Source organism: Drosophila suzukii, chromosome 2L (assembly GCF_043229965.1).
Source record: "Drosophila suzukii chromosome 2L, CBGP_Dsuzu_IsoJpt1.0, whole genome shotgun sequence".
Lineage (NCBI taxonomy): Eukaryota > Metazoa > Arthropoda > Insecta > Diptera > Drosophilidae > Drosophila > Drosophila suzukii.
In genome coordinates, this window is record NC_092080.1 from 12,318,227 (window position 1) to 12,379,174 (window position 60,948).

Consider the following 60,948-nt stretch of genomic DNA (forward strand, 5'->3'; position numbering starts at 1 on the left):
CCCAGCGCATTGCGGCTTGCATTTTTCGAAACGGACTCCAAAAACTAGAGATGTCAGAAGGGGGTGGTGGAAAAGGGGGTGGGGAAAAGGGGGCGTGGCAGCAGCAACTGGAAGTGGAATCATTTTTATTGCCAAACGTGTTTGTTGCTCAATTTAACTAAAAGTGCTGCCAACTAAAAAAAGAGAGTGGGATGAAGGAGTAGAGAAGCAACAAAGGGAAAGGACCAAAGGAAAAGTCTTTAAAAAAAGACATCAAAAGGATGCTAGAAAATGAAATCTAGTTTTATAACCTCTCAACAATATTATTTTCTTTTTTGCATAAACCTTTCTTAACCTTTCGAATGTAGCAATATTTTAAAAAAATTTATGTAGTTAAAAAAAAATCTCTCAACAATATAATTTTCATGTATGCTTAAGCTTTTTTTAACTTTCAGATGTAGCAATATTTTCAAAAAATTTATGTAGTTCCCAAAAAAAAAAATCTTTAAAATATTTCGAAAAAATCCCCTTGCCTTAGATACTCTTGCCAGTAAATAAATCACAGGGTATTCAACTAATACTAAAAACCGAAAGACAAGACAAACTTTTGTTGGTCATTGAACTGATTGCCATTTTAGCCGTTGCCATACCGTGGCATAAATATCACAAAATGAATTTATTTATAGGTGCATAAAGACAACCCGACTGTGTGCAGTGCACACATGTGTGGATATTTATTGCAGGCATTGTTTGCCCATATCCCAGTGTTGTCTATTTATTTGCCGCCTTCCGTTTTGCCATTGTGTTTATTTGCGACTTTCTTTTTCTGGCCCGTTCAGTTTTGTTTTGGTGATTTGAAATCGATGCATAAATAATGGTTTATGCCAGCGGCTTTGGTTTCCCGTTATTTGAACATTTTAGTAGAGTCCTAAACAGTGCGTCCCATGGGCTTAAATGAAGGTGTAGGCATAAATTCGCCTTTCTACAAAAAAACTGCCTATCAAATGTTGCTTTCCTTTCATAATTATAAATATTTAAATAAATATATAATAATTAATAAATTTGAATTTTTTATTATTGACGAATTAATGGTTTTAAATATCAGCTATAAGTATACTTTCGCCACGCACTGTCCTGCTGACGATGGGGCCGAAAAATCACAGAAATGTGACAAACTTTTTCAATTGCACAATATACGGGCATAAATTGTATACAATAAACAGCAAGCCATAAAAAGCAACCAAAAATCATAGAAAACGAAGGCAAAAGTTGCAGCCGAAAAGGGCTAAAACAAAAGATTACCAAATCAACAATCAGGCGAAAAGGGCGCGAAAGATCGTGAAAAGTTTTAGCCGCTTTCGTGACGTTTGCCAATTGCTGAATTTTCGATTCCAATGACAATCGCCCCAGGACAAAAACAACAACACTGGCAAGAAGGGTAATAGAGGGAAAAACAAGGTGATGGCACGCCCACTTAGCCAACTGGTGGTGGTTCAACGCCCCCCAAAAAGGACAAGGGAGCGAACGGGTTTCGTCGCTTACGTGACTTGTTTCATAAACAAACAGAAGGCGCAGAAAATTGGCACAAAATTGCCAGCGAATCCTTGCCAAAGGACCAGAAATTGGGGGGCTGTGTGCCCAGGTGCATGGGCTGGCACCTCCTTTTGCTCACATGTCCTGCTGACATTGAGCGGCGTGAAAGTTTCGCCCGTGGAGAAGCTCCATTGGCAATTTGGCACTTTTGCATACGAGTTGGTAATTGTTTCCGCCAAGCATTTGTGCAACTGCAGATGGGACTGCACTGCGTGTCCTTTTGCCTTTGCTTTCGCCACTTCAATCATTCAAAAGTCGCGGCCAGCTGCGTTATCCTTGGCTCAGGACATCAGGACATCAGGCATCAGTGCCCGGACAGCTCTAAATGAGACATCGCAAGGACAGGAAAGTTTTCTCATTACAAGACACACACACACACACACAACCACATCGAAGCCCCTTATGAGTTTTCCTTTCTTATCCAAAATAAAAGTCTGAAACTAAAATAATCAAGAAGCGAAAAAATGGAAAGTTGTCGCCACTTTGCTTAACAGACAATGCCAAAAGTGTGCAGTTAGAAAAAAAATGTTTAACTTATCTGGAAAAATTATTAAACAAAATGGAAAAGATATAGACAAATATTTTTATCACTGTTTTGAACAAAATTGAAATAATTAAAATATTTCAAATTGGTTTAATTATTTAATTGTTTAAAAGCTGCTTTGGTAAATTCCTTTAGAAAACCATTGTTTTATGCAAGTAAATATACATAATATTCATTAACTATATAGCTTTTTAGGGAGGGCGGTCCTGCAGCCTCTATAAATCCATAATAAGTTGCAAAAATATATATATAATATTAATTATTTTCAGTGCTATTTAGTGAAGGCGGTCCTGCAGGCATGCAACCCATAGACAGGTGAATCAAGTTTTCAGCTGCCATCCTGGTGGGAAAATTCTGCGTGCAGCAAAACTTTTCATGCATATTCAACGTCATTAGAAAGTCAGGACAAAGTAGCTGAAGGCAGCAAGGCAAGAGTCTTCGTGAAAAGTAAAACAAACCCGTTTAGGGCGCTAAAATGTAGGCTATAAATTGTGTCATAGGTATAGTCGACCTTTCTACACGGAGCCTGCTTTCTCTCAGTCTGCCGTAAGTGGGCTTGAAAGGAGTGCATTTAGAAAGTTCTGAAAAGCGTCTTAATTGCAACGCTGTTGGAATATTCCTGGGGAATTTAATTTATCGAAGATTTAAAGCCAGCTGAATGCTGGAAATATAATTGATATTGAAAGGAAGACTAAGGAGGATTAAGAAATTTAAAAAAAATCACAAATGTTTGTTCATTCTATTATATTATTTTGAAATATTTGATATGAACACAGGATTTGTAAAGCTTATAAATGTATGTCCTTTAAATTGGAATACAAAATATTTATTTACACCCATTATTGGTTCGAGAGTAATGGATCATTTTAATTAATCTGCTTACAGGTGTAAATATAAATTGTAAATGATTGAAATTCGCCAGCCCTTGGTTTCTACATGAGCAGACAGCATCTTCTGGTCGGTCTGGAGGAGTGGCGGTTCTGAAAGCGATGGTTTTTCCCCTCATCCAGGGATTCCTCCAGTTGCGATTGGACGTCCCCCACAATCTCGGCACTTGGATTCATTGCCTGGCTGACTGCTGTGCTACGATCGAGGGGATCATAGGATTCGGCTCCGATGTTCATGGCCTGAACCTCGTCGAACTCCAGTTCTCCAACCTCATACTCACTGGGATCTAGACTGTAATTGAAGTCAGGATTGGGAAGGCGCAGCTGTTGCTGAAGGGTGGCCTCACGCCAGATGGACTCGTAGCGGGGTCCGTAGGAGATGTCCTCGGAGGAGGCCGTGCTCCAGCGGGTGTAGGGTGAAACTAAAATGTAATTTTATAAAGTCCAATTTAAAAATATTAAAAAAATGGCGTACGATTTTTTTTTATTTTACTACGAGTTTTTTAAATAAAAAATACACAATAAAATACTTTTATCTTTAAGATTAATTATAAAGCTTAACATACCATAGTAAAGTAATTGTATACACAAAAAAGGTATTCGTCAAATTAACCAATACAGATAGTTTTATAACTACTTAATAGTAAATCTAATTATAATGTATTTAGGTTTACGTAATGAGTTTATTTTGGTATTGCAATAAAAAGTGGCCCTAGCATAATATCTTCCATCCAAACATATCCATCCATTGCATACTTATGCAACAATAAGATTATAAATGTGCTCCATTGTGTCGTTTGTTGCTTAAAATTCCCAACTTGGTCTAGCGTTTATTAAATACTATGCTACATTGACGTTTCTATGAAATGTTAATCAATCATTTTAATAATTTTATATATATTTACTACAAGACATATTTTGCTACCTATATTTTATTGGGTAAATGGGTATGGGTAACTACATACATTGGTCATAAAAAAATCGTTAGTCATATAACTATTATTTATTGCAATCCATACGATAAGGTGTTACGCAAAAGAAAAGATTTCATGTGTCAAATCGATGTGTTGGCCAATTTTAAAAATTTTACAAATTGTAGAAAATGTGCACTACTTACGGTCGTCGAACAGCTTTTTGGCCACCTGGCTGGCCTTGAAGTCGGGCACGAACTCAGGTGCGTTGGGGTTTAGGCGGCGGTCCAGCGTGCGGCTGGCTTCGGGGGGCGTGGCACCGAGAATGGGCAGTGGGGCGTCAGGTGTCGAGTGCGCACCGCCCACCTCCCGTGCGAATCCGCTGGTCGATGCAGCCTCGGTGTCCTTGAACATGGTCAGCTGAACTGCAGAACGCTTGAACAGTTTGCTGACTTTACTTTCGACTTCCGGACGGATGATATTTTATGAATAGCTTTTCTAGGCTGCTGTATGTTCGATCTGACAATTAACGCAGTGCACTACTCAAATTGGTTCTTAGTGTCTAATTAGGGATTAGCAAAGGAGGTACTCCTAGGCGGTATTGACTTGCAAAATTTTGGTTCTGCCCGAGCTCGATTCTGTTCGTATATGTACCTCTCTAAGTTTCCCTTTATCACGTGTTTAAACAGGGGTTTTCATTTTCCGTGTTTAAAGTATTTCGAATGTTTGAATTTTTAAATCAAATTTGATGAGCTATTAAAAGGCTACTACGATTGAAACTTCAATGCAATTGAAATGCCCCTTGGGTTTAAAATGTAATCCACTAGTTAAACTGAAATAAAATGGATTAGTCCAATAACCCATATTATTTCAATTTATCAAATCCTATTTACCCTATTTAAGTATAACATCTTGAAAACTTCTTTAATGGCAACCCAAATGTGATTAGTTAGTAATCTATTTATTCTTTTTATTTGGGCTTATCCCATAAGCTGATCAATTTGCCATGCTAGTCTCAATTTGATTTCATAAATTCTGTTCAACTTTCAACTGCCATGTTTGCTTTGCTGACTGGGATGGAAATCAAATATGACCGAATTTTAATTAAATAATTAAACTTACAACAATTTTAATAAGCCGTATAAATAAATTAGAATTAATTTCACACAAAGTGAGGCAAAATTCCCTAAGCTCATCCGGACATTCTGCCTTGTCGCTGCGTGTGTGACAAATTTAATTTTGTGAAAACCGCAAATTGACAAATATTTTCGTTTGCCCAACAGAAGATGTAGGCAAAACGCCCAGCACACCCACCGTTCAATCTGGCTGGTGTGTTTTAATTGATTTGCGCTAAAATTTATTGATTTCATTTTGTCAACAGTTGTTGCCAGATGAACCGCAAAGAACCCCTGAAAACCTCAGACCCATTCATCCATTTACCCAGCTTGAGCTCATTATAGCCGCCCCCCTGGAGCCCCAATATTTGCACTCGTTTTGTGCGTGTGCTAATTTGCATGTGCGAGTGTGTTAAAACATAAATTAGTTGACTCTGCCGACACACCCACGCAATCGAATAAAATAAAGTACGAGGGGTTATAGAAAGCCTTTCCCCACCCAAAATTGCTGGCCATCGAGAATTTATTGGCAATTCATTGCATTCGCGCTGCTGCATCGACCGAATTTCGCTAACCGAACTAATAGCGGTCTCAACTGTTTTTAGTTAATTGCGCAAATTACTTGCGCTAATTTATTGGCCAGCCTTCAATGGCCATTTTGTGGATTCGACCTTTTTAGGAGAAGTATTATTATGTTTATTTTAAGGGTTTCGGTTAACTGAGTTGGATAGTTGAATAGCTTTTTTAAATTAATATTTTTTTGCAACATACATGAATATATATTTATTTTACTTATACCTAATTTTTCTTAATACAAAATATTTTAAATTATTCTTTAGAAATCTCAATCCAGAGAATGTGTTTATTTTACAAAATGTACCCAATTTTATAAAACTAATTCTATCAAATAAGAAAGTAAGAATACTTATTATAATTTTTTTTTGTTCTTAAATTTTATGCGAATTATCCCTTTATGATTAAGTACTCATAAATCCTTTAGAGTTCTGAAAAAAGAAGAATAGGTTTATTTAGTTACTCAATCAGGCACACAAACAACACTCGAGTTGTTGGCCAGTTTCAGTTCCAGTTGGCAGGCGAAGGGCAAAGTAAATAAATGAAACGAAGTCTTCGCACTTTTGTTAGGTTGCTCCCCCTCAGTGTTGACGGTTTTTCCTTCCAAGAAATAATAGCTTATGACAGAAATAATAGAGCTCATTCGATTGAAATAAATAAATAATAAAAAGAGGCTCGGGTTAAGGGGTTGGGATAGGGTTGACGTTTGAGGTTCTTCAAAAGAAGTTATAAACTATATAAAATTACATATATTTTTTTATATTTGCTTTTTAACCTCCAGTACGACTAACTATTTTACCATTACCAAAATTTCGATTTTCATTTTTGAAATAATTTAAGAAAAATCCAAAATTTAAGGGAAATAGCCAAGATGACAGCTCCAGTCCTCCGACAGTCAGACAGTCAGTCACCCACTTGGTCAGTCACTTGGTCTGCACATTCAAGTGTCACTGATTTGAGGATAAGCACTTCACAGGCAACTTGATAGCCCCCGCCTTCCTTATATATATAGTAGGATTGGATCGGTAGTGCCGTGTGCCGACGGGTTGGTTGGTTGCCTGGCCAGTCAGCCGTGGTTGGGAAATATCACAGCAGTACGCTCTCTCATTCGAGGGCCACTCGTGCAAAGCGAACTAATTTGAATGTATAAAATCAGCAGCACGGCCGGGGAAGCCCCACAGAGACGGGTATACATATATATAGAAAGTCGAGAGATAGCCAAAGGACTAAGGGGCAAAGGGCAGTTCCCCACTGAATGACTGACTGGACGAATGACTGGCCCGGAAAAAAGGTTGAAAACAAAGGCTGTCATTACGCTCGGCCATCTTTTGTGCCGCTTTAATTGATTTGCCTTAAATCGTTGACAAACTAAATTAAGAATGGTTAATAGCGTTTCCATTTGACTTTTTGATTGGCGTAAATAAAATTCATTAGGGAATAAGTGTCCTGATCTTGAACTAGACATTACTCTATTAAAGTGTTAAGGGATGAAAGAATACTGGAAATTCATTTAAAAGGGAAAAATCAAAATTGCTTAAGAAAATATTTTATTTTTTTTAGGGACTGTCTTAACTTAACAACTGGGATAAAAAATTACTTGTCCCTAACATTGTTCAAGAAATAATATTATTTTGTTCTCTTGTATAACCCATTAGAGCCATATATTTATTTATTTTTAGCTTATTTTGATCTTAGCTCAAATTTTTTGTTTAGTTTGACTAAAATCTAAAATATTTTCCCCTAAAAATTTGTGCCCTTTGGTTTTACCCCTTTCTTTCTTTTATTTTCCCCTGCTGTTCATTTAGTCCTGTGCTACCGCTCTGCTCCCTAGCCTTTCTCTACTTTCTTTCGCCCGCCTAAACAAACACACATAGACAAGGTGTCCAAATTACTGCCGGTTGTTGTTGGAGACTTTCCACATGTTTTTGCTATTGCAGCAGGGTTGTTGGTGTCGTTGCTTGGTGTCAGTGTTGCCACCTTGTTGGCTAAAGCAACTGCAAAAACAAGAAAATTTTGAGAGTTTCTTAAACCGAAACTTAGACTACACTTGCTAATGAATAGTTACAATAGGGAACTAGTAATATTTTTAGAAACTAAAAATATTTTCTGGATATATATACAAAATTATTAGACATTGTGTGAAAGAAAAATAAAAAGCATAAAATCGGAAAAGTGTTCATTGTATAAGGAAAAAATACCAAAAAATACCATACTGCCACAAAAATAATATATGTACATATATATTTATGTAATGCCATTTAATCTTTCAAAAAGTAAATATCTTCCACGTTTTTCAAAACTAGGAGAAACTTGTGGCTTGAAACTCTTTAACATTTCAAATTCAAGGTGCAACAGCTGAAATACCCCCTGTGAGGGTACAGAAAGAGAAAACAGCGGCTCAAACAGTTGCAAATGTTGCATTTGCATGCATGGCCAGTCGGCAGCAAATTTCTCCTGTACCCGCGCACCTCCTTCCCACCCCTCCCGTTTTCAGCCCCCTCAGCACCCCCTGGCCCCATCCATCGTTTGGCCAGTTCAGGTGAACGTTGTCGCTGCTATTTAGACAAGTGACATATGCGCCAGGCACAGGTGAAAGGGGCTGGGGAAAGGGGAGAAAGCGAACGAGAGAGACAGCTCATGCAACATGCAAAATGGTGTGTCAGAAAGGAAAGCCGACTCGGTTTCTGTTTGCCTCCAGGCACTCTCCCCACTCCCACCTGGCCACCCCTCTCATCCCATCCACTTAGATCTCCTGCATCAGGTTGATAGGAAAACGACGTCGCCGTCTCCATATAAGAACAGTGGTTAAAGTCTTCGGTCTTCCAATGATCGTATGCTGAACTGTCCTATAAACAACAATATATCCCAAAATATTGCTTAGATTAATAAGAATTTAAAATTATATTGAAATCGTTCTATGCTCTGTTATGTTAACAATATAAAACCATCCAAAACATTATTAAATCCCTAAAAAAATATTATTTATCATAATGAATCATCTTTTAATATTATATTTATATCCCAATTTCTTTTGCTATTGCAATGCCAAGTAAAAATAAAATATTTCTAAAAATAAATTGTTATTTGTTCTGTTATGTAAAACATATCAACCATCCCAAAATATTAGTAAGACCCAATAAAAATATTACTTAAATTAATAACCTTTCAATAATATATTTAAATTGTAATTTTTTTTCTAACCTATTTGAGGGACATGTTATAAAAAATAGTATGGTATGGTAAAGTATGATAGACTTAACTATGTTTTTGATTTTTAAACCCATTTTTAAGACCAATTTTTGACACCTGTGATTCTGCCGAGCCAGGAGAAAGCTTTGGCAGTGTGCAAATTGCAGGAAGCAATGGACGGCGAACAAACAGGGCGACAAACAAACAAACAAGCAGAACTAAACAACAAACTCGTGTGTGTGAATCTTTAGTTTCGCTTCGTTTCTGTGTGCTTTTTTCGCAGCTGTTGGCCCTTGTTTTTGACACAGTTCAGGAAAGCAGTCAGCGTTATATTCGTGTTTTTCTTTTTACCATTTTGCACTCTGCTCCTCTGTTGGCTTCCGCTTTTAGTTGCAATTAAACAAGCCAGTGCACCGCACAGACAGAGTGGCAGGAATGCAGAAAGTCCAACGCCAGCGGAGGACATCGCTCATCAGTGCAATGTCCAATTTGCATGCATCGCTCCCTGGTTCCCACGGTTCGGGGCCCGGTTATATCACCGTGAATCTCTTGTTGTAACTCACAATCAGAGGTACGGCATGTATGGGAAAAGTGGCTGGAGTAGCTTGAAATTGAATAAAAGTCAGAGGAGGAACTAAGGATTTACGTTTTTCTATCAAATAAATAAAATATTTCTAAAACTAAAAAAAAGAACGAGATATTTAAGCTTCTATTTCATATTTTATTATTATATTTGAAGTCACTGAAATAAATACTTCGTTTACTTGTATTTGTTAAACATCAATGGGTAATGCAATTTGAAATACCTAAAATATTTATAGGTTCATTAAAAGGGCTTAGAAATAAACATTTTATTCCTTGATTTTACATAATCTCGATAAAATTTGCGGCATTTTAAATATCCAAAATCCCATTGGTAGTTTTTGAATTTAAGCTAAATTAAAATATTTGATTATCAATTACTTTAAACGCCTTACAAAACGTTATTCATTATTTTATTTCATATTTTAAAAGATCTCGGTTAAATTTACGGGATATTAAATACTCAAAATCCAATAGATAGTTTTAAAACATTTTGACTGAATTAAACAAATTTTTATCGCACTCAGTTATTAATTCATTTGACGACTGCTCTGATCATTGGTTGATTATCAATTACGTCGTTATGTTGTCAGCCAACCGACATTAAAACTCAATCAAAATTTGACGTGAGTCGATTAGCGGCGGGCTCACCGATTTGTACTTATGCAGACATTCACCAAAATTTTGCAAAAGAAAAACCCACGAAACGTAAATATTTACAAACAAACATTTTTTAAGCGTTTTATGTTGGCACAGCAGTTGCCATGACAAAATACAAGCATACATATATGGGGGTAAAAAGTTAAGGAGCAGTCCGCACATAATTCTTTTTTCTTCGGTGCGACAAAAATTAAATTAAACATTTTTTATGCCTTCGATTCGGGTGGAGTATCCCATGGCGTTTCGGGGAAAATAAATTTCTGTATCGCATGACATATGCATCAAGGTGGAGTTGGGCGCCGTTCCTGTCGCAGCTGTCAATAAGTGCGTTGAGTTGACGTTAAAAATCAGGCATTAAAACATGCTGTTAAAAATCAGCAGAACCCCAACAGCAGAAAAAAAAACGGACTTGGTGCCCCCCTTGTTAATGCATTTCATAAGCCACAGCTGCCAGTGATGCGGTGCCATTTGCATGTGGCAAGTGAATTTAATGCCTTACAGAGCAAACTTTGTATCGATTTCGGGCACCGATATTCTACGGTCCATGCACCTTAACCCGAAACTCCCTCCAAACTTGCGAAACCCTTGCTGCCAAAAAGTTTTGGCTTGAATTTAATTTGTTGCAAAGTTTGGGATGAGCTGAAAGATGAAGAGGGGGGGATAGGATACGGTCTTCAAATGTGTGCTTGCATAAGTGTATATTTATAACCCTGGGTAAACTTGTCTGGAATCAGCTAAAGGAAAATCTAAGGTTAATAAACTAAGAAGTTCCCATTATATAAACTACTTTTTAAGCCTTATTAAAGAACTTATGTTATCAATTGTAGGTTTAGAAAATATTTTTCAAATTTAAGTTCACAGAGGTATATAAATTTAAATCGTTGCTTTGTTATAAAAACAAAATTGCTATAAAAACTCTTATACAAATAAGTTCTCAAACTTCCGAAGCTTCTGAAACTTCCTCCCTTCTTGATCTTCGTGTATGAAGAGGGCAACTTCAATTTGGGTTCGAATTGGGCTGCGCTAAATCTAAGGGAAGGCAGGGGGCAAAAGTTTTTAAATAGTTACACAAACTGCAAAACGCTTTTCATTTTGCGTTCGGACTGCCAAAACGGATTTACAAAGCATTCGGACCAAGCATTTTGGCTACTGCCATTGCACTTGGATTTCGATTTGGGTGCACAAAAGTACACAGAAGTTTTATGAAAGAAAATGAAATGAAAATCCGGATGCAATCCCTCAAAGCTTCGTAAACTAAGAAAATCTTTAGTTTTTGGCTTTAAGCTTGCGGCAACAATTAAATGGGAATAAGCTGAAAAGAAAATAAGATTTCCGGCTTGAAATCCTTTGGCAAAATACTTTCTGAAAACAAAGAAAAACAGGGCAATTCAATTAGGAACTGAAAGGGATATTTAACCCGTTTGAAATGGAATCAAACACCGGTCAGTCATTACGACACATAAATTATGATTAAGAGGGCTACGTAAATTAATAAAATAATAATTAAATGTGTCAAAGTTTCTTAGAAAGTAATTAATTATAATTACATAGAAAAAACTTGACATGCCAGGCTATCCAGTCTGTTCCATATCAAAGTACAGTAAGTCCTCGGATAAGGGATGTTTTATAAGAAATATTTTATTCATGCTTTAGGGAGGGCAACACTAAAACGATTTTTTTTAATTATTAGTGAACACTTACTACAACTTTTATTAAGCCCATAAGATATTTTAGTTGTTTTTTAAATATTTACTGTTCACAGGAAACGATGAAGGTCTTCTAGCTTTAAATGTTTAATGTGCTTGTGTGATTTAGCACCTGCGAGTTGTAAAAGAATATGTAAGGACAACCACTGAAGGTTAATCAACTTTTATGCCTTATACCTATTTCTTTAAAGTCTACGTTAAGTTATTAAAAAAGTTTTAAAGTAATTTTAAATTAACAGAATTTAAAGGGTTGTATACCCATAATAATAAATACCATATCAAATTAAATTGGACAGCAAAAACTTCTTTGTTTCTGCGTTTCTTGAAAAATAATAGTTTGTAGGTGAATATTATAATTTGTATTATAATTCTAATAAATATTTAACGCGTAGGAGGTTTACTCCCTTCGGTTTGGTCTTCCTCTGTGGTACAAAAACTTTTCTTCTTGTCTGGAAAATTCACCTCCCACTTTTCCTTTGTGCCACCCACCCAATCCATCAGTTAATAAAAATGTGACAGAATGAATGAGTGTTGAGGGAAGTGGAAGGGATGGTGCGGAAAGGTTGATCCCTGGGAGCAGATTGAAAAATAATAAATCATAGGAAACGATTTGAGGACAACACCGGTGGCAAACCAAAACTTAAAGTCAGGGCATAAAGTGCACCTGTGTGTCGGTGTCTGTGTCTCCTGTGAACGGCAGCTGGCAACAATTTGCTACGTGCCTCGTGTGCTCGTCCTGTAAACTATTATCCCAGCCCAAAAAATTTATAACAAAAGGGAAGCCAAGGGGAAAACGATGAGAAGGTCTTTCGGGGGGGTGCGGGGCTCATGTGTGTGCCAAATGAGTTTAATCACCTTGCTGAAAGTTGGAAGAAACTAAGGGAAAAAGGTTTTTTGCAGGGTCGACTCACTAAGAAAAAAACACCATCCAGATTTGATATTTTGAAATTAAAGCAGAGAAATAAAGAAAGTATTATTTTTAAACTAGTTATTAACTTAATTCATTTTTTAGCTAAGGAAAATATTTTAATTATATGCGTAATTTACAAACATTGATGTATCATTTTATATCCTATAGACACATTTGTTTGTAAACCTTTCACCCAAATGTGGCATAAATATTTTCATATTTTAATGATTTTTTAATATTATTATTTGCCAAGCTTTCACTGTACTCACATCATCTTACGAGCACTTCCTTCAAGAAATAGTTGACATACTTTCTGAAGGCGTTGTAATTGAAGTGTTGCTTAAACAAAAGCTAAAACTTAAATTGCTGCGAAATTGTCTGTGCCAAGATGCACTCCCCTTTCCACCCAATGAAAAATGGCAAACGTTGGCCGTTTTTTTGCATCTTTTTTTCGTTAGTTGTTGGTTGCCACTCCAGTTGCACGAACTCCAAAGGAGCAGCAGGATGTGGAAGCCGGCGTTGGAGGAGCAACATTTATGGCGTCGGCATCGCTGCTTAACTGCTCCAAGTGCCACTTGACTGACGCAATTCTTTGACCAAGTAGCGGGTGACAAGCCAAGCGCCTTTGTGGCTGTCAAGTGGCAGAGGCAGTGGCTCCACCCCCATTTTGCCCCCTCCCCCACTGCACTGCCACCACCCCCTTTTTTTGGCGGTGCCTCCTTGAACTCCACACATAAGTGCACTTGCACGGGGCCACAGAGACTGCAACAAAGTTGCCTTTGCCACGAATGCGACAGTGGTTGCAAATTCGAGCTCAGTTGCTAGCTGGAGAACTTTAGCCGGTGACCTTGAGTGGCTGTTGAAGGTGCCAGCTGAAGAGGCTAGTTCGCAGGGAGCTTCTTTGTAAAATAAAAAGGATTCTAAAACCATTATATGATTTAAGCTGTGGAAACTCTTATGTTAATGAAAATTTAAGGGACTTCAACTAATCCAACACTGAATTTAATTACTATTCAGAACTCTTTTTCTTTCCAACAGTGTCATGTAAAATACCACAATTTAGGAAGGTGAAATAAGCCACTTTGGAGATATTACTATTTATAAAAATCGGTTAATAAGAGAAAATAATACAGATATGAAATAATTCTAATATTATATAAGGAAGAAATTCAGATTCATTGGATTTATTCTTCGGTGTAATACAATTCCCTTCTCCAATTTTGTTATTACAAAAATGGATGAGTTCATAATTATATAAAATATTAAATTCTAAAAGTATACATATAGTTTTTTAGTAATATAGTAGTAGTAGAAATAGTAGTAGTAGTAGTAATAGTAGTAGTAGTAGTAGTAGTAGTAGTAGTAGTAGTAGTAGTAGTAGTAGTAGTAGTAGTAGTAGTAGTAGTAGTAGTATTAGTAGTAGTAGTAGTAGTAGAAGTAGTAGTAGTAGTAGTAGTTGTAGTAGTAGTAGTAGAAGTAGTAGTAGTAGTCGTAGTATTTTACCACTAGTTTTAAACCCTTAATATAAAAGTTGTATTAGATTTGCAACCACGTATACATATTCACCATTTATTGCTATTTAATTCTGAAGGCATATCATTTTACTAGCTCCCCTATCTACAGCAAACAATCACAGATTTTAATATCTTGAAATTGAATTTGCAATAGTTTTGCAACCACTGTGCAATGGCCAAGTCTTAAGCGACGACATCGACGATGGGCACTTTGTCAAAATGTTGCCCCGTCCCTTTTGCTCTTTGCCAAATTAAATCTAAACCATCGGCCACAAAAGCGCAGCATCTCAGCCAACTGGATTGGAGGAGCAGTGGTGGAGATTCTGGCTGACTTCAACTACCCATGGGCTCAAGTGTGTACAGTTGTGCCCGCAGACAACTATCGATTGGCCAGGCTGGAGTTGGAGGCACAGCTGTAGCCAAGTCAAAGATGCCGAGGGGGTGGCTAAGAAAAAATAAACTTTTGCTAATACAATAATAAAAAGTTGCTACGTGCAGTGTTGCAAAAAGCGACGAAGACAGAGGATCAGAGTGTGTGGGTAGAACTGAGCGAAAATAATATAAAAAATTTAAGTACAAACTTTTCTCCTCTTTCACACTCGCTGAGAAGTTGGCACAAACTTTTACTTAACGTTAACCTTAAAGGTGGGCAAAGTGGGGGGCGGTGGGTGGCAGCTGGCGGTGGGCGTGGCGGATTAGTGTTGCCGCGACACTGATTAGATTTATCAGCCAGTCGAGTTGCACATGATAAACGGCAGTGAGGTGGGTGGGGCGGTGGTGCAGAGTCATCTGCAGCAACTTATGCAAAAATCCAGTGCAACAATCCAAATGCAATCAGACAGCGACACCGCAACAGTTGCCACTTGCAACCGCTTGCGGCAGCAACAGTTGTCAATTGAGAGTGGCACATGGCAACACCCGAGGCGTATGCGTAATGTGCACGCGGCGAAAATATACCGCGAAAATATATCTTTATGGGGTATTTAAAAAGGTAAATCTTAGAATTGTAACATGTATTTAATAGTCACAATATCCTTGATTATCTTAAAAATACGTTCAACAACTGTTCTTAACATTTACAAAATGAATAAGTATCTAAAACTAATTGTTGTTCTATTGTTACTTGACAACGTCGTAGTCAAATATAAATACTAGGACGGTTCTGATTATATTTCTTACTTTATTACCAAATAAAATTTGATGAAAATTATTTTTTAAAGTGTTTATCAGAATGCAAACCGATTGCAGTAGTTACATGACAGCACAACATGGACAGTAATGAGTGGAAAACGGCGGCGGATTAAGTTTGTTATTGGATTAAAGCAGAAATTGTCAGAAGAATGGCATTTCTGTAATCGTGTTCGAAGGGGAATCCATAAATGGAGGCTGGAAGTCGTGTGGCCTTGCTTTGCCCATTTTCCATTACACACATCTGCAATCAAAATGCAAAAGGCTCCCTGCCAAATGTCGCCTCGTTCCCTCCATTTTACAATATCTCACAAATATCACGCGTCCAAATCATAAATGAGCCATAAATAACACATTGCCATCCAAAGTCATAAACACATACAGAACAAACAGAGCGGAGGGTGTATTGTCAGATCAGGAAAGTCAGTCTGGAATTTAAGTAAGGGTTATTTTAGGAAGTACCCTATATTATACAGATTATATACAAATATTTAGCAGATATTCATATATATTTTCTTATCAGTGATATATTAAAAAGATACCTTTTAAACCTGATGAGTTCTTTTTTGACAGCTTTATATTTTATTATATGTACTATATATTTTTGAATTTATTAAATCACTTTGTACCGATATACCCCAAAATGTTTAAAAGCAAGGATATGCATAAATCGTTACTTATGACCAGGACCCATACATTTATAGATGACGAAGCTGGCTGAAACGTGCTTGAAACGTTGTTGTATTTTCGGTTTCTGCATATGTTTTCCCTTGTTTTTCTTCTCGGGGCGTTCTTTTGCCCCCAGGCCCTTCAGATTTTCCCCAGCCCCGTGTTGAAAGCATTTGCTTCTGTTGTTTTCTGGCTCTGGCAGTTGCTTGTTGATAAAATTTAATCATATTACACATATTTCGCTCTTTACGGTCTGTTACCCCAATATGGCCCCTGGTTTTTCGGGGGGCTGTTGGCCCATGCATGCTGGAAGTATTTACTCTTGTTTACAGTTGTGCACCGCCGGCGAAAATGGCCAAAAATATCAAATTTGAAAATTAATGCCTTAAGGATATTTTTCATAAAACTCGTGTGAGTGATGCTGGATGGAGTGAGAGGTGTACATATGCTAAAAAAGCAAAACTGCATCATGACAAATATAAAGAATCTTTTCCGCTTCCCCGTTTATTTATCCCCCTTTCACTTCATAGTTTGGCATGTAGATTTTCGGCTATCCCTTTTTCCGACGCCACTGTTGTAATTGCCCTGCGGCATTTGCCGCGTCGAAGGCTTGCCAGCAACCGCAAAAGTTTATTGTGCGCTATAAATTTAATGCAACAAACCATTTGACTGAGCAAAACCAAACTGACAATGAGAGAAAGTCGGAGAAGGACGGCAAAAGATGGGGTAATTTAATAAAAACACTAAGGAAAAATATAAGTTGAGTTTTCGACATTTAAAATTATTATTAAAGACGCTTAAAGCATTTTAAAAAAATTTTATTTTTCTATTTCTAGGAATTTAAAATAAGGAAAATATTTAGTGGTAAATTCAATCTTTTATAGATCAGTTATGGGATATTTTAACTTATGTAGTGCATAGTTTATTACATTGATAAATAATTATATATATTCACATATGCTTTGTGTCAAGTGGGTCATATTTATAAAATGAATTATGGAATTTATGCCTATATTAAAAAAAAAGAAAAATGCAAATCACTCAACAGCAAACGGAAAAATCATATGTCAAGGTTAAATTTACTGTATGACGCAATGATTAAAAAATCGAAACACTGAGTGGGTGAAAAGATGAGGGGTTTATGGGATATCAATAAGGGCGGCATAAAATGTGGTCGGAAATTATTGCGGAAATTACACTAAAACGCAAGAAAGGCAACGCATGTGACGCCGCCATGGGAAAAGGAAAATTTGAGTTGGAAATGAAAGTGGGTAATGCCTCCACTAAAGCAGAAGTAATGCAAATATTTTCATACCGCCTGTCTGCTTTGAGAATTCCCCTTCCTTCTCTTCAGATGTTATTGTTTTGGGTATTTTTCCTGAAGTGGTAAAAGAAAAATCATTTGAAATTCTAAGTGGTAGAAAAGCTTTAAATGTGATAAAAATAAATATGATGAGGTGCTTTCCATATTTATAGTCGGTAAATACAAAAAAAACCTGTTAAAGAAGTATAACAATGAATAAATAAATATGATAAGGTGTTCTCAAAACTTATATTCGGTAAACACAAAAACCTTTTAAAGAAATATATATATGAGTAAACTGTTAAAAAGGCTGATGAAATAAATTAAAATTGTTACCAATGTATTCAAAAAAACAAAATCAAACTTTGCTGAATATTCATTTATTCCATTGTTAAAATTCTTCATCTAAATTTTTATACATTAGTAGGACCCACACCATTTTAGCCACCTTTTCTTTGGGGACCTCCGCTTATGCCAGGCGATCGGCTTAATGCCTTTACCATCGTTCGTGTCGAGGCGCTAATTTATGTTGGTCGCGTGTGCATTTTAAAACTCCTGGGAGGGTCAAACACGATAAATGGTAAAGGACCGTACTGAAAAGGACTCAGAAGCTTTTCTGCTAATTATGGCAATGGAGGTGACGGGACGGTTTTTTATGCGTTTCATAGAATCTGTGGGAGTTCTCGAGAAACACTACGCAATATTATTGCTTACCAAACATAAAGTCGCAAAAGGTCAAATGTCATCATCTGCTAACTACACAAATTTCGAATTAATTAAATTCTTCGCCCACATATTCCGCTACCATGGCATCGAATTGCAATTTAAAATTTCATCGACTGTTTTGCATTCAGGGGTTTAATTGCTAAATATTTGCAGCTTGTGTACATAATTTGTTATATATTAACTGGCAACAAAGTAAAACGGGCGAGTGTAAGGGTCGTGCAAATAATGAGCGAAATATTTGGAAAATGCAAATTAATTATGCTACACATGTATTTGTTTAAGTTATCTAATTAGACTCGAACGCAATTCATTTTCAATTGTTTGTCGTCATTTGCATTCGATATTTATGGTTAAACTCATTTAATTTAATATACTACAAATCGGCAGCTTTTTTCGGACATTTTTTGTCGACTACTTTTCTATGTGATTAAATGGATTAGCAGTTTTTTTGGACAATTAAATAAATTAAAACCCGTTTTTTACAAAGGGAATTACAAGTTAGACTTTGACTGATTTTTCCTTAATTTATTTCAATTTATAAAATCGGTGATAAGTTTTAATTAATTAGTGACTTGTTGAGATATACATTATTTATTATAGGAAGGTTTATAAATATATTTTCGTTCAGCAGATATATTTTCTCAATTATTTATAAAGATGTTTGTCAAATCTAAATTCAATTAAATTTGTGCGGTATTCCACAAAGTTCTAATAATTATTGGTAAAGATAGGTTGATTTCTTAGATGTGAAACGGGACTTAAATGCCATGAGACCCATAAAATGTTCTGGTTTATTGGGAAGCAATGGTAAGGTTATGTTTGCATTATGGTTACAAATTCAGTATATTAAGTAAACTAAAGCAAGCAAATTAGATTAACTTATATATGAATACCCTGAATCGAAGAGGTTCTGTTCTGATATTCAATAGAAAGTGGAACTAACATTGAATCAATCCTCATCCTCGTCCTCCTGCTCAACTTCCTCTTGGGTTCCTTCTTCTTCATCATCGTCTGTGTCCGACTGCATATCCTGCAACACCTGCAAGCGTATCTTCTGCCTGACACCCTCATCCTCGATCAAGTGGGCCGGATGGATGTAGACCGTGTTGGCACAACCAGCCACTGGGCATCGAATCCCAATGTTGTTCTTGATGAGTCCGTGAACATATTCGCGGTCGTAGATGTGCCTGCACATTTTGTTGCGAACGGGATTCCTGATGAGCGCCTTGGTCCAGGGATCGTATGGTGAGAAGGCACTGTTACAGGACACCTCCGTTGCAACCACATCGTCATCGGAATTGTTAGCTTCTGGTTCTGCGTTTGAAAGTGTGGACTCAATGGATCGCTTGAAGCTCTGATACTCGGCTGTGTTTTTGGCATTGATGGGCTTCCGCTCCACTGCATCCTGGCGTTCGTTCCAAGTCCGCCCGAATTTCTCGACAGTGGTGCTTTCACCTCTGGCCTTCTGCATTTCCTGCACGAGTTCCTTGTGCTTGGTCTTACGCTCGATGATTTTCTCGGCATGCTCTAGGCGAGAGTTGGCTCCTTCCTCCAGCAACTTACGGACCTCGCCATCGTCATCTGATATGCCTGTCGGAGATTATAACAATCTTTTAATGTTTTCTTCATGCCTTGCTGTAGCTTACCATCGGTGATTTCCTTAAGGAACTTTGTGGTCTCTAAAAGGGAGCTTAGAGCCGAGTCAGCGAATTGATTGAACTCCATTTTTTGAAGAAAATTATAAAATTCCCAAACTTTCCAGAATTTTAGGCACACGGCTGTCAGGGTCGCTTATCGATTGTACACAAATCGATTGTTTCAGTGCGATCATACCCAGCCCTGGGATTTCAGGGAACACAAAACTGTATCGATAGCTGAGTTGAACAGTTCCGGAAGTATAAAAAACTAAAATGTTTTATATTCCGGGTGGAACAGTATCAGTGAATAAGTGAAACGTTACATACTCGTCTTAAATTTTTTTCCACTTTCGCCAAATATCTACGCTTCATAAGGTTTTAATATTTTAAAAATTTGAAATCATATTCAACATTTTATAATCTCTTTCAAGAAATTGGATTATTTTAATCAATTGATGACCCCTTCTAAGTTTGAGGATCCACTTTCAAATCTAATTAGCGTTTGTTTAAGTTTAAATTCAAATTTCGACCCTGCCGCTGCATAAAAATTGGCCAGACCCATAAATTTAATTAGTTCGAGCCACGCTCTCTGCGGTCTGTAGGTCAGCGACAGCAGGCTTTTGGCCAAACAGCTGCCAGAGTCACGGCCACGGAGGAGGAGCCACATGCATACACGGACACAGCGCCAAAAACTTTGCCAAATTAGTTCAAAGTTCAAACATTTTCCAGGCCAAGGAGGAAGCGGTGGCAAGCTGACCGAACAACAAAAAAAATGAAGCAAACGCCAAGTCAATTATTAAAAATAATTACTTTAGCCCAAGTTGCCACAGCGAAATTTTCGTATTTGTATACTTCTTTATCATATTTTGTTATGTTTTCCCCTTCGAGGTCTGGAGTGTGCTAAACTTTTTAAACAGGAAACATCCATAGACCTTTTGGGATACATTTTTGGAAGGAGTTGGTCAAGTAGTTACTAAATAGTAAATAAGTTAAATTTCGGAAAATGCTGGATTTTTTTTAAGTAGTAGGGAATTTACAAATAACTATTATTATAGTTATTTAATTTAATAATTTAATTTAATTATAATTTTTAATATATTGCAATATGTTACAGAATTTACAGGAATACATTTTTAAAAATAAATACAAAATTATAATATATCTTGCATTCCATTAAAATAAATAAATATATTGTTCAATTGAATATAAATTCAAAATGGCTCGGCAATTCTTAAGCTTACATTTTTTTTTTGTTGAGGGGAGCCCTTTAGTTTGTTCATTTTAATTATTATCGCAGCTTTGTGTTTTTTCGTTATTTTTTTCACAAACTTAAACTTTTGCTGCTCGGGTTTATTTAAGCTGAAACAGGCAGAAACGGCCCAAAACGAGTGGCATTAAAAATACGAAATACCTAAAAAACACAGCCGGCCCCTCGGCCACACCCCCTCCATCCTAAACCCCCCCACAGTGGACCACGCCCACTCCGGCAAAAAGGCAGGCAACTTACGCCATTTGTTATTTATAAAAGATTAAACCGCAAAAAAGCCAAAGGGAGAGATGGAGGTAGTAAAAAAAGATAGAATAAGAGAAGGGTGGTGGATACACTGAAAATAAAGCTTATATAAGAAATCTTTACTCTTTTAGATTATTTATATGTGACCAATATCTCTGAATAATCATAATGTTATAATGTTTTGGAATTCTTTTATTATTTGTTTAGTATTTCATACAAATCTATAGATGTATCTATACAATAAAATGTATCTTTATATATCTTAGTCTAAGATTCTGTCCTGTCCAATATTTGGAAGCAGAGTCTGACTTTCCCCCAGTGTCCAGAATCGTTTTATCTGTTTCATGTGCTTTTCAGCCGCAAAAGGCGATGGCCAAAAAGAAAAAGCGAAGAGAAATTATAATAATATTTAACTAAATATGCCTACTGTCGGTGGGTGGGCCGCAACTTGATTTTGTTCTCCTGTGTGTGTGTGGCTTTATTTATGGCCGCGTCCTTAATTGAATTGCAGTTTATTTGAGCCCCTGAGCTGCGAGCTACTTGAACAAAAGCTCTGGCTCCCCCTGCTCTGGCCACAATTTTTTAATTAACTTTCTCCGCGACCGAAAGGTAATTTCTGCTCCTGTTTGTGCATGTGATTGTGGCCAGGACCAAAATGATTTATACAAAACAATTATCAGTTTAAATGGCGTATTGAAATTGCAGCACAAAAGTTCCACCACCTGAAAAGTGCCCTGGCATCGGGGCTTTAATTTTATTACGCCGTCCAGGCTAACGAGATTAAAAAGTTTTGCCAACGCCTGTCACAGCTGCTGAGAAAATGGGGCTGTGCTGTGAAAATTGGGTGGAAAAATGGGGGGAAAACTCTGGGGGGGGGGCAAACTCAAAGTGCTTGCGATAGTTGCAGAGCTGAGAGCTGCAAGCTGCGTTGCATTAGCCGTGAAAAGGGGGCTAGAACAAAACTTGTTGCTGAAATGAAATGGCAACGGCCATTAGCAGAAGTTCCCTAAGAGGAGTCGCACTTTCCCCGCTCGCCGCAACAATAAATCAAAGCTGAAATATGCAAACATCCCGTACAAATCAAATGAAAGCCAAAGCCACACAAATAACAGACAAGCGCCAACCGAACTAATAGAAAACCCAACTGCCAAGCCAAAAAAAAAAAGAGAAAGCCAACAAAAACCAGAGTGGGGCAAAAAACCAAAAATACATCTATGTATATTCGGGAATGTAAAAACAGGAAGCGGTCCATAAAAACGCCCACGCTGCGGTGGTGGGCGTGGTCGGCGGCAATCGGCGTAAAAGGCGGCCAACGAGTATTTCGACGTTGGGAATAAATTCGGGGTATAAAGAAATCAATTTGGTTTGATATCATACTCAAATTAAAGCGAATTGCGATTTTAGACGTAACGATTGTATTGGGGCTTTTACTGGGGGATTTTTGGTTCCCCGTTCTTCGAGAACAAACAAATTAAATGAAAACCCACAACTATTATTAAATACAAATTCATTACAAACTCTGACTTCACATTTTTCATTTATTGTCATCATTTATTGAAAGTTTTTCCCATCAATTGCAACCAAATAGCTATCCTCAAAGCAACGTCAATTGCCAACCAAATGAAATGGCGAAAAACTGGAGTCAAATATTTGTGAAAAAAAACGTGGGACAGATAAATGTTCACTGCGGTCAACTAAAACATGCAAATGAAATGGGAATTTGTGAGGGCAAAACTAGAGTTGGAAGCCATATCCTCGTCGTGTTTATTTTATGATACAATATTAAAGCGAAAGTTTGTAAATATTCTGTGTGTATGTGCTTACACAAAATGAAATGCCATAAAATGCAGCAGACGAGCGGAGGGGCAGGGGCACAGACATGGGGGGATTGGGAGGCGACCAACATATTTTAGCGACAAAACAATTAAAACTGCATGCTGAGCGAACTGCGAAAGGCATCAGCCCCATCAGCTCCATACGCCCCCCCCTCCCCAGGCGGAGTTGAAATGAGCAGTTTCCGCCCGGCAGGGGGCGTGGCCGCAATGGAATGGGGTCCTACACTCAAAAACATATTCATATATATATTTAAAAGCTTAAAAGAAAATCTATTTAGTGTTAGGAAAATAATTTAGAACCATTGAAAGTATTTAAATGTACTGTAAATATATAAATAAGATTATAAAAGCAACTTTATATTAAAATAAAAATGTATTTACTTTTATGTACAAATATTTTTGAGGAAAACCCATCAGAAACTTGTGGAAAAATATTCTGACAATCATAAATTTCCTTAGGAAAAAAATGTATACAATGAAATCTTAAATCAAAATTAAGAAAATGTTGTTAAATTAAGTAAACCTACCAAAAATTCGTAGCCAAAGGCTCTCAAAAAGCACTATGCCCCCTATGTTAGTAAAACTAGTAAACATAAATATAGTTCAAATATCTCTCCTTTATTTCTCCAAGAGCAGGACAGCGTGCAGTGTAGTTGCAGCTTTTGGCACGGAGTGTCACGTTTGCGAGCCATAAATTTCGCATTATTGCGCGCGTATCCGTGCATAGATTTTCATGCACATTTGCTTAATAAAACCCAGACCCCCATCGCATCCATCCACCCTCAAATCCACACCAAAGCAAAACAAAAAACACCAAAATCCAACAGAAAAAAGTGCAAATCAAAAGCGAGCCAGCGAACGAGCACAACGACGACAAAAACAAAATTTTGATGGCCCACATGGCGTATGCTTAACCACATCCGACTACACACTTCCGCGCATTTGGCGCTGGCCCTGAAAACCGCCACCGCTCTGGATTGTTAACAAATGACTCGATGTGGCCGCCCCCCGGGGGTGAGGTGGTGCCCTTTTTTGGGGCTCCAGGGTTGCGGAGGCGGAAGCCCGCCTGATTGCATATACATACCATATCTGTAATGACTCATTTCGCATGCCCATTTATATTCCCTCAGAGAGGGTGTTCCAATTCGTAGCCGGAGTTTGTGGGGCACAAGGCAAAGCTTTGAAACAGGCAATCAATTTTTTGCTGTTGTCTAAAACCACTAGAGGTTTGCCAATTAAAAAAAATATTTCTACATTTTTAAGTGGAATATTGGTTCCACTTGGATTTTTTTAAAATACAAAATATTCCTTAAATCGAATGATCATATCAAAATTAATTACTTTAAAATTTATTTTGTACTTCATTTTATTTTGGCTTAGTTTAAAACATGCTTAAAAAAGCTTTAACTATTTTTCCGCGCTTTAACATATATTAATTAATTAAAAAGGGTTTCAGTTTTAAAATCCATTTCAAAGGTCCTTAAATATTCGGCTATATGAGCCAAATTGTTCTTTATTTGATGAGGAATGGTTGCCCAACGGTTGGGTCCTCGGCATTAAATCAGCGAATCATCACTTGAAGACCCCGAGTGCAGCTGGTTAACATTTTCGAGTTCCAGTGGAAAATACCAAAGGGCGGTTGGCGCTGCTCTGTGTGGCAGCTGCGGTCAAAGGGCGCCCATTAGTACTCCGCCAAAAATGAAATCTATACGTGCGACGCCTTTAATTAGTCGCTACTTAAAAGCAGAAGAGCAGAGAGCACAAAGTTCTATGTATCTATATTCAAACCCCCGAATAGAGGACTGAATCCCGCTGCCTTTTGGCCAAGTACATGAGAGCTGAGCACTTCAAAGGGCTGGTTATCACATGACCCCAAGCATCGGATTTCGTCCTCAGTAAATGTCCGCGCATCTGCACTTAAAGAAGGCTATAACTATTAGTTTAAACTATTTTTTGCAACTTTAAGAAATATTTTGTATTAGTTTTTTTTCGATAATTTTTGAAACCCAAAGATACTAATCTGTATTTTTAAATATCTAGGTAGTAATTAAAGATCCGCGAAAATCTTAAGGTATATTTCAGTGCAGACATGCTGATATCCATTGTCTTCAAAAGGCAAATTTAATTGTCAATAAACAGGAACGTGATTACTCCATAGTTTAATATTTTTAACACGCTTTCGACTGAACTCGCTCTGTGCTCCAATGGCTAGCTTAGTTTTTCTGCCAGTGCACCTAGTGTTACGTGTAATTGGCGCAAGTAGGCTGCCATCGGGCATTTGGGCCATGCACCTAAGGGCCACGTAAGCTCTGCAACACAGATACTCACGCAGACGGTCGCATCTAACCGGAGGCCATTGTGAGCTGCGCTCTTGGCGCCATGTTTTCTTTATGCATTGCAGCTCCTATCGAAGGGACGCAGTCTGGATGCCGACCATCCATTAAGCCAAATGCTCACTTCATTGGCAGGAAAACGAGGGGAACGCGAGACAATCGATGCTGGGATTAAGCTAGATGGAGTTGAAGTGCGTCGAACGCTGGCAAATTGCTACCTATTGACCCATTTTATACAGTCTGAAAGGAGTTGCATTTTTGTTCAATAACCACATCAGATCATTGTAAGATTAGAGAGCCGGGTTCAAAATATAATTTGAATAATTTTGATCAAAAAATTCCTTCGATTAAGGTTAGAGTAAGAGCTTTGGTTTGGTATTGCTTGTCTATACATACATAATTTCTATCCTATATATAAAGAAAAATGGTTATTAAAATATTACAACTCTACATTATCATAAACCCCTTTCATTATATGTGGGGCATATACAAACATTCCTTCCGAATAATATTAATATTAATTCCTTCCAAACCCGACTGTCTACCAACTTTTTAACAAATATGCCAGACCATAATTTAGAACAACGAATACCTAACCTGTTCTCCAATGCTGACAAAGTTGAATAAAATAGTTTGAGCATTCCGCCCGAAACAGACCGAAAAAAGTGGGGGTGAGATAGTACCGAACATGAAAAGTGGGTTGGAAATTTTAAATATTTGGCGAGGCCCGCAGCTAATAGTTTCCTAATGGCGGCAACTTTGTGCCACCCACAAGGTCAACTACATGCGCCAGATAACCCTCGAAAAATCTGCGCAAAAAGCAAACCATTTTTTTTTTTTGTTTTTTGGACTGGGAAATGCTGACACTTGCAGTCGCGTCCAGCGATGGCTGCCAGCAACAATTTTGAGTTTATCACACGTGCCAAATTGTGCGGCCACCTCCTGCGGCGACAGGAGCTGCAAAAGGAGGCAAAGAAGCGGCCCCAGGACGGCAAACGTGCAGCGGTATACGTGAGCTTAAACTACGAAACGGGTCGCCCCCAAAAACTGTTGGCCAACTCTCAGGAACACTGAGAAAAAAACCGAATCTCAAATAATTATTAACACTTTAATTAGTATTGATACACAACATTATGAGTTATGGTCAACCATTGCCATAACCGTTAAAAGTAAACTTCTTCACTCAATCTCCTAACTACTTTATCTCCCTTTAAGTCTGGGGTTGAATTTTTTTTAATAATATTTTTAAAAATATATTTAAAGAGAAAAAAAATATTAACCAAATCATACAATTTTCCATGATTTCAAGCCATACAACATCTATTTTTTTATATTTTTTAATAAAAGAAGATAGGATCAGTAATTTTTTCGGGTACACCACCCGATCACGACGCATTTCCAGTTTTGATTTATGCAGCGGAGTTCAATGCAAAAAGTCAACTTTTGCTTGGCCTGGTGTGGTCATAAAGAACATAATTTATGTCGTCTCACTGATGGCATCCTATGCGCTTAGGAGTTGAGTGCTTCGATGGGGTGTTGGCTCCCCTGCACTCCAAATACCCCACCATCACCATCACCGATTCTCCCAATTGAATCGCTGGACCCAAAAACCAGGCACAAAGCGAATTGACCGGAAACGCGCCTAATTGACTCGACTTTTTCCACAGCTATATGGCTGTTCTTTTCAACTTTCTTTTTGGGAAAATCTAAGTGCATTAGCCTATGTTCTCAGCATTATTATTACAATGGACGATGACTTTGCTTTGATTGGGGCCATCTTTTAGTTATACTCTATTCATAGGAAAGTTGTTGCAGCTATGAAAAGAAAACAATCAAAATGTGGTAGGGACACATTTTATACTAACCCTTGATGTGCAATCTAAGTTGAAGTATTTTTATTTAATTTAAAATTTAAATGTTTTTATTACATTTTAAATTTTTTAGCTTGAATTTCCTATTGGCAATTTTATTAACCAAAGATTCAGTAGAGCATTGCCCATTTCACCCTCGGCGTTCATTTTACATTTCTCATGGTGGATAACTTCTTTTTTGAGACGACTTTCTACTATTGTTGCTGACTTTTTATTTAGCCATTTTCATTGTTATGCGATTTTGTGGGCCATATTATTGTTACGGTTGCCGCTTGACGGGTTGCCCTAGCATCCCCATGCCAGCCATGGCATCGTCGTCGCCCATCTTCGTTTATGTAATTTAATTCAATGTACCGTTTCAAATTGAATCTGTGAAAAGCTGCGCAAAGAAAAATAAGCTTCACAACGGACTAACGGAAATTTCCATTAGCCGAGGAAAAGCAAAATATCACAAAAGCCAAAACCCCCAGATTGAAGACAGGTGCAGGTCGTGCTTCCCCCTTGTGGCATCCGATTTAATTGAGCAGCGGACAGGAAATATATTTCATTTTCTTTCGATTTCCAGTAATGGAAAAGCGGATATATATGTTTAAAAGATTTTTCAGTTTGATTATACCCGTTACTCGTAGATTAAAGGGTATACTAGATTTGTCGGAGAGTTATTACAGACAGAAGAAATCGTTTGCTAGGGTAGTTGATCTTATTGCTAGTCTTATTGCTAGACCAATTGCTTGGCTTATTGGTATGCTAACTGCTAGGCATTTTGCTAGGCTGTTTGCTTGGATTTTTGTTTGGCATTTTGCTAAACTAGTTTGCCCTTTGCTAAGTTTTTTCTAGGCTTATTTCGAGGAGAGGCGAAGCTCATTGCAAGGATTTTGGCAAGGGTCATTGCGAGGGTCATTGAAACGGTCAATGTGAGCCATATGTCAATGTGAGGTCATTGCGACCCTTTTAACGAGGCTCATAGCGATGCTCATTGCGAGGTTCATGGCGAGTAATATTGTGAGGCTCATCGCGAGGGATATTGCAAGGCTCTTTGCGAGGCTCATTGCAAGGCTCCTTGCGGGTCTCACTGCTACGCTTATTGTGAGTCTTATTGCGACGCTTATAAGAGCCTATTCGGTAGGATTTTTGCCATGTTCTTTCCTTTTCATTCTTGCCAGTATTTTTCGAAGGAATATAACTATAGACAATTATAAAAACCCATTCAGGGATAATATAAAAAATCTATTACGAATCTTAGACAAAACAAAAACATTTATTATCCCATTAAAAATTAATTTTTCACGTATTAAGATAAAATAAAAATAAACACCTACTTAAAAACAAAAAAAAACTTAACATAACCATTAGACGCCCATACAATTTTCTCACCGTTCGAGAGGAACGCCACATACATACCCCGGAAGCACTTAAAACTAAAACTGAACTCAAGGAAATTAATTGCAATAAACGTGGCGAAGAAGTTTTCGGTTAGTGAGCTGCTGCCGTAACATGAGAAGCCGTTTCGCCGGCAGGACGACTTGGTCGAAACTAATGAAGTGTCGCAATGGGATAATTAAGCTTTTAATCGTCGTGTCTGCGACGGTGTTAGTGGGTGGCTAATTCCATCTGAGCCAGGAGCCAACAGCCATGAGCCATGAGCCACGAGATCCGGGAGAGCGTGCTAACGCTCTTAGTTCGGGCAGCGTAATTAGTGTTTTATGATCGATTTGTGTTCACACATAAAACCATAATTCAATTTGCCAGCACTTTAAAATGCTTAATGGCTGTGCGTCAAGTGGGTGGAGGTAGAGGTAATGCTCGGTTTTTAGGAACGCCACTTGTGTGCGTATGATTGTAAGTTTTTGCGGCCCGGGGGCCAAAGAGCCAAGTTAAACAGTTGGCCAAACAAACAGGCAGCCAAAATACACAAACACTGACACAGCCAAACATGGTTGGAGATTTCCAGAGCAAGAACAACAACTTGGTACAAGACCCAAGGAACCAAGTACCAGGAACCCCCAGAATTTGGGGGCCAGGGCCCAAGTCTCTTGGCCAAGATAAACAGCACAAGAGAAGACTTAGAAGAAGAGTGGGAATTAGAGCGGGGATCGGGAACAGGGGACAGGCGGCAGAAGGCTCAGCTTAAAGCTGCCGCCGTGTGGAAATTGTAAAAGCCGCAGCTTTGAGGCTGTTAATCCTTTGAATAAAATCGGGGGACAACGCAAACGAGGGTTGCCACAAAATAAATCAAAAAGTTGGATAAAACTCACACATAGATTTAACTTAAATAAAGAACAATAACTCAAAAAAGTTGCAGAAATATTAAATAAAAAAAAAATTTTGGTTCAATAACATTTAAAATAAATAAACTTCAATATATCTACACAAATCTATTTAACTTTGATTTTACCTAAAAATAAATTGAATTTTTATAATTTCTTGAAGACTAGCAGTGATATATAGTAGTGATTTAAGATATTTTGTGAGAAATGTAACCCTTAATAAATCTTATACCTTCTCTGTCATTCTGTAGAAGTGCCCACACTACCAAGGATGTAGAAACGCCCCGACACATTCATATATATATAGATTCAGGCAGGCTTGAAGGACATTAAGCTGATTGTTTTGTTTGGCTTAACATTGAAATGTTGATATAAATTAATTAGTCTCAGAAAGGGCAGCCAACACATGCCCTAAGCATTCTGATCCTATAGTTTCTGGTGACTAAACTTCTTGGCAACCCAAATCAGAATTAATAGAGCTAAAGTTTTTAGCAGTTTGCACACACTTAAAACCATATTTTTACTATGCTTTTTGGGGAAATTAAATTAGCCAGCTGGTAAATAAATATTTTAATTGCTTATTAAATGAAAACAATTTCTTTGCCAAAAATATTCTTTAGAATGGTATTTATTTGCTTTTTATTCGATTGTCTTAAGCTCATGTTATTTGCATTTTATTTTTCTTACATTTCTAGAAACCGTATGAGATGCATGCTGAGGTCTTGATTGAAACTAATTGGGAAGCAGTTGGACAGGATTGATTTGCTACTAATTGGGGGTAATTTACACCAGAATACCCAGCTATATGAGCTGAACGTAGATTTACAGTTCGGCGAAGTAAACTAATTCAATTTAATTTTTTAAATCATATTTTAATAGTGTTTTTAGAGCTTAAGATACAGATAATTGTGAGATAAGCAATATATGATATGTTATATATATGAGGATATATATTTGTCGAAGGTTGCAGGAACCAACACATTATCTGCCAATCAATTGATGATATTGTCTTTACAAACAGCTGAATAATGTATTTGAAAGTGACATGCGGCAGAGATGCAACAATGGGTATTCAGAGGAACAAAGGCCGCGCAGGATGTTATTTCTGTACCATTTTCCCCCCATCACACCCCCGTTTTCTAAGCGACCATGCGCTCAATAAACAAAATATGCCATGGCAAATGGACCCTAATATATGCAATTAAAACACAACATTTTGGGCTTATTATGTGCACACCACTCCCACGTCTCTATATTACTCACCTCATCTCGATTTTCATTGGCGTGCAACCAACAATGGGATTATTCATTGCCACCCATGTTGTTACTGCTTGCTGTTTGCCAACTGTGGTCAAATCAATTAAAAATTACGTATACGCACTGTAAATATTTGGAAGGGTCTGCCGCTTATTTGCGCACGGACACACAATTTTCAGATTTCCACAGTATTCAGCGATGAATAAAGCTACCAGTAGATAGACAGAGGTCAGATCAGGTTGACATAAATAATGAGCAAAGCGACACGGAGAAAAAATACATTTCTTTAACATTTAAAAGTCTTACAAATGTATTCTTATTGCCAGTTGTCGATATTTTATGATATTGAATTAAAATAATAATTTAGAAATCTATGTAAGCCAACTGGAGGTTTTGGTCAAAAATTAAATTCTGCATTAAAATGTGATTCGATGCGATTTAAAATATCAACCATTTTAAGTACACATATTATACATTTTTCCAACTGTAGGCATTTCGACACTTTGAAGGGCAATAAATTATGTGTGGACTGTGTTAATTAAAAGGTTTCATGTTTCTTTTTTATGGTGCTGAAAATAAGTGTAAATATTCTTACTGGCATCAAGTGAAATAATCTCTTCTGAGCTAGAAACTTTTCCGCAAAGCTAGTATACAAATGTCAGGGAAAACTGCAGAAAAAATATATAGAACTTTTGCAACAGCAACAGTCGTCAAAGGTGTGTGTATGGGAGTTTATTTGCTTCCGTGAATGTCACAACTTTCTGATGTCTGAGTAAAACTGCAATGGCAACTGCGATTGCAACAGTGACTTGGGCTGTGACTGTGTGTCTATCTCACAAGGTTTTTCCTACTCATCTGCATCTCCGGCGACTTTTCCGGTTAACCCACGCCCCCTCGTCTCACTTTCAGTGCTGACACAAAAGTTTAAAGCAAATATGCAATGCGCTTGCCAAGCCAAGCCATGCTTCGTGGTATGCAGCAAACATCAACAGCATTTTCCCGCTTTCCATGCGAAGCGAAAACAACGCAAAAATACCGCCCCGTGCTGGAAAAACAAGCGAATGAAAATGGAAATTAGGGTGCGGCAAATGCAGATGCACTACGCAGCAGTTTAACTTAATTTGTTGATGCTGTTCTTTCTTTTGTTTGCGAAATCGGCAAAGAATTAATCAAGTCTGACACACTCAAGTGGGAAAGTCTATTATTTTATATAGTCCAATAAAAATGTAACAAGTAACTGCTGTAAATTATAATAAACAAGCAAATAATAATGGAAATACAGTTGTATGTTTAACAAAAAATGAAAGAAATAAAATTATCCAATAAAAATGTAACTTCTAATGATTGTAATTAATTAAGATTAAGAAAAGAGTTCAACAATAATTGTATAGTAAGCCGAAATTATTTTGGGTAATAGTTATGTCTTTGAAAATTTTAAATTTATTTTTAAACATTAAAAAGGATTAACATTTCATCACATATTAATAATATATTTATATTGCTTTAATATTTTATTTGTAGTAAAATATAAATATTTATTTATCTATATATTCACCAACAGATTATTCTTTTACTGGCCACATAACTATTACCAAACTAAATATTAAGCGACAAAGGGTTAATACAAAATATTTTCTTAATTACATATTTTCAAAATTACATTAAATATTAGTTTGGTTGTTTATAAAAATGTATTTAAATATATTAGATTTATTTTCCCTGCCAGTTTTAAGGGTCTTAGCCTCCCGAAAAACTAGTAAACTTGCAGGGTGCCTGAGTAAAACTGAGAATGAACTTGTGCATTTATCTTGACGCCAGACGCCAGAGCATCCAAGTTTGGCTGGCTGATTGCAGCCACCGAGCAACTCGCAGCGGGACAATGCTGACTAGGGGCTGTAGGGGGTTAAGATATATGTGCGTGTGGGTGTGTGTGTGTGTGGGGAAAGCCTGGGAAATGGCAGCGAACGAATGGCAAAGTCTTGCAATATTTTCTGTGACATTTATATCTCACCCGCCCGGCTCGCTGGCATTTAAAAATTTATGCAATAAAGTTCGCCCGACATGCGTGTATGTGTGCGAATACTTTTGAGACTTTTGGGCCAAGAGATTTTCCACACTTTGCCATGGTCAACTTTGCTGAAGGTCAGGCCAAGCCGAAGAGGAGCCTGGGAAAAGTCTTCAAATTCCCTAATTATGCCCGGGGAATGGAAGGTGGGCGGTGGGGCAGTGACTGGCCATTTGGCTGGGCTGCCAAATAAATCAGCCGAGCACTTGACAGACGCACTGAAGTTACTAATTTAATTTACATTTTTAATTTATTTTTGCGCTCAGCTTTTCCTTTTGCCGCTCTCCATTCTCTCCGGATCTAGCTTCGCCCCTGATTCTTTTTCCCGTCAAGTGAATAAGTAATGAATTTACAACTTCTCGAGAATTCTCAAATTAAAAACAATAACACAAATGGGAGTACACCGAATGCGTATACAAATGGCAGTGACTGTGGCAGCGGAGGGAAACAACGGCAGAGGTAGAAACAGGTGCCGGTTTTGCATATAGATTTCGGGCAAATGACTAATTAAAAACGGTCGGGGGCGTGGCACAGTTAGTCAGCAGAAACATAAAATAGGCAGAGACGAAAAGGAGGATGGTTCCCTGAGGAAAAGTGCCCAGAACATGATATACTAGTAACTTTTTAATTATTCTTAAAAATAGTGTAATATTATTAGAGCTTCAATAAATGCATTAGTCTCTTTTTCTTACAAATTATATTTCAGTAACAAATTCCGAATGAAATATAAAATCCTTGAAATTCCCAGGTTTCATAATAAAATATATAGTTAAAGGAAAAGATTTCTAAACCTTTGTTTTTTAAGAATTATATTTCAGTAACAAATTCCAAATAAAATATAAGTTCTTTGAAACTCCTAAGTTTCAGTATGAAATATATAGTAAAAAAGAAACATTTCTAAATCTTTATTTTTTATAAATTATATTTCAGTAATAAATACCTAATAAAATATAAATTCCATGAAAGTCCTAAGTTTCAGAACTAAAATGTATACTAAAGAAGAAAGATTTTTAAATCTTTATTTTAATAAATTATATTTCAGTAATAAATTCCGAATAAAATATAAATTCCTTGATTTTCCCACGGTTCTGATTCAAAATATATAGTAGAAAAGAAAGATTTCTAAAACTAAATCTTAGGAACTGGTATGACTTTAAGCAAGGACTTTGCACCTTGCAACGTGTGCTTCTTCCTGCGCCTCCTTTCTTTGGGTTGTTGTATTTGCACAATCATTGCTGCTGTCCTTTCTTTTCCCCCCTGACCTCCCTGCCCCCTGGTCACTGTCATTTGCACCTCTTACACTTTACACTTGCAAAAATGTCGGCCACAGAGCTTCATGCATATGCAAATTGCATTTGCTCGGCGCACGGATGGCATCTCTTTCGCACACTCACTCGCTGTCCCTGTCTTTTTTCCCCACCTCAACGCAGTTTGCTCCTGTCCAAACTGCAACTGAGATTGAGGCAAAGGTCCACAGGACTTGATCAGTGCAAGAGCAAGGACACGTGGCTCGTGTTTTCCCCACTGCCTCCAGTGTTTCCCCTCTAACTACCTTGTGCAATTGGAACATTCACTCCCACGTGGATGGAGATGTGACCCAAAAAGTCATCCAAAAATGGGTTAACATAAGGATAACGACCTTATTGGATTTTGAGTTAGATAGGTGTTTAATTAAATTAAAGATAACAAGAGTTATATTTAAGACAAATTTGGATTAGGAATTATATAAATGTTTTATTAATTTAAAAACAATAAATAATATTACCTTCAGAAAATATGTGGTCAGTCATATCAATATGAAGTCAGCTAGCACTGCAGATCCTGATTATAAAAGATTATAAAATTATAGAAATGATCTATAGAAGGGACCTCATTGGATTTGGAATTATTTAGGTGTTTAATTAAATTAAAGACAACAAGAGTTTATAACTGAAGAAAATATGCAGTATCTACTCTTAATTAACATATTTCTTATGGAATCTTTTTTTCTTCTGCCCTGTGTAATCGATCAAGGAATCAAATATCAAGCATACGTCTTCCTGTACCGTTTTGAAAACAATTATAAAAGCCGAACTCACTTGACCCTCCATTTACCTTCCGCCCACCATTTCCCACCCACCCATTAATATTTCCTTCCGCCTCTTCAGTCAATTGGGTCACTTGACCTTGCCTTTGCCATTTTGACGGCCTCAGTAAAAAAAGCAAAACAGTATTTTACCAAAACAAAAGCAAAAGACCCTGATACTTGTTAAACAATTTCTGCTGTTTGATTGCAGCCATCTCCACAAAAGCAAAGAAACTCAAGTTAGAAGAAGGCAAAACACTGCGTAAAATCAGAGTGCAGAGCATAAAAATTAACTTTGTTAAAAAAGTACTGGATTTTTTCTGCTCAAATATCCATTGGTCAGAGTCCAGTGAAAAAGGTTTATGAAAAAACACTTCAGCAAAAGGGTAGAAGGCTATGGGATAACAAAGAGGGCGGGCTAGATGGAAAAAAGTTACACAAAATGAAAATTAAACGATGCTTAAAATTACTTTTTCGTCAAACTCTTTACGCGCTCGCGGATTTTGAGTGGGAAGTACGGGTTCTTTTCATGGTTCTGTTTTGCCTTCATTATGCACCTCAAACCAAACACGTTTTTTCCACCTTCTTCAGGTCAGCATCAGTAAACATGTTTTAACTTTTTCAAACATTTCGAAGAGGTCAAAATAAAAAGAAACAAATAATACAAAAATGCAAAGTAATTATTCTGCATCTGATGTATCAATTCAAAATTTGGTTTTGCCAGTAGAAAACTTGAGCTCTGAAGTTGTGATTTTAAAACTTTTTCGTATCTAATTAGTTTTAACATCTCGGAATTAAAAGCAGCCGTGGTCCCCGGATTTTATATCAAATTATGGTACTTGGTTGTTTGCCTTTCTCTCCATTTCCTTTGTGTGTCTTTATTTACTTTTTTTAAATTAAATTTTTTAATTAAGCGTCGATTGTGGGTTTGCTTTGCGCCTTTTTTTTGTGTTTCGGTGTTATTTTATTGGGACCGTCGACATTAAAATGTTAATGAAGCCGCATTAACATATGACGGTCATAAAAAGGTATTAGCTCGGACAAACACACGGTGACGCACACACACACACATAGCCATATGAGCTCATGCAGTTAGTGCTGGAAAGGGGGGGGGGGATGGAGAAACACACCTGAATTTAACAAGAACTACCCGCTGACCGCTTGATCCTGCCTCAGTCCTTTCCCGCTGCCTCTTCCAGCCCTGTCATTTCCGGTCCTTTCTCCGTCCTCTGGTCCTTTGCTCCTCCTTGTGCCGCATAATCCCCTCAAATATACACTGAAAAAAATGTAACTTAAAGTATTAACATAAGTTAAGGATGTGTCAAGTTGTTAAATCCTTTAAAAGTGTCTGATAGTATGCTATAATATATTACTATATATTTAAAACTAAGGCATACATACAAGAATCTGTTAAATTATTTAACGGTGTCTAAAAGTATGCTGTATTATATTATTTCTATAAGAAATATTTATTTCGTTCTTTTAGACTAATATTTAAAACTAAACTATGCATTATTATATTATGTATAAATCTCTATATTTAAAACTAAGAAATATTTATTTCATTCTTTATATATATATAAAAGAGATTACTTAACTTACGTCACTTCTATATAATATTTATTAAATTTAAATTTAGGTTTAGGACATCCTAAGCTATGTGCAATATAATGAAAAACTAAACCTCTTCCCGCAAAATTTCTCTCAGTGTGCACACACACACAGGAACCCAGGGTGCCATTCAGTTTAGGACCCGCACACATGCTGACAGACCCCACTTACAGTCCGATGGTGGCCAAATGGCATAAAGTTGAAATAAAAGTTGACTGGCTGCGGCTGCTCCGGCTCCAGCTTTTGGTCCTGGATCCACCGATGCTCCTGCTGGATGATGTCCCACCTTGGCATTAGCATAACCATTGGCATTTCGGGTGATGGGAATCGCAGTGTTTCTGGCTCCGGCAAATGTCACCGCAATAGTTGCCAGTCTCGTTTTGTTGTTGGGTCCTTTTCAGGGATCAGAGTTGTCAGGACAACGATCAGGGCAGAGTTGCTCCAAAGTGACCAAGAGACATCCCCGTGAACATGAAAGCGGACTTAATGAGATGAGTGAAACCGTTTGAGGAATTACAAGGGATTATACGTCGGCGATAAAGAATTATGGTTTTAGAAGTTGGCAAATAAAATTCAAAGGGATTGAATATATTTGCGGCAAGAGCATCCTAAGTACTCTTAATTGAATGATGTAATTTTTTATCATTCTGATAAATCACGGTATGCCTAATATAAAAACCCTTTTTTATCTTTTGATATTTTTCCACCACCAAAGTATACTTTCAAGATACAGGGTATCTCTTAGGTGGCTCAGTCATTCTAAATATCCATTCTGTTTTTATACTCACAGTTGCTCTAGTTGTGCAGGCTAATTTGCGGTTTTTGCTAAGCCAAAAAATGCCCCGCATATTTGAAGAAGAAGATGTACCGCCATAAGAAATGCGGCAGTAAAAATTTCGTTTATTTTTCTCTCTCACTCACATGTATATTTATACGCACATAAATTTCGCTGGCCCTGGCAGAGCTTACATTTTTATGCATGGCGAAATGCCGGGCCGAAACGTCGCTAATAAGTTGGCCCAGAACGGGAACAAAGCCGCGGTATATATCCCATCCAAAACTATTCCCCCCCCTTCCCATTCGGCACCAAAATACCCATCGTTCCTGCACACATTTCACGCATTTTGATATGCAAACAGAATGCACTGAATAAAGCAGCCGCACATGGCACAAAAGGTTGGCTAACAAAAACTTCACTGGAAAAATGCAAAAAACAGGTGGGGGCAGGTAACAAAATAAAAAAAAACTAAGGAACGAAAGGTAAAAACCGTCGAAATTTGCACGTGAACACAAAGAAGCAATTTAACAAAAAGCAAATGGCAAATAGCACAGCGCCAAATGCAAAAAATGCAGGGAGAGAAATAACAAGCCAATCAGAATATAATAACTTTTTAAGAAAGTCAACGAAATAAAATATTTCTTAATTCTAAAATTTAAAAATACTCTTAGTGGCTACTTTATAATTTTGAAATATCATATTGCAAATATGGTATGAAAGTAATACAGCTAAAGTATGTATAAACTGCAGGATGTAAAACCTAGATGTATACCCTAGAAATTATTATTATTATATTATTTACACAAAGTTCAAAAAGCTGGAAATAGGTAATTTAAAAAACTCGTTAATAGAAAAATCTTTAAATTACTACATTATTTTTCAAAGTGTTAACAGGTGCAACAGGAAGCCTTCCGTACTGCATATTGTGAACATGAGTTGGGGAGTCCCCGCTCGTCCTCTCTATCTCTGGGTTGTTTATTAAAAGTATAAACAAAAGGCTCTCCCAGGGAGCAACAAAAGGCTGAGCTTGGCTTGTGTTGTTACTTTTTAGTGCAAACTGCATAATTTATAAATGTGTACCAAAGCTGATGGATGGCTATAAGTAAGGCGACGCATCAGTATGTTGGCATATATGCAAAGAGAGCTGGCATAAGAATATGCAAATATTGAGAAACTTGTTAGCAGACGGTTTCAAAGGAGTTGGGCTTCTTAATATTTAAGTTTTGCGCAGCAACTCCTAAGAGAATTTTAAACATTTATAATTGTTATTTTGATTTCAAGTTAGTTTCACGTATTTATTTGGGCTTCAAACTTAAAAACGCATAAGGAAATTTCTGAATGGGTATTCCTCATTTTAATTGTTAAAAGATATTATGATAAAAACACAAGTTCTTGGTATTAACCATATTTTAGTATCTAAACACTGTAAAACGCATTGCATCATGCAGAAACCAGAAAAACAATCAATTTCCTCCTTATGTTCGAATATCACAAAGGGAAAACACCCCAAGTGCTGTTTTGTCAACACGAACCAAAACGCGAAACGTGAGCAGACCAAAAACCGCGGAAAATACCAATAACTGGGAAAGATGACGTCGAAAGGAACACAATAACAAACAATATTTTGCAATAAACAAGCAAAATCAATTTTCGTTACTGGAGCAGGCAATCAAAGCAACGAGATCACGCGACAGGGCACGCCCATTAACCCATAGTGCCCTTACTTTTCAATCTACCATTATTTCCCCACTGTTTTTAAGTTTCCCTTGACGGGTCATTTAATGCAAGTTTCATCGTTGGCAAATTGAAAGAGGAAAGTGATTTTATTCTGATAGAATTGGCCAATTCGATCAGCTGATGAGACACCTTCACACTTGTTGCCCGCTTTGCAATTTCCTCTCTAGCTATTCACTGACTTTTTCCGCTTTTCCCGACACTCATTAGCCAAAAGAATTCATTAAAAAAAAACACTGACAACTGGCAGATTCAAATAATAATAAAAAAAAAAGAAAGGAGAGACGAGACGAAAGGCAAAAGCCAAGTGACACAGAAGCGACGGCAACAAATTAAAAGCCATAAAAGGCATCAAATTATGTGACGCACTCCTGGGTGTTGCCACAAAAAGGGGGTCGGGAAGGGGAAGGGCGAAGTGGCCCAGGGGAAGGCCAAGCCAAGGCAGCCTATTTGTTAACCCCAGCGTGCCGGCAAACAAAGTTTTTCAATTTCAGTCGCATAATAAGGCGACACAAAGAGACACGGCGGAGGATGGGGCAAAAAAAATTGGAGAGGAAGTGCTTAAAAATAAGGAACCTATCCTAGTAACTACTCTTTCTCTGAATTCTTGTAAAATAACCACATAAATAGTTTTACATACCTACATTAAAAAATCCATTTCTAGAACTTTTTTGAATTTTTGAATGAGATTTATTTTATTCATCTATAATAAATAGTTATGGTGATCTTTAAAATATTCTATATACAAATTAAAAAATTATTTATTATTATTTTTTTTAGTAATACTTTAGAAATACTTTTTAAATATTATTTTGATAGAACATTTTGTTGAAAAAATATGGCTTAAACAAAATTATTCTAATTAAGGTAGTTTAACAATTTTTTTTGGGTGTAGTAGGCGCAGTGGTCTCAAGAATTCGCGTATAATTTTATTAATTTTTGTATTATTATGTGCTGTAAAGAACTCCTTGAAGCTTGGGGACTTCTATTTAGGGTATAATGACCGAAAGAGATAGAGTGGGGTGGAAAAGGGCAAGGAGATGGGTACAAGGGCAAAGCGAGTGCCGGCGTCGTCTCAGAGGAAAATGAAATTATGAATGTGCGTTTGGCAACAACCGCACCCCAGACACCCACGTAGACCGGCCTCACCTGGCGCCCCCATAGCCCCTCCTTGCCTCCCTCTCACCTGGTCCGTACCCCTGTTCAACCCCCTAGCAACCCACGCCCCTGTGGTGTGTGCTCATTTTTCTGCCAAGGTGTCATAAATGACGCGACGTTGGCGGCATCGCCATTGCCATCGCATGCGTGTAAGTAAAATAAATGAGGCTCGGCACAATGGCAGCGACAGCAGGCAAAAAATGAGGGGGCTGGTAACAGCCAAGTGGAACAAAAGCCAAATGAATGACACAAACCACAGAGCAACAGTGCCAAAAAAGGAATCCAACCAGTATTAATCAAATAGACTGAAAAATACCCCGTTAAAAATATTTATATATGGACGAAGTTAATCGAAAGTGTTATTACTCAATTTTGACAAGAGGTGTTCAAAGTATTTTAAAACAAAAAAATATTTAATGCATTTTTATTAAACTAAATATTGTATAAAAAAAAACAATAACACCTCTTAAAAAATAAATATTCTGGTATTTAGGGTTAAATTCTCCTTAACACTTTTATCAAAAACAGTGCAAATTAGTCCACAACATGCCCATACTGTCTAATGCAAATCTTATTTGTGAATACCTTTTTCCATTACACTTAATACACCCCATTACATTGATTTCACTAGGTATGAGTATCAGGTATAATGGCAGAAAGGTCATGGCGTACAGCCATTTTATTTATGACATTATTTGCATACGCTCAAATGAACGGCAAACATTTTCCAAGTCAAAAATAAAATAAGTAAATTTAATTAAAAAGATTTTCGGTCGTTTTTGGCTGTTGCAATTTAAACGAGGTGGGCGTGACAGGTTCATGGATTTGACAGACCAAAAATAATAAAGCGTAATGATGATCCTGACTTTCGGGGTTATTTTTGGCATGCGATAATTAACTTTGCGAATTTAATAATTGAATTTGTATTCGCGCTTCGCATGTAATACTGCAGCTAGAAAGTATGAAGACTTTTATTTAGAACCAAAACCGAACCCTGGAATATTAAGAAGCTAGAAATATAGCATTTGTTATTCAAAATACTCGTTTATATACACCGTTCTTTTTTTTCGGAAAACCCTTCAAAACGCTGACTGGGAACGATGCTCAAAAAGAAATCCAATTTAATGACTGTGAAGCAGTCCCTGCGGAATCTTCAGGGACCCAACTCAACCGATGGACAACCGTTGCCCGATGACTTGTGCGGGTAGCCTATGCACTGAAAAAAAACTTATAAATGTTTTAATTATTACTTATAGTTTGGTAGATATATTTAGAAAGATTTTTATTTATTGGGAATTCTTGGAAAAATTAGAAATTATTTAAGAGCAATAATAAAACAAAGCTTACAATTCTTTTGAAATTTTTTATCATTTAAATGAATTATTTTCCGGTAGTGCACTTCTTCCGTTCCCATTCCAAATCCAAAGTCCGCGTCTTTGTTTTCATTGTGGCTGTCACTTTGGACGCAGAGCCACGTTAATGGCAAGTGTAAAATGCTTTAAGCCAAGACCAAGACCTCCATCAGCAAAGGAAAATGGAAGGACTGAGTGGAGAATGGCAAAGCAGACCAAAGTGAAGCGTTGTTGGGAGTAAAAAAGAGTTTAATTAACACGAAAATGGTTTCAATTACATAAAATTACGTTTCTTTGCAGTGACGTTGCCATTGTGGGGGCCCCCTTCACCCACTTTCACCGCCTTTCTCCGCCTTTCTTTACCCCTCTTTCCCCTTGTAAATGAGCTTAAGGCAATGCAGTGGGTGTGGACTCAAGGGGCGACGGCGGAGTTGGGGGCGTGGCCCAGTTGATTTGGGCACGGAGATTTATTGGGCGTCAGTTGAGCAAATTAGTTGAAATTGTCAGTTAAGGCAGTTGAAAAAGTTGCGACTGGTGTTTTAGCGGAGTTTTACGATGGTGGACTGGAAGTTTTTATCGTAGGGGGAAATCTTTGGCAGCAAAGGACTTGGAATCATTAGAGCAACACAGGATTTTTTTAAACGCAACATGGTGGTATCAGATATAAAGAAATTAAAGTACTTTCTTTACAGAAGAATGCCTTAAATTATTTTTTACAATTATTTTTCTTTTGTACCTAAAGAAAAAATAAAACAAAAGTTCACATTTTTCTAACAAACTTTAAAATTTATACGCTTTAAACCACTCTGTCCTGCATTCAATTCGACTCTGGAGTTTTTTTTCTCCTCTCGTTATCTGAAAAATTCCGGGTCGCGGTCCGTTTGCCATTATTGACACATTAATCAAACAATGGACAAGTACTTTCAATTTATTTTCCGCCATCATTTTAAAGCGCTTCCACTCGACGGAGGGGCAAACAAAGCGCAGACATTCCCGGCGAGAGTTCAGAGCACTTTGGTGACCTCGGCCTATGACAGGATAGGAAACGGAAATGGGACAATGGAGGGGTAGGTAGAGTGTAGAGGGGGTGCCCTTTCTGCAGATTAGCTATCATTATAAATATTGACCGACTGACTGGCTGATGGACGGACTGAACGAACTGCAGACACGACACTGGATTGGACGCATTGCATACGACAAATTAGGTTGATTGCTTGGGGTCCAAGTACCTGTCTCCATATTCCCGCCCACCCTGTCAGCGTTTCAATTAAGCCCAACTCCCTGCACTTTTTTCCCTCTATTTAATTTGATTCATCTATTTTGATAGCAGGCTTCGTGGAATGAAGGAATCGCGCTGCGGAGCCTGACATTTTTGTGCGATTTGGCTTTGCATATTTTAGCGCTATTCCTGTCGCATAACTTTGGTCGGGGAGCGTGTGCTAAAATAGCAACAAATGCCACATACTTTTGGCTTAATAGTCATAAATTTCCTTTGTGCCATTTCTTGTGCCAAAAACCCGTAAACTCCGGGTCTCCTCCTCCTTATACTATATATTTGCCTGTTTTACGTCCCTTCTTTTGACCCCAAAAAGGAATAGGGATACTTTCTTATTCTGCAGCTGATTTTATACAGCAACTAAATAGGGTAGTATAATTCAGCTAAGAAACGTATGAGGTTTTTTTATGGGATGCTTTCTAATCCAGGATTAGCCAAGGGATATCTTGAGATTTTAGAATTCGAGGCGCTCAGTGAGGGTATTAAAATAAATACTGTCTTTTTTAATTTTAGCTATTATCTATTAAAAAATATGTAGATAATATTTGTTCTGTGAAACTATGCATGGTATTGTTTTAGTTCTCACTTACATAGAATAGTTTAAGAAACTAGAGCTATGTAACCTTTTCTTATAAAAGAAAAAGGTCATATTAAATTTTATTTTATCACTAATTTTTAAGTGTAGCTTATCAATGTAATAAATAAAAAACAAGTCCTTTGATCGAAAAATCTCAAGACTTGCATTTTTATTATACATGAAATTATTCTTTTAAAATGGTCGCACTTTTTAAAGTGTATTACTCGTTTTCCTTATGGTCATTTACATTTACTTGACTTTTGTTTACCCTCGACAAAAATGTAACGCCACATATTTTACCCGTGAACATTCATCACATTGCATCGCAATTCAATTTGCATTTTTCCCAGTACCAAAACACGCTCTTTTTCCACCCTGTAATATAACACACTCATGAAAACATTTATTAGAGGGCAGCCCCAAAATGTAGGCAATGCTTTTTGCATTTACATTCTAATCAGCTATTAAACTACAATTATTTAGTGCAACAAAGAGAGGGATACACACATAGTTACCCCAGCTGGCCATAAATTAAATCACTGCGTTCTGACCTCGGGGGCGTGTGTAATTGATTTTGAATGGCCACGCCCCCGCCCGAAGTTACGGGCACCGCCCACCTCGGTTCACAGCAAGTTCAACAAGTTTTCAATTGAAATTGCTGTTAAATATTGATCTGTATTTACATGTTTTTGCAACTGCAACAGTTTGTTTAGCTAATGGCTCGTTTATCTTTTAAAGGTCGGCATGAGTCACCTTTTAATTGATTAAGCTTCATCGGTGAATGTAAGTGTAAATAAAGTTTTTCCCTGCCATTTATTAGCAATTTACTAGAGAGCTGAGTATGAAAGGACATGCTTAAAGTCTTTTAATGAAAACCAACTTTTTCTTTTAGTTATCGCTCACTTTTTATGCATTTCCATCAAAGCGTAAATAATAAACTTCATTTAGAATCAATTCAACTAGAACAAGGGAGCTAGAAACATATTTTATTTTATAATATGGCCTGTGTTGCAAACTGAAAATGGTCTCTCATTTCATTTTTCTATACTTTAACTGTACAATTTAATATTTGTTCTATAAAAAAACTAATACCGTTTTTATATGATATTTTAATTGAGTCACATTTGATTAGATACTTTTTTCATCCGTTTTCATTTAAATTATGTTCATTTATTTAATCTACCATCTAGTCATAAAAAAGGCACCTAATTATGAAAATTAACAATTAATTGTCTGATTATTAAATTTTTGTGCTCTAGCTATATTTTTTTCAAATAACTGGCATTCCTCGAAAGCGTGCCTGGAGATCAAGTGACCCAAACAAACGCACGCAGGATGTTTTTACGTGGAGCTGGGGAAAAATTCCTTGGCGCTATGTCTCCCATCGGACATTCTCGTGGGCATTTAAATTTTGTGAAGCAGCCATAAATTATGTGCTTTATCAGCGATAAAAGTAAATACAGTTGTTGCTACAAACACGCCTATTGGGAGGCGGCGGGCTTACCTGTCTTACCTGGCCCACCCCCGTCAAATCCCCACCCACCTTTGGCTTTCCCTATTGGGTCAACTGTCCCTCGGATTGCGTATATAAAACAGGTGAAAATTATTTTCCAACGGTTACTATTCGAGAATACCCCGTGTTCTATGGGCTATCTACATTTTTTGGTAGCTAGATCATTTTTAAAAATATTTGTATTAAATATAAAGAACAACTTAAAGATAATGAACTATGTATTTGTAAAAAATAGTTGCGCTAAAAAATGTTGTCCTAATATATTTTATGAATAGTAATGTTTATTAAATTTTAAACATTAAGTAATTTTAATATATATTTTTTAGTATTTTTCAAGTGAATGTAATCTTTTTCAATTTTAGATATTATTAGTTTATCTCTCTATAACGTTTGTGTAACACTCGACCAATTTATTACAAATAAATAATATTAAAAATAAATTAAATTAGTAAATACCTATTAATGCTAAAAATATATATTTAAACTGCTTCTTTTACAGGGTACGAAAAGCAGGGAATCAGTTGAACCGGCGACATGTAAATGAATAATTCAAAGTGTCCTGCAACGGTGTTCTGCGTCGAGCGTAATGCGTAAAGCACGCAAAAGATTACACATACCAGGGCACCTGCCTGTGCGTGAGTATCTGTGTGAGTGCGTACCCGAGTGTGTGTAGTTAACGCTTTATCTGAGGGGTGCCAAACCAGAGACACCGTACAAAAGCAACAACAGCATGCGACAAATATTTAACATTGGCATATTTTTCACACACACACACAAACACATACACATGGGGGAGCCGAACAAAAGGCCTTCACCGCCACCCAAAAAGCCACGCCCACCGTCAGCTCCGCCCCCCACCTGGCTTATGCATGTTTTATCTTGCCCACGTGGAATTTGCGTGCGTTTAAACGTTTTCGATAAGGTTTCGCTTTTAACCCGCAGACGTTGCCCCAGCCTCGAATTCACCCCCTCACCCATACACACACACACTGAAGGCCTGACTTGTTTATGTCCCTCTGTGTATGTGACTGCAGCCGTGTGCGCGTGTTAGTGTGAGTGTGTGTGTCTGGCATATTTGTATATGCGTGTTAAGACCTCGGCTGATAAAAATGCCTTTGGTTAAGCATTCTCACCCTTTGACCCCTTGGGGTAGGCATACATAACATACGATCCCGAGCCCTAAAGGATAAAAAATAAAAAATAGGAAGCCCAACAACGAAATATTTCCCTCGGTGGGGCATTGGAGCGTTGAAGATTTCAAAAGATTTCACCGCATTTTATGGGGTTAAGCGGGGGCAATTGCCACTGGACGTCTAGTATAACATTTTTTTAAGCATCTGCATTTAAACAAATAGTAAGGGCTACGGGGTTAACAAAATAGTAAATTAAAGACAATATAACATTATTAAAGCTTATGAATATTTGTTTTCCACACATAGGATATTATTAGTTAAGGAAGGATATAATATATAGCTGACAGACCTTATTTTTTAATTCTAAGAATAATTTTAATGCTAGTAAGTTAAAGACAATGTTTTAATACATTATAACCAAATATTTATAAATAAACTTTAGTCGAAACACATACTTTTTTCGTAAATCCCATAAAGATGTTTTTTCCATACAATAAACTCATTAGTTATGTAAGGATACCATTTATAGCCCACAGATTTAGATTGCTTAGTTCTAAGAATAAACTTAAAATTATCTTTAAAATTACATAAAATATGTATAACTATAGCACAATAAAGTTCTGTTTCTATCACTAACCTGTTAAACTTCTATTCAAGAACAGAAATAAAACTTTAATAAATATTGGTTCTAATAAGAGAAATTATTAAGTGCATATATTTTAATCCATGCTTAAGGTCGTGTCCTCTTGAAACCCTTTTACCATTTATCAGCACTCGGCAAACAATCCTTTTTAAATCCCTTAAAACAAAGCCCTTGTACTCCACATATTTTTTTAAACTTTAAATAAATCCCCTGAATATGTGGAGCCCCCAAAAAATGGGCACAGCCTAGGGGAACACCAAAAAGCGCTTTAAGCAATTGCTATCGACATGGAGCGTCTGCAGTGGAGTTTCCGCGAACCCCTTTCGGAAATTCGTATCGCACATCGGGATCAGGGGCTGGGCAGCGCCTGCTTCGTGTTATTAAACGCGGATTAAGTGGCAGACCCGGGACCTGAACCACACCGAAACCGCACCAGAAAACCGACCAGACGACCCCGGCCAGACTCCGTGGCTTGCATGTGCATAAATTATAAGGCGACGCTTCCTGCCAAATACACCCCTCTTTTCTGAATGGGATTGCCCGCTCCAACTCCATCTCCATCGCCATCGCCATCGCCCATGCCATCGCGTCCTCCAGCTCTCCAACTCTATCTGCAGGCTCTGCTTACTTTTACATAGTCCAATTTATCGTTACTTTGTTTGGCACACAATTTTATGCTTAATATGTGTCGGCGGCACTCGCATATGGGGCCTTACACTAGAACCAAATCTTCCACTTGCCAAATATGATACAAATAAAATTTTAATAATTTTAATATTTCCAACATTATTGAATTACTATTAATATTATATATTATTGAACATTATTATGTTTATACAAAACTACCTTTCAACCCTTTCTTGGTATTTACCCTACTGAATTTAATACAATATTTAGGATTTATTAATATATTTACATTACCATTTTAGAAGTGCCACAAAATGGATTAAATACATTTAAAATTTTTTTGAGTCTATCTGAAAACATATTTTCCTAGTGCACCGAAGTCCACACCAAAGCTGGGTCTTGGGACCTGGCCCAATCCTGCTCCTCGTTCTGGTCACGGCTTCTCCTATCGAAGCACATGCAATATTTAAATTGCAGTCATGGTCGTAGCTACTCCATATCCATAACCGTATCTCGAGCTGGGTATCTGGTATCTGGTATATGCCACCCATCCATACTCGTATCGTTCTCCATTCGTTGACATGGCCAACGGCCCTGGCATTGATCGGAGCCCAGAACAAGGCCCCGAACCAGAGCCCCGAACTCGGAGCGACCATGCAAAGTCACAACTGCATAAATTTACCACCAACTTTGCATTTATCATAAGGGAAATGTGCAGGAACCTGCCATCTGCATACGAATCTCACGAAACAAGAAGCTTGGGGGTTGGTTCCAAATTGTAAAGAAATATCAAGGGCTCTAAAATGGGTTTATACCTGATGCAGACAATGTACTTATATTATATAATATATACCATAATATTTTTTTTATATTTTTTATATTATTTAACTGACTTGAAATAGTTAGGAATGGCATTAAGATCTAATTTTATCTTTATTAGATTTTATCTATTTTCAATCTTATCTATAGGAACTCATCACTTGAAACTCTTCATAAAATCTGCCAGTGCTTAAAACAAAATGCTTTTCATTAGAAAACTAATTCAACGTAAATGAGTAGCCAATCGGATGATCAACAAGCAAATATAAATATGTCAGAGGGTTGGATGGTTTTTCACTTTGCCAATTCAGTTTGCTTCAAAAAGGCACTTCAGCCGAAGGACGGATGACCAAGCACTTCGGTGGTTAAACAACAATGGATTCATGCAATTGCAGTTGCATAAATTTGGGACTGAAACTTCGCATCCATTCCATTCGATTCCATTCGATTCGATTTCCCCCCGGCAGTTGCATGTCACAAGCGCTAACCCAACATGCACTTAAAAAAGCCAGGATATCTACGCCCCCTTCTAATGGATGGCTGTGTGTGTGTTGGTTGTTAAGAAAATAAACAGAATGCTTGTTGATATTTTGTGGCAGCCAATGAAGCAAACAACTTTCTGTCCATCCGTTTGTCTTCTGTGTGTCCATAGCATCCGATGGCCTGCAGCGGAATCGGTAAAATCAACAAGAACCTCCGGGTCCCCAGCCAAATGCCAAATGGGTTGGAGCACGGAGTGCTCGACTTGTTCTAAAAGCTGCTTCCATCTACCGCATAATTGCAAACAAAAGCGGAAAATATGTGTGCCAATCGGTCGGTAGCGAATCCGATGCGAATCCACAGCTCAATCTCAACAGGAATTTGAGCTGAGTAGTGAGTTATCACGTTTCACTTGGTACCTTATAAGCCTCATGCCACAAATCGGAGCGCTGGAAAATCGCACCTCTTCAACGTAACCGGGAAGTTATCAAAGATTACTGAGTCTCAGGTGGCAATTCACTGGAAAAACAGAGGGCTTAGAGCAATGACAAAATAAAACAAAAAGTCTTTGATATTCGCTTTGCTTTTAAATTGAACTTGATTTATTTGTAGTATGTTAATCTATTCCAGTGATAATCGTTTTTTAGCACAACCTTTTATTTATTATTAATTAATATCGATATCTAAGGTAGTTTTATAAACATATCAAAGTAATATAAACCTTTATAGCTATGATTTCTTTTGAAAAACAATATTCTTTATGGATTATGCTGGAACGATTCATATGATGTGAACTACAAATGCTAAAACGGAAAAATAGCACTTACCTATATAGGCAATTAAAAATAAAGAACAAAATGATTATAACATAGATCTGTCTACGTTTACATAAGGTCAGACAACTGGCTCAAACTGGGGATGATTCTGGGCGTTAAAGTGGGCATGGCGCTCTGCAAGAATCTCTAGAATCTGCATGATTAGTCCCAACTTTCTAGTTTTTATATTTAGTACGAGATCTCAGCGTTCCTGACCGAAAATATAAATACTTTATAGGTTACTTACTTTCCTTTTTCTCCACGAGTAATGGGTATAAAAATAGATTAACAAAATGAAGCATTAAAAACACTGATACATTGAAAGCACCTCTTGAACCTTGGGGACTCGGACATCCCAGAAAAACCAGATATATCGTACCCACATCAAAGCTGCGTATTTAAGCCCCCGCCAGATTGACGTCTTACCCCGTGTTCCGCAACCAATTGCCACCATTGTTGGCGACAGATTTTAGCCGCTTGTTAGTGGCTAACAGTGGCGTTCATAAATACACACACCGAGAGCTGGGTTAGGATCGAATCCTTGTCACATGCTGGGCTACACCTTGAACCCAGCAGCCCGCGTGCGATGGATATTTTTCTGCGGCATTTCCCGATTTTCCCGATATTCCCGCTTTCCCAACAAAGCAACGTTTACGGCAGCAACCGCAGCACCGGGCACAAGGTAACCAGCACACACAGCCCGGGTAAACCATATAAATAAACAAAGCTCTGGCCGTCGTCCTTCGTCCTTCGTCCTTCGTCCTGCGTCCCCCTACGCACTTTGTCGTAGAGCGAGAAACGAGAGGCAAACTGTCGAAACTGTCAGGATGTCAAATAAGCGACAGTGGGTGGCAGACAGCAGGAAGAGCGGTGGCTCCGAGTTCAAACCCGACCAGAACAGGACTGAACAGTGCAGAACGGAACCAAATAGGGCCAGAACCAGCGGCAGTATCAGGATCAGGAGAAGGACCACGACCACCCTAGGCATATTTATTGGAAATCTGAAACAGCTCGAATGTCTACACTGGGGAAAATATTTTCAAGCCACTATATTCCTTAAAAAGCATTATTTGGTATAAGGTATTCTAAAAATATTAAGAAAATTATAACAATCATCCCGTATTAAATCAAAAAGAAATGCCGAAAGTCAAAATATTAAGGCAAAGAAGTCATATATCATTCCAACAAGTTAAACATTTTTTGTAAACGTAAACTTATTAAACTATAATAAATATTAGATAAAATATGCACATGGTGATATAGATAACCAACATCAATTACAAATATTTTTAAATTTTTTAAAAAGTGTCTTTCTCTATATATACATTTATTTCTAATTCCTAAGATTTCTTAAACTATGATGCACCCTTCATCTGTAAACAAATAATAACTTGAATATGTTTTACAGATCTAAATCTGTTCAAAATATTTGTTAATCAATATTTTGTATAAACTAGGCTCTTCTCTCTAGTAGTATTTTCCTAGTTATCAGAATGTTAAGTCGTTTAATATATTTTTCCGAGTGCCCTTTTCCACCCACTCCAGTGGGAGCCACTCCTGACCATGTATCCATGTCCGGCATCAGGCACAAAGAATTTGTTACATGAAATTGTTAACGGGCTGAAGCCGATGCCTCGACTCGACTGCGTTTGATGCCTTTTGCTGATATATGGCCAACCTTTGACATCCTTTAAACGAGCAACATGATGCTCTAGATTATGGCCAGGAGATTGGCTCGAATTTTCCCAGTTGGCTCCTCGGCTTGCCCGGATTGTCTCACTTGGGCGATACGTCAATGTGACAGTTTGATAATTTATTTCGTTCAAATTTTGTTTTTCGCTCGCTTTGAGGGGAAAGCGCTTAAATAAGTTATCAACGGGGACCGAGGGCCATGTAAATGGCAGCACGTAAATGAATGAAATTATTTTGCAACAAATTAAGGCAAATTTATGCGTGAAGACACGACAGGACAGGGGGATTCGAGATGGGCCTGCGATGGGATCCGGGAATCCTTGTAACAGGAAACACAATCCACAAGCAAATAAACAAAAGCGAAAACGGAACGAAACGAAACGAAACGAGACGAAACCAACAAACAAACAAACAATGAAACGAAAAACGGCAGCCGCCAAGAGTGAAAAGCGAAGAGTTTTCCTTCAGCGAAATCTGAGCAAGGCTTTGTGCAACAAAGTGAAGAGCCCTGCTGCCCTCTTTTCCGCTTTTACCCCACAAAATGGGGCTAACTGGGTCCGCTCTGCACTCGTTCACATCCAGATATATATATATATACTTTTTATTTCCCAGCCTCACTCGACGAATCAAATGTCAATAGAGAGTACATTTCATTCAGCCGGGTGATGCCTTTCCGCCCAACAACACCCACTTTTCAGTTCCCGCATTGTAGCTGTCACAGTGTTTGTTTGCGGATTTGAAGCTTTTTCCTCTTGGCAACGCGTTTTTTACCACGCCTGCCACTGTCCTTCAAGGGAAGGAGTTGCCCAATTCATAGGAACTGCTTGCAACACCTTGGGATCAATGGGAAACAGTAGACATATCTATAAAAATAAGAAATGTCAAATAACAATAGATCAATTTGCTTTCAGATTTAACAATTTTGTTATCTTACTTTTAAGTGGATTTAAGGTATATCATCGAATTCCGTTTTCATGTTGGTCATACAATACTATATATTTTAATGCTCATCCTAGCACTTTAAGTAATCTTTTTATTTTATTAATAAATTTTTTAAAATAAATCTTTATCACTTTTAAAATTTATTAAATACTGCCAAGGCATAAGCTGTAAGTTAGGTAAGTTCATTGGTAGAAGTTGCCATTCGTGTTTACTTTTTCTTAAGTAAATTATTTATTTATAATGTTTATCTTATGTGGGACCGAGAGCATCTGAAGTTCGATGGCATCCTTAAAGATCTCTAATCTGCTTTCTGCTTCTGATGCTGGTTTTATTTTCAAGCATTTCCTCGACACTGTCCGCCCCCCTTTGCCCACCCATCGACTGAGATGCTTTGGATTTCCTTTTTATTTGCACGGAAATGTATAATTTTTCCGAGTCAAATGTAAATACTTTTAGCGTATTTTTGTGGGCTTCATTGGGTGGTTTGCTCGCCTTGAATTTTTCGGGTCTGGAGCCGGGGGCGTGGCACATGCAAATGACACGCCTGATGCTGCGTAAATAATTTTAGCGCTCTCTCTTTTGGCATAAAATGCAAAATAAACATTTTATTCTTGGCAGAATTTCTTCTTCGAATGTGGGTCAAATGGTGTGTCCGAAAAAGACACTTCTGTCCCAAAAACCAGATGCCGGAAATACGGTATAATTGTATGCGTATTGGCTGCGGTTCCGTTTGAGTTGGTGGAATTGTCACGTTTCAACAGCTCAATTTTCGGTTTTGGCGATACGCGAAGAAAACTTTTCGATCCAATTAAATTCATCGAAAGCCGAAATCTAGATTTGACAATTTATGCATCCTTGTGAGACGCCGCTGGCATATTTATATTCCCATCGATGGCTAGACAATGACGCCTCCGGACCAATAAATAACGCTCCCTTTTGACACAATCGAAATTGGCTGGAAAACAAATTTCTTTGGGCGAGATGTGGCCTTTTTTTGGTGTCATCGCGCACCAAAGGTCAAACACTTAACCCGTGTTGTGGCAAAAAATCTGACATCAAATTATGGAATGTAAGCGAATCTCCGCCGTTATCGAAAAAAATCAAGTATCCATGGGCCCAGACAGAAAACAAATTTTGGGTTCAATGGGAAGCCATGTGGGGCATGTAATAAATTAAAATGAAATGAGATTTACAGATATTTTAAATGTATAAGGCTTCGAGTTCAAATGTTTTAATTGTGATATGTGATACATTGTTCGGTTCTCAACTTTACAATGTACATTTAAATAAATTTAATAGTAAATCTTTGTTTCGGACTGTAAAATCAATTTCGATCTTTGAAGTCTCTAATCCTAGAATTCACAGAATAATAATTAATGTGCCAATATTTTAGTTCATTAGAAATTATTAATACCTATCTACAGACACTCATTAAAAACATGGTGTTTTCCCTCAAACTGTGATATAATTTTGATTTCTATTTTGATCTAGTTTACCGAGACCCGGAAACATCAAACTTAAAAATCGAATCGAGGCTGAGAAATCATTCTATACTCAGACTCGCACCGATCAACTTTCCAAATATCTAAAAAATACTTGATAATAACAATTTTCAAAAAGAAGTTAACATTTGTTGGTTTTAGACACTAAATATAATCACAAGCCATGACGGCTAAGAAAGCAACGTTTGACCTGATGAATCTGGGATATCCCGTTCACTCGGATCCGTACGAAATAGATCATGATTCGTCATCGTCGTCGCAAAAAGCGCCCAGCGAGACTGTGATGTCCTTTAAGGAGCTAAAGGAAAAACTGCACAAGGAGGCGAAGAACATTATGCCAGACTTTTTCCCGAGGGATCCATCCTCCACTTCGGAAGACAGCGATGATTGCGATTTTCCGGAAACTGTAAAAGAACGGGCACGTCGCATTTCCTTTGTCCGGCGCCGGAAGTTGCACTACAATGAGTTCACAACCGTCGAGTTGGCCCGGCGACTGATCCACGAGGAGTTCAACATGTCATCGGAGAGTCTTCATAGCGAGGAAAAAGACTACATGGAGGAAATCGTCCAAGAGGAGTGTGCTCCCTGCGATGGCGACTCTGACGAATCGTATCCCTATATCCAGTACGATCGCCTTACCACCCAGTCTCAAGTTTCCGACGAGAGTGTGCCCAAAGAGGACCCCGAGCCGGGATTCCAACCCACACATCATTGCTACGATAAGCTAATAAATGAAATCGTCGAACAGCCAGTAGCGGATGTCCCCAAGGAAGTGGTTCCCATAGCAGAGCCCAAGGCACCTACACCTCCAGCACCGTCCCCACCGCCAGCACCGGTGGAAGTGGAAGTCGTTGAAGAAATTGATCCGGAGGTGGGGTCTCAGGCTAGAGCTTCACAGGAGAAACGTACTCGGGTCATAGACCGCGGCGAACATATAGACCTTAGCGCCAATAACACCGTTCCAAAGAGCACTCGTTCAAAGGCAGTGAAGAGATCTCCTGAGCGTAAATCTCGCAATTTATAAACTATTCTTTGTTTAAAAAAATTCCTCTTTGATGGGATATGCCGTATCATTGAGATACCAAGCTAGAAAAACTGATCCTTAAACCTTATTCATGAAAAAAACATCACTGGCTATCTGAAATATATAATGCTTACCGAAATAAATGGCTATGTTAAATAAACAGCTGAGTTAAGGCAAAAATGGTTAAAATATTTAATTTAAAGTTGTAATACTCTAATAACATAAAGGATGCCAAAGCTTCCAGTTAAATAAACCCATTCGCGCCAACGCATCCAAGCTAATTTAGACACCAAATAACGGTAATCGCCTCTGATCTCAAACGACTCCATTTAACGCTTTCCTTCCCAGCACAGCTTAAAAAATATAGTTTTCTCAACCCGGAGACCGCACAATTATTTGGGCCATAAAGGCTCAAACCCACACAAGCGCACACATAAGAGGACGAAGGACATTCAAAGGGATAACTAGTGTGCTAGAACGATAATGACACCTAACGGTTTCCTTGCCCAGGATTGTGTGGGAGTAAAGAGAAAGCAAGGGAGAAAGCTAAAAAACGGAGTAAAAGGACAATGTATAGAAATTATTTTAAAAAGCCAGTGTTCAACGTTATCACTTGTGTGTGTATGTGAAAATTCATTAATGCTTATGTCCTTGTTTTATGTGATTATATTAGATATGTCCAATATTGCAAAATAAATTAAAAAAATAATAAACTATATTAACCATTAATAGTTGGTAGTATTTTAATCAAATGAAGCTGCGTAATATTAAGAACTTTATTAATCCAAAAGTAACCTCAGTCATTTCTAAAAATAACCACCAAAAAATATATATATATATAAATTAAGTTTTGTTTGCAATGCCTAACCGTAAAATATTTAACTCATTCGGTCATGAAATTAAGCTTCCAGCAAGTGCCAATTTCAATTCTCATATTTAAAATGAAAACTTTATGTTTGCTTTCCCTATCTGTATAACCCAACTACCCATAACATTTATTTCACTTATTTCACAACGCGATTTTTTCAGCGCTTATGTTATTATACAAAAATGAACAGGCCAACATAGTTTGCGGTTTTATGTATGAGAATGTTTTTGTTTCTTTTGGAATATTTTAATTACAAAAGTGTATTCAAACTCGTTGTTTTATTTTTAACATTTTGTGGGCCATGCTTTCGCTTTCGTTTCGGTACACAGTTTTTGTTCTATATTTATATTTGCTGTTATACTTTTGTTAAAGCTTAAAGTAAAAGAGAAGACTTTTTGCATAAATTAAAAATAGTAAATCTGTTAAAATTTAATTTTAAAACCGTATTTTTATTGATTAATTTTTAAAATTTGATATATAATTGCAACTCCCGTCAAAGCTGCCATAATAACATTGATGAGCTGGCAATGAAATTGTCAGTACTAAACACATATTCATTTGACTCCACCTTAATAAAATGAGCAGCTGAGTCGTCGCGGCGTCGGATTTTTGCTAATTTAACGTTCCTTTTGGCAATGGGAATAAATATCACGTCATTCGATCTGCCCCAAAAATCCCCGTTCAGCTAATGAAGACTTTGTCGTCTGAGAAGGATAAAACTGAAATTGTCTAGACATTCTCGGTTGCTTGAACCCCTCGGCTGTGGTTGCAGTCCCAGCTGCCCGTCGTCTCAAGTTCAAAAACACAGCAAAGAGATTCAATCCCTACTTTAGTACATTGCTGGGGCTTTTATGACATTTAATTGCCGTTTGCTTTTAGTCCACACACACCCTTCTACACCAAAGTGGATTTTACTGGGGGATATAAGGGTTAATTGCCTTTTGGAGGACATCAGGGAGAGTTGTTGACCTTTCCTGATTTAGTTGTTTGTATAGGGATGGATATCAAGATATAAAAAGATCAGCAACTTAATATGAATTTGGTATAAAGAATTTGAATTAATTAGTTTAAACATTAAAATGTTCTTCAGTATTTTTAACGCTTAAGAAAAAACTATCTTGTTTTTTGAGTTCAATAAAAAAAATCCTAAAATATTATTAAAATATAAAACTTTGTTCCATATTATTAGTAAAGAGCAAAGTCTTTATTAACCCTAAATTGAATTTGTTAAATCATTTTTTTAAACTGAAATTTTTGGTATTTCTCTATAAGCACATGTGAAGAAATAGGGACACTGTAAAATCAACCAGTAGCAATACAGTTAGTTTAAACACAGATCATATTAAGTATATAAATTAAATGTATTAAAGGGTATATCAAAGTGTCATTTGCCTTAAGCAACTTTTGCTAATTTTTTTGGAGGCCCACAAAGTCACACGTCATGCCGGCGAATCAAGTGGAGTGGCTTCGAAGTGCCTGGTCCTAATCATCATCCAAACATTGTGGCCAGTCATCGTGACTTATGTCAACCCGATCAAGTATGTCCTTGTCCTTGTATGTGTAAGCTTTCAAGTTACCAGGATACAAAGCAATTGTCCATTGCAATCGGCGGCATTTGGAGGACCCTTTTGGACTTGATGTCCTCCGAGGGGAGTGAACCGCATTCGACGTTCGTCAATGGCAATCGAAGTTTCTGATGGTTGTCTATGGGCAATCAAGCATGCAATGAGTTCCGGGGTCTCTCTTACATTTGAAGTGGTTTAATGGAGATTTGTTGCAATTCAGGAACATAGTTTAAAGTAGCGCCAAATAAAGAATATAAAACTCATCAAACATATTTATAACGATTATAATAGCAAGGATTATAATATAGATATTTTGTAGTAACGAAATCATAAGCAGCAAGGCGAGTCCTCCTTATGTCAGTCTGATTGATTGATTGATTTACCCCATTTGTTAGCACTTAAGGGACAGTTTACCCTTTTGACCAACCGCCATCGAGCATGAAGCTGTCAAATTGGGGGCCATCGTTTTGGGATCGGGGGGGCAGAACGGAACAAACGGAACGTTATCCATAAAATATGACTTTAAGCCGGGCGTCACGTGCCATGAGTGTTGACCCCAAAAGGAAACCGAAAATCATAACTCAATGTCGAGCTAACCAAGTGCAAAGCGCGAAATTAGTTTACACTTGAACCCTGTGCCACGTTTTTCGACCACCTGTCCACCTTCTTGATTTTTCCACCACCACCCACCAGCCACCAACATTTTCCACCCACCCACTTTTTTGGGGCCTTCTTTTTGCTGCAGTTGCCGTTGCAGTCGCATTCGTGTTCATGCATAAACAAAATGGCTGCTGCAACAACCGGAAACTGACAGCAAACGACATTTGCGATATGCATCATATGTCTCCTCGCTTTTCCCGCCACCTCGCCCCCGCTTTTCCGCTGTCATTTTCGGTGATGCGGGGTTTGGGGGACCGGAGGGGAGTCAGCTACTTGGCATATTTCTGTCGTGTCATTGTTCCTTGTGCGTTATTTTTTTGCAGCTGCTCCCGCTCCCGAACCTCCTGTGCCCCGGGAAACCCCCATTTCCCCAGCCCCCCCGACTTCTCGCTGTCTGCGACTGTTAGCCTTGCAGGTGCAATTATGACGGCGGGCATCGCATCGGTGTCTCTCTCGTGGAAAACTGGCAGGGGGTGGTGGTGCTGATGGGGCGGAAAAACAAGAGACTTTCAGTGTGTTGGTGTGTTGGTGTGCTGGTGTGTGGCAGTGTCAGCGACACATAAACATTACATCATCAGGCAACTTTTTGTAACTGTCATAAAATGCCAGCAACAGCAAACAGAGAAGGCCTCTCACGGCTCATCAGTTACCAAATGGATACCCTATGACACTGGAATTGTTCCAAGAAATATCTTAAATAAATGCAAGTGGTTTTGTTTGGAGAGGGAAACGCTTATACAATCGCAAGATGCATTTTCCCACTTTTATGACAATGGTGATGAAAACCAATTTATCGTTTGAATTGTATTTAACTTTAATGTTTTTTAATTTTACAATTTATTGCCTTAAACTATTTTATTGTAGAGTATTTCTAAATGGGAAGGCAAAAAGACCAAACACTAAAATGGCATGAAACAAATGAAAGTTGAATGAAACTACATAGCGGCAAGAAGAGCAGTGCACATATGACTAAGAATACAGGGATAACTTATAAATGTAGATAATACTTATTATAAAAATGTTGAAAAGGATCTTAAAAAATATCATGAAATACTAGGAATTATTAAAGGTTTTCTTTTTAATTTTAGTTATAAAATGAATAACCCAACAAAATAACTTAAAACAAATTGGATACTTTTGGGAGGACCTTAAACTTTAGAATTCCTTATGTACTTTAGTCTGGTAATAGCAAAGTAGCTTTCAGCGAGACACCACTGTACTGTTGAGCTCGTGCCACTGTTGTTCCAATTTCTGTAGCTTCTTTTGACGCTTCCACTGCTGCTGTTGCTGCATTTCCGGCTGCTGCTTCTGCTAAGCCGGCGTAGTAAATCCTTAAGCACCCTGCCACCCCTAACCCCCTTCGTCCATGGCTCCCCCCCTCCGCCCCCTTCCATGACATGGCTCTAATGAGCTGTGTATGTGTGTGTGTGTGGGGAAATGTTGCATTGTTGTCGACGTTTCAGCTGGCATATGATGCTTGTTAGTGAGTTTTTCTCATCCCTGTTTCGCTGGATGCCCCTTTCCACGGAAAAGTGTATGATCCTACGGTCTGGGTTGAAATATTTTCATGAGTTTTGACAGTAATGTGTCGCAATGCTTGTCCCACTGCCTTTTCGCAGCGCCATCTAGCGACGGAATGTCCGGAAGAAGTCAGCTGTATCTAGAAGGAAAGAGATAGATAAAAGGATGCTTCCGTTTTCATTTTCTTACTTTTAATATTTAAAGACTTTAACAAATTAACACAGTACAAATTACATTTCGGCCTATAGTCATAGGGTTATAGGTGTAAATAATTGTATGTTTCTATTTGGTATTTTATATTAAAAAAAGGATCATATAATTAATTTTAGCCTTGAAATGATTTGTAAGATTTAGAAGCGTTACTTTTATAAACGTGGAAATCACATGAAAACTGAACTGAAGCTACACACAAAATATGCAGAGCTAGAGGACGTAGATAGGGACATTAGTAATAGTATATTCTTAACTATATATTTAAAATAAGCCCATATAATAAGTTCTAGCCTTGAAAAGTTTTTTACTTTATAAAGTCTCCTGCTTTTAAAAAGGTGGAAATTATGTGGAAGTTAGAACACCATTCATAGGGGCTACACACACAAAATGCAGAGCTAGAGGACGTAGATAGGGACATTAGTGGAGCAGTGTGGAGACAGTGCTAGAATCCCGCTGCTCGTCGCGAGTGTTTAAGCGTTGATTACACTTTCGTGTTTTGGCGTTGCTTGTCACTTGTCTCTTGTTCCTGTACAAGTTACTCCGCTCCATTGTTTTTCCGGCTGTTGTTGCTCTAGTTGGTAGTTGTTCATTTGCCACATCTGTCTGCATTTGCATGTTGGTTGTGCACAACGAGACTGTTGACTCCTTCGTCCTCCGGCTGCCTTTTTTATTCCATATGCAGACGGAAGTAGGTACATGTGTACGCTTGCATATTTTATGGGCATGTAAATATTCGAGTGTGTAGTGTAAAGTATAAATGAACATATTGATCTTTTATGGCCTAGTATTTTTTTGGACAATTTAGTGTCAAACTAAAGAGTAACAGTTTTACCTAAGTATCACTAGCTTTTAAATAGAAAGTATTTCCTTAAATATGGCATAGCAAACAAGGAAACCCAAACCAAATCTTACAGTAATGGAATGGGTGAAGATTAATAAATCGTTCTAATTAAATACATCATAAGCAAATTGAAACTTAATTTAAATAATATGATTTCCCTTCCTAAACATTTAAATAAAATGCTATCAATTTAACTAAATTTTTCATCTTGACATTTTTGATTTTGTGATTTTTCAAAAAATACCTAAATCAACAATCCCTTGAAGTGCAACAGTAAAACAATTAAACCGAGCATTTTTAAGGGGATGCAATAAATACATCAACGATTCATGAATATTTGATATAAATAATTGCATTTTGTTATGTGCCAAATTAAAATGAAATGCCATCATCATTTCTGATGGCATGTCAAATGTTGGGCATTAAGTTTTCAACCGAACCGAACTCCCTCGACGGGGAAAACTGGCTGACTGACTGGCTGACTGACTGGTGGGCCACAAATCTTGCGTCAGCGTCTGGTGTTGATTGCCACAATGGGCATTCTGCAGCCTAGGAATCGGACCCACAACCACACCCACACCCACACCCACACCCACCATGCCCACATGCCCACTGTGCAAAAGAGAGAAACAGTCGGAACAAGCGATATTTCATGTACATGCCATATATCAATGTCACTTTACTTTGGCAAACAGTTTCAGTTAATACACAA

The 60,948-nt window shown here is 37.6% G+C and overlaps 3 protein-coding genes and 1 pseudogene across 3 annotated transcripts; 2 read left to right on the plus strand and 2 right to left on the minus strand.

Moving 5' to 3' along the window:
* Positions 1–2,955: 2,955 nt before the first annotated feature.
* LOC108011637 (uncharacterized) lies at positions 2,956–4,660 on the minus strand. The gene is made up of 2 exons (XM_017076829.4): positions 4,121–4,660; positions 2,956–3,425 (listed from the first exon to the last, which is right to left on the minus strand). Exons 1-2 carry the CDS (start codon positions 4,326–4,328, stop codon positions 3,049–3,051), a joined length of 585 nt encoding a protein of 194 aa, XP_016932318.3. The 5' UTR covers positions 4,329–4,660; the 3' UTR covers positions 2,956–3,048.
* A 14,152-nt stretch (positions 4,661–18,812) lies between these two features.
* LOC108011944 (uncharacterized) lies at positions 18,813–19,856 on the minus strand. The gene is made up of 2 exons (XM_017077198.4): positions 19,696–19,856; positions 18,813–19,639 (listed from the first exon to the last, which is right to left on the minus strand). The coding sequence occupies exons 1-2, from the start codon at positions 19,772–19,774 to the stop codon at positions 18,999–19,001; spliced, it is 720 nt and encodes a 239-aa protein (XP_016932687.3). The 5' UTR covers positions 19,775–19,856; the 3' UTR covers positions 18,813–18,998.
* Positions 19,857–51,323: 31,467 nt separating this feature from the next.
* On the plus strand, positions 51,324–52,029 carry LOC136116962 (uncharacterized; annotated as a pseudogene).
* A 1,550-nt stretch (positions 52,030–53,579) lies between these two features.
* Positions 53,580–55,195, plus strand: LOC108009526 (uncharacterized). Its single transcript, XM_017073962.3, has 2 exons — positions 53,580–54,867; positions 54,922–55,195. The coding sequence occupies exon 1, from the start codon at positions 53,708–53,710 to the stop codon at positions 54,566–54,568; it is 861 nt and encodes a 286-aa protein (XP_016929451.3). The 5' UTR covers positions 53,580–53,707; the 3' UTR covers positions 54,569–54,867; positions 54,922–55,195.
* The last annotated feature ends 5,753 nt before the right edge of the window (positions 55,196–60,948 follow it).

What these genes read in the sequence shown, in the direction of transcription:
- LOC108011637 (XM_017076829.4), bottom strand. Translation starts at nt 4,328, where the DNA reads ATGTTCAAGGACACCGAGGCTGCATCGACCAGCGGATTCGCACGGGAG. An exon ending in CAAAAAGCTGTTCGACGACC is followed by an intron (nt 3,426 to 4,120) that starts GTAAGTAGTGCA and finishes ATTACATTTTAG; the next exon opens with TTTCACCCTACACCCGCTGG.
- LOC108011944 (XM_017077198.4), bottom strand. Translation starts at nt 19,774, where the DNA reads ATGGAGTTCAATCAATTCGCTGACTCGGCTCTAAGCTCCCTTTTAGAG. An exon ending in CCTTAAGGAAATCACCGATG is followed by an intron (nt 19,640 to 19,695) that starts GTAAGCTACAGC and finishes AATCTCCGACAG; the next exon opens with GCATATCAGATGACGATGGC.
- LOC108009526 (XM_017073962.3), top strand. Translation starts at nt 53,708, where the DNA reads ATGACGGCTAAGAAAGCAACGTTTGACCTGATGAATCTGGGATATCCC.